Below are 61,356 nucleotides of genomic sequence, written 5' to 3' on the forward strand. Positions count from 1 at the left end.
GTTCAATTCTTAGGGGCGCTATTAAGATATATCTTAATGGTTTCATTGTGCGACTGGAGTGTGGTATGAGCAACCACCGCCATGACTTAGTGCTGCGAATTCGGACAACCGTTTCTGGAAATTGTCCACCAAATGCACAACAACCAGTTATATATTCGGAATTGCGATTCTTTCCAACCGGGAAGATGCCGTGGGCCAATTAAAAAAGTCGGTGGCCGAACTGTTTGAGTCAATTCCAACCAAGGACACCTCCCCTTTGTGAAATATTAAACAAAAGCAGCATGATTCCCTTGGAAGAAGAAAGAATCAGGGAATGGGGCGAGCGATAATTGAGAGACACCAAAAGCGAGCTGTTTAATCAATGACTGTGATGGGATCGCATTTTTATATAATAATACTGCCTTAACCTCCAGTCCACTGGACATCATTCACTGTGAACGACTTAATTATACAACTCTTCTTTCAATACTTTAACCACTTTGTTCATAATTATAAGAGCTTTAGAAAGGAAAGCGAAGAAGAGAAGAGGTTTCAGGCTTCCTCTCCTTTGTTTGAAAAACTCCCAACCCAACTCATGTATGTATGTATGTGCCTTCACGCGGAAAGTGGCCGCCCGCCCTCTGCGTTGGCATCCATGTTTAAATATGAAAAGCTCATCTCCTTCTCTTTCCTACATCTGGATCTGGATTTCCATGCAGTCGGGTTGCTGCTTACTGGATCTAAATCCAATATAAATAAGGCTAACCTGTTGAATCCCCATTTATTTTGGCCCCATCATGAGAAATACAATACGAGATCGGGTTGGGCCGGACTACAAAGACCCGCAAATCTATCTCTGTGATACAAAACCAGGTAGAAACGGTCAATCGATGGAAGGGTCGGAGAAATTGAAGCAAAGTGAGGCCGAGTCTTCAGTGGAAGTCGGGCCTGATTTAGTTGACCCGAACCGCGTGCCTTAAGTCCCTCTCAAGACCGCTTAAATCAATTGGGTCCTGGGAGTTGTAGTTGACCCAACTCCAGTCTTTTGCATTGCTTCAATTTATTTCAAAATTTAAGTCCATGCCGAAGCTTGTGGAAAACGGAAGCATCCACCCATTATTCTGAATATATATATATATTTCATATATTTATCATTCCAGATTTGGTCACGGATTTACCTGAGAATTTGGAAACTTTACGGGACATGTCTTATCTTTATGCAGACCCAAATGTGTTCATGTCAAGCTATTCATTTGGTGCGGTGGGCAGGAGCCAAGAGATGAACTTGGTTCGAATATCTCTGACTAGTGAAGTCCGGCCCGTGGTTGCTGTCTTGTGCCTGATATTTGGATCCAGGTCCATGATCTGATGGCACTGGATCTCCTCATAAAGGTCCTCGATTCGCGTGCCTTTCTTTATTTATTATTCAAAACATTAGTTTATTCTTTTTCCTTTTCCACAAACTTTTCCCAGAAAAGGGAAACTCTTTTTTTTTTTTTTGTAATTATTTTTTCTTTTTTGGCGAACGCTGGGGTCGACTCACTCCAACGGCTAGCCAGGTGTTTTCGGCCGTATTATTCTATTCAACGCTCCCCACGAAATGTCCCAAATTAGCCCAACGCTTACTTGGTTTCACTCCCGGAGACCCGAACCTGGCTCTCTCGTTTGCAAAGTTTATGCTGCTTTCACGTGTGTTTTTCACTGTAATTTAATTCGGACGGAATTGGATGAGATTCCAGAGGATCCGACCCGGATTAGCATGACCTCTCAACGGGAGGGCTAAATTAGTAAAATGAGGAGAACGCTTCCTCATGGACTCGTTAAAACGGGCATCTGGCGATATTTTTGCGCTAATTTTATCTTAAAGCTCAATGCGTGCATTCCATTTCAAAATAACGACCTCGAAAAGCGGTTTCACATTTAACTTTCTCATGAAAACTATGTGTTATGTTCACATTTTCTGATCGGAAAATTGAGATGCATGAATTTATCGCCGAATTTTAAGAGAGCAGGAATGATCGCATGGACACGTGGATCTGCATGTCTAAAGCTCACCACAACTTTTGAAGGCCAAAACCGTTGTCCACTTCAAATTCAATTTCATTTTTGTCCCCAAACACAAAAAATGAAAAACGTTGAAAAATAAAATAAATTAAAATTAAATTAACCTCGTAGCTGCGGCAATAAATGTCGCCACTACAACGGTTATATCTTCCCCGACCCGAGACCTAACTTTATTTTCCGTTCAAGAAACCAAAAAGAAGAAAAAATTGGGAGTTAATAACAAGACTCCCCTTCTCTTTCTCCCCCTCCCTCTCCCTCTCCCTCCTACGATCCTTCCGAGCTCTCAGAGGAAAATCTTTTTCCTCGCTTTCCTTTTGGGGTCTTCCTTCCTCTCCTTTAAAACTTTCTCTTCCTCCGCTGGCTGTTATTTCTCCTTCTGCGTCTCCGCCCTATCGCCAGAGCTCCAGGGGGAAGGAAATCTGTTTCCAAGTGGGAAAAGGGAATCCCCCCGCTTCCGTTTTCCCCTCCCCCGGACGAGTCTCTATTTATTTTTGTGGCTTTCCTGCTCCGGGAAGCCGGTGCTTCCGTTTTTTGAGGGTTGGAGTTTTCCGCTAGGAGGGAAGGAGGCTGGTTTTCGCTGTTGGGGAGTCGCTGTTAGGGTTAGAATGAAGAAAGGGAGGGTGGATCAGGCGTCGGTGACGCGGAAACGGAGGTTCCTCTGCTTATTGTTCTTTGGCGGGGCCGCCTACCTCCTTTTCTTCAGCTTTCTTGAGGTGCCGGCCCTGCTGCGGAGCGGGGCCGGGGTCGGAGCCGGTGGCGATGAGATCGCGGATACGGACGGGATATGGAGCGTCGACGGGCGGCGGATGCTCCGGCGGGGAATAGAGGACGAGCCGCGTAGGAGCCAGGAGGATTGGGAGAAAAGGGAGGCGCCGTCCAGGCCGAGGGAGGTAGCTTTTAGGGTCACTCAGGGCTCCGTTAACACACCGACGTCGGCGTCGGAGAGGGACGCAGCTCAGCTGTCGCCACATGGGCGACGGATGCGGGAGTTTTCTATCGTCTCGAGTCTAGCCCTTGTCGTGGACGCGAAGAATTCTTCTTCTTCCGATCCATTGTCGTCTTCTGGTGATAGAGGGTTCACCGAGCTTCAGAAATCGGCAGCGCATGCCTGGTTATTGGGGAAGAAGCTGTGGGAGGAACTTGAGTCTGGTGTGACCGCTGCAGAAGCAGAGGAAAAGATTGACTCTCGGGCCGCGGCCATAGAGTCGTGTCCTCACTCAATCACGCTGACGGGGTCAGAATTCTCAGAGAAAGGGAAGATCCTCTTCCTCCCTTGCGGATTGACACTGGGTTCGCATATCACACTGGTGGGAACGCCCCGTCCTGCTCACCCAGAGTATGATCCGAAGATTTCCGCTCTCAGGGACGGAACGGAATCGGTGCTCGTTTCGCAGTTCATGCTGGAGCTTCAGGGGCTGAAGACAGTCGACGGTGAAGACCCGCCGAGAATCCTGCACTTCAACCCAAGGCTGAAGGGCGATTGGAGCGATAAGCCGGTGATTGAGCTCAATACTTGTTACAGAATGCAGTGGGGGACTGCTCTTCGCTGCGAGGGATGGAAATCTCGGTCCGACGAAGAAACGGGTAAGTTTTTTTGGTCGTTTCCACGGGATGTCTTTTACTGTCAATACTTTTTACTTGATTGTTTTTTATCTTTGGTTTTTGTGGATTGGAAGATTATGTACGGGTGGTACTCTAGAAATCGTACTTTGCTTTTCCGTTGATTGGGAAATCAAACGAGAGGCTTGCTACTCTTGCATTGAGAGTAGCCGTGTCGAACATCTTTCGACGAACTAACGGCGGAACTCGGAATCTTCTTGATGGCTTTAGTGATTTAAATATCTTTTCCTTGGAAACATTCACTTGAGAAACTTGTTTGGTTTGATTTCCTGCTTAATTCGAAAATTTTCAGGCTTGTTTTCGGTATTGTTCTCATTTAAGATCTATCGCCATACCATTCTTGTTGCTTATGAATTTTCGTATGAAATTGGCGAAACAACTAAAATCCATTCACTATTTAAATGTGTTTTGACAATTTTTTGTTTCTTGTAATTCCTTTGCTCAGTGTTAATGACAGTATTTGGAGTCATGTAGTCTGATAGTTGCGCTTTCTTGTGCATGGATAGTTGATAGTCTTGTGAAGTGTGAGAAGTGGATTCGAGATGATGATGATCATTCCGAGGAATCAAAGACTACTTGGTGGTTAAACAGGTTAATTGGACGAACCAAGAAGGTTACTTTTGATTGGCCATACCCATTTGTGGAGGATAAGCTGTTCGTTCTCACTCTTAGCGCTGGTTTAGAGGGCTACCATATCAATGTTGACGGAAGGCACGTGGTGTCTTTTCCTTATCGCACCGTAAGTACCATTATTTATTCAATTAAAAGCTGGAGAATCCGTTTTTCTGCTAGGGCGTAAACGATGTCAAGGCTGATGATGTAACTGAACTTTTTTTTTTCCTTTTCGCTCTTTGCATGCGATAAATTTTTGAACGCAGGGGTTTGTTCTTGAAGATGCAACTGGATTGTCGCTGAACGGAGACGTTGATATTCAATCTGTTTTTGCTGCGTCATTGCCTACTTCTCATCCTAGTTTTGCACCACAGAGGAATCTTGAGATGTCCGAGAAGTGGATAGCACCTCCAATACCTGATGGCCCGGTGGAACTGTTTATTGGAATTCTGTCTGCTGGCAACCATTTTGCTGAACGCATGGCAGTTAGGAAGTCTTGGATGCAATCTAAATTAATCAAATCCTCAAGGGTGGTAGCACGTTTCTTTGTTGCATTGGTGAGTTCAAGTTTTCACCTAGCCTCTTCTTTTGTCTCAATTTTATGGTTCTGTTAATGCATTCGTTTCAGATTATACTTATTGACCTTAGACTTAATTCGATGCAGCATGGCAGAAAGGAGGTGAATGTCGAGCTTAAAAAGGAAGCTGAATTTTTTGGTGATATCATAATTGTGCCGTTCATGGATAGCTACGATCTTGTTGTTTTGAAGACTGTTGCCATCTGCGAGTATGGGGTAAGTGGATTAAGTTGTCGGGGGTTGCGTATTCATTCTGTAGAAGCAAGCATTTGGCAGGACTGCATAAAACATTGCTCATGCCGGTAAGCACTATTTTCTTGTGCAGGTGCGTGCTGTCTCTGCTAAGTACATCATGAAATGTGATGATGATACATTTGTTAGAGTAGATGCTGTGATTAAGGAAGTAAAAAAGGTTGCAGAACACAGTAGCGTGTATGTTGGGAACATGAATTACTACCATAAGCCATTGCGCTTTGGTAAATGGGCTGTAACATATGAGGTATGGTTCATACTGCTTACTCATGGTCTTTCTTGTCTGTTTGTGTGACATTTTAGTTATCTCCTCTTCATTCTGATGCTAGTAGATGAATAGTTAGTTCGTTTATTGTGTATTTGATTTGTTGTTATATGATATGCTGCTACTTTTCTCATTTACAAAATTGATGCTCGCGCCTGCTTTTGCTCATATATGTATAAGTTGAACCTTCAAATGTCCAAGCAAGAGATTCTGCCTTTCCTACTTCCCAAACTGGTGGGGTTTACTTTGACTTAGATAGATTATTGAAAAAAGTAAAATGCTTCAATTATTAATGCTGTTTGGGCCTTTTCTCTGTTTAATTCAACTTTGTGCTCCTTTTATCTAAGGGTTCTCATATCATCCATGAAATTGTTAATTTCATTACAACCTTTAAAATTGTAATTTCATTACAACCTTTACTTTCTCTGTTTAATTCAACTTTGTGCTCCTTTTATCTAAGGGTTCTCATATCATCCATGAAATTGTTAATTTCATTACAACCTTTACTTTTCTTAATGTTTGTGATTGAATGAAGCATTTGGCTGCGTGCTTTTTTTTGAGTTTTCTGTACTTTGTTTCTCGTTAAGCCTTCAATTTGTCTGGCCTTTTATCTCATGGATTTATTGTAAAAAATGGTTGCTGGAAATTATCGATTTATTGTTAGTTTTCTAGTGATTGAATTCCAGCCGGGTACGCCTCTGTTCTTGATTCTGTGATTTGTTTTGACTTTGACTTTTTTGCGTTTGGTTTCTCTAGTCTTATTCTCTTCATGGTTAGTGAGAATTTTTTCTTCTTTTCTCGGACATTGATCTTATGATGAGTTGTAGTTTTTCAAAGACCAGAGACCACCAATTTACATCTCTCCCTCTCTCTCATAATTTTTTATTTTACGTTTCAGGAATGGCCTGAGGAAGACTATCCACCATATGCCAATGGCCCCGGATACGTAGTGTCATCTGACATTGCAGAGTTTGTGGTGTCGGAGTTTGAGAAGCACTCGTTGAGGGTAAGCAAGCGCGATGAACATTAGTAAAACCCTCATCTTCCACCTTTCTGAATTGTGTCTGACTAACGTTGAGCTTATGCAATGCAGTTGTTTAAGATGGAAGATGTGAGCATGGGCATGTGGGTTGAGCGGTTCAATGCCTCGGCGCCAGTTGAGTACCTCCACGACTTGAAGTTTTGTCAGTTTGGTTGCATCGACGACTACTTCACGGCACACTACCAATCACCTAGACAGATGATCTGCATGTGGGATAAATTGCAGAAGGGAAGAGCACAATGCTGCAACATGAGATGATACTGGGTCAGAGTTTTAGTGCCTCGGCATGAGTTTTGTATATTTCCTTGGGGTGGTGCCAAAGCCGGGGCTTCCCTTCCCTGTAGCTCTGCCGCCCCTTTACAGGTCGCCGCCCGCTCCATTCATTTAATTTTTTTTTCTCCCCCTCTCCTTGAGAAATCTTAGAAGCCCGGCACACAGATCCAGCTACCAGAACGAGCGATCAAATGCTTATTGTCCATGTATACTTGTCTTGTGAGAATTCCAGTTGGTTGGAATACGAGAATTCTAGTTTTTACTCATTTTGAAGTATTGAATTAGTCTCACCTTTCCGTGGATGTAAATTTTGCGGTATATATGTATTCAGTTTTACCCCTCCCAATTCAAGAGCTTATCTACCCCAACGTTTTGAGAATGCAAGGACGTCTTTTCTCCTCCTGTTTGAGCTTTATCCCGTATCACGTCATTATTCAGCATTTTCCAAACAATTGCTGGTCGTCACCATTTCAAAATGTCCAAACTGCTTTGTTTCTCATGACTGTAGGTATTTTCCACTTGCTTTTCATATGTTCCTTGCAAGTTTATCTGTTTATTTGTAGTTTTTTAAAACTTATTATTTTCTGCATTTTTTCTGATAAAACGAGAATAAAGTTGAGGACTATGCGTGAATAGTTGCTTTCTTCCTGTTTTCGAGTATAATAAGTAGTTGCTTTCGAGCTTCCTTTGCTATTAAAAAATTTACGTGTACCATCTAGCCGCTGGCCGAAAGTCGCCTGAGTGAGCCATTATCTGAGCGAGACAAAGCCGTTTTGGTCGACTCCGCCTGCTATATATACTTGAATGCTTTTTTGTCAAGGAAAGGATGACCGTAGTTCACGAGCAAAGCTTCTCATGTACTTCCCCATTCTTTTCCTCTCTGTGGCCATTTACTTTCGCAGCAACTTCAGTGAAGAAAAGGTGTACTAAAAACGATGAATGGCAGCTGTTTGCTTTTGTAAAGTGAATGTAAGCTCACATGAGAGAGAGAGAGAGAGGGAGAGAGAGCTGGAAAAGAAGATTCTCATGACCGTGATTCCATTGAACAACCTTGTGCGTGTGCACCTTTATCCATTTTTTTTTTGCCATGAGATAATTTATGCCCCATTGGGATGGCGGCCATGTCTATCTCACTTTTTGACATCATTCTCATCTTTTGTCCATACTGCTTTTTTGGTTTTAGTGGGGACGTAGGGTGGATCTTTGTATCCCTCAGTGATCACAGGGACACGGCTATAGTAATTGAAGTAAAAAAAAACGAAGATTTAACGAGATTCTACTCAGTAAATGGGTTGATTTATATTCCGGTCGTTCTGTCATTATGGTTGGCCCTTCCCTTTCACTGTATCAATATTGGTTACCTTGGGAATCATCAATAGAGCTTTTTCAAGACTGTTCTAACATTATAGGACTTGCTAAAAGTAAAATTCGGAAAAAAGAAGCCAATGTATGGGAGCCGTGCCATGTTGTGCACAGAACTCTGTGTTCTGATTTCATATTCTGACACGGTCTAATGTGGGGTTTCATGATCTAGTGTTGATAATAATTACATAAAAATGGTGTTAGACTAATAACAGCGCTCCTGCATCCACGGCTCATCCAGCTGGATCGAGCTCTTGAAATTCAAAGCATGTGTCGAAGACAAGAACAGAAGCTCGGTTTTGCTCAACTTGTATAAAATTGAGTAGTGATTCAACACGTTTCGAATATGAAAAATGGCATAGTTAATGACAATAACTTGTTGAAAGATGGTTCGATTTGGTTGCTGTCCAGCATTTGTACATTATTTGCAGAGAAATGTTGGCTGGCACGTGCACACTTTTTGCTTTGTCTTCAGAAAAGAAGGCCCCAAACTCCGTTCCACATGACTCGCTTTTTCTTGAACCTGCCAATTGCCATTACTAACATCATTGAAGCTCTCTAACCGGGTTGAGTTAAACGGTCCTGTGTCACAATCGCACGATAAAAACGAACCAGACTCCCGTTCACTAAAAGAGAAAAACTTCCACCTCAATTATGACACGCTTTTGTAGAAACTCATCTTCTTCAAAAATAATGGCGTCCAAGTGTCGGTGTAACAGTATCCGTCCTACCCATGATCCTTCACCGCATATGTTTCGGTTTAACGCAGAGTCTAAGGGGAAAAAAAAAATTTTCATGTTCTAATGGAAAAGGCAGGCCTTCATTTCATTCAGACGGCGGCCACCCACATATCTGTCACAAGTCACTATTAATGGTGCACTGAACTGCGTGCTGCGCTCTCGTTCGTATGGAAAGTTGTGGGTACCCGGCTGACAGTCTTTTCTTTTAACAGTTTAAAAAGGGAGACAATCAGATTATTTCTCCTGCAACATAGAAACGAAGAACTTTGGCATGTTGGAAAAAGTAACGATTCACAAGGTCTGATCGTTGTGAGTTGTGCTTATCATGATTACAAAGAAGTTAACCTGCCTCCTTACCTTCGTCCTTGTAAAATCCTTTGACCACCTCCAACTAAGTATATACATCGTCGAAATAAAGTCAGCACATTTGAACCTTCTTCGGGTTAGCAGTAAGAATTGAGGGCCTACTTCCTAAAAAAGTTTATGTGTATTTGTTCGTCGAAACCCAATCACTTATGTCAGTAAGTTTGCGTGTTTGCTGAAACAAGGGTGTGTCAGCTGAATGATAATGTATTTACTTAAATTCACCAATATGCTTTGTTGTACTCGTGAAGATCTTCCCACACTGGGCTATTCTTCATTTGGGTGTCACTGAAAGACCAATATGGAAGCATGAGAACAGAGATGAATCGTTTTACACAAAGATCACAAGGAATCAGCGCGGCATTTTCTCTAAGGATATGGACGCAAATGACATGCGAGTAGCAATAAGATTCAAATCCGTATAAACTATAAAGTAATGTTGCCCAACAAAAAAAGGAAAAAAGAAAAGAAAAGAAAAAGCCCACAGGCACACATGAGTCGCCCATTGAATTGAATCGTCCTGCCACCGAATCGAGCGATTCTGAAAAATGTGATATAGCGTTTCTGGCCAAGTTTGAATCTCTAAGTTTGAATTATGCTTGTCAGATTCAGGTTCAGCTTTAAGAAGATTCAGGTGCAAGTCGAATCCAATTAGGACAAATTCAGAAAATGCTAGAAACAAACCAAATCTGACTGGTTACATCTTCAGACATTTCTTTTTATTCGCTCACATGAACGATTTTAGAGTCATTGTCATCGTTCTTCTGTAAAATAATTAAGCAGCAAGCTAAAACGGGATATTTTAGGGTCATTGTCATTTCTTGGTGCATGTATCAAGTTTAAAGTTTAGTTAGTTTATACTGTTTGACTGCAAGTCAGACCCCAAGGGAGTATTTGATACCCTCGGGTCTCAGATCAGAGGCAGATTTGAGATTTTAAATTTATATAAAAATGAAGATTTGAGATCCTCAATGTGTGTTCAAATCTGATCGAATCTTAAACCCGCCCCCAAAACCTCAAAAATCTTAAATCCATGATTTTTACACTACGACATGGATTTGAGATCCACGTTAGGGATGAATGCCGAAATCCACAGTGGGGATTTCAGCTTTCGTGGACGGAGACATGATTTCCATTTTGATACGATCCAAACATTGGTGCGATACCCATAACTCAATCTTCTTAGCGGGATCGGCGTGGTCAGGAACTTAGGCTTCGCCAGGTCCAAAGCGCCCTACGTGCTTCAGACCCACATGAAAACGGGTCCAAAGATCTTCTTATGAATCATTTGCAAGTCATAAACTTTCGCAGAGGACAATATCCAGATCCTATAATACAATATGCAGGTCAAAATCTGGCTTTGTTCGACATTGTAAAGACCATGCTTCGTATCACAAAGCTAGTCTTAGTTAATCCCGAAGGATTTAGCACAACAACTCGTCTCGTTGAGTAATTGGTTGTTGGTTCGATTCTCATCAGCCTCAAACCAATGAATTATTCTAACCATACGTAAACCCATGCCAGCTCAATATAGCTCCATGTTTTTGCCTGCTTTATTTCAAGTTTGTTTGTGCATGTACCGGCTTCGGCTTTCGTTTTCCTTTTCATAAAATTAAAATTATAGGCATTCCACACGCACCGGAAAGAAACTCAACTGCTTAAAGCAATAGCGGAGTCAGCGTGGAGCTGGCTTGGGCGCTGCCACGCCACACGCCAACCCAAAACAGTCGAAGGTACTAGTACATAGTGCCCCATAGCAAAAAATTTGTGGCTCAGCCACTGCATAGAACGGTGATGTTCGAGGGGTTGCAAAGCCTGAAAATCGTGGGGCATTTCTTTAAGAAAAAGAATTGTTAGCCAAGCGTTGTTTCCACCAGCCAACTGGCATTGCCTGGCAAGGGAAGGCAGCGGAAGCCACCAGCCCTGTTTTTCTCTTGGCAGATGATCTAAACATCCTTAGTCTTTTGTTTTCAATTAAATACTATACAAGACTTTTCTTTTTTCTCATCGTGATTTTTTTTTTTTTTTTTTTATCGTTTTCAAGAGAAGATAACCCCTCCCCTTTTTCTAAGCCTCGCTTCAGAGAGCAGACTTTAGAGCCTTTCTATGGTGTAAGAGAGTAGTCGTGATAGAAATCAGGGGGTTTCTAAATTACACCTCCTTTGAAGTGGTCACCTTAGCTACATCTTGAGACACAAGACTTTACATTCAAATTAAACTGCAAACAAACACTTGTCTAAAACTTCTGTAATTTTGAGGTACGATTGCAAGCTGGAATTGAACTCATTGACGAAGGTGGGCTTTCTGCAATAGATGAAGATGGGGGGCCACATGCAGTTGGCCAGAAACCTGCTTCTTCATCTTAAACTTCTTTCCTCCGCTTTGAATTTTGCTTTCTTGCCTTTCCCTCGCTTTCTCTGTTTTTCGTATCTTCTCTGACTTAATACTTCTCAAAACATTTGCTTCCCTGCGTCGTATTTCTTCTTCACCAAAGCTGCTCTAAAGTCTAAAGCTCATCCTACTTCGTAATACTTTCTCCGGTCCGATCCGTCAGTCGTTGTGATACATCGGATTTTTGCTTATTTTATGCACCGAATTCGATTGAATATAGTTTACAATACATTTGCTTTCACTCGGAACCTTTTTCTATTGAACCGCAGACCTGACTATGGCTCTGTCAGCTGGTCTGTCAGTGCTTGCTGTTCTCTTCATTAAAATATACTTTAGAAAGGAATTAGATGCCATACTTTTTTGGTTCTTGCCGTCTAAACATAGCCCTCACGTTTGACTCATGTCTTGTCGCGGTCACGATCGAAAGGAACATATTGCCTGGTTTTCCGATCGGTGTTAGCCCGACTTCGCTTCCTACTCAATGAAAAGTCCACCCACCACCACACTGACTTTTGATATTTATAAATTCATCTTAGGAAAGAAAATTAGTCTCTGAATCTTGTACAAGTTAAATTGTTGATTAGTTAAATGTTTTCATGTGCTGAGTTTGTGTATTACATGATTTAATTTGTTGACCAGCTCTCATATTCACGAACTTTGAGCCTTTGAATTTTAATATTGTTAAATTTTAAGTCTTAGTCAGATGGCGAAAGGCATATTCAAGTAGCAGGCGTGATTGGATCGAACACTCACTATCTAAACATGCAAGCTGGCAGTTCGAAGAGCTATCCGAAGCAATCACATCTCCAATCGATCCTCAACAAGAACTTAGAAAACCAGTTGATACAAACAAAGGCAGAAAGCAAATGCCAAGAGGGGAATGTGAAGGAGAAAACTCTGAACTTGTGTTTTGGTGTTATCCTCTTCTTGATCGTCGTCTGAGTTTGATACTCTCGCATGCTTTTTTTCATGCCGACATTTCCCAGTACTTTTCAGAAAAGCAGAAAGAACCAAACAAACACTCGATCGGATCGATCCACAGATCTCTTTTTCTCGCTCGGACTTTTCCGAGGTGTGACTATGTCTATGGCCCATCTCCGTCCTCCATTACCTTGGTCGGTTCAAATCTAGCCACCCAGGGGTCCAGACCCACTCTCACCAACCAGGGTGCCGGGGATGTGGGACCGACTAGAAATCGCTTGGAGGACATGTGTGTTGACCTAAAAGGTGGCAACGGCGGGTTGGCTTTGACCACCAAATGCCAATGCAAGCCCTTTTGAGTGGTGTGTGTGTGTTTAGTCCTCTGTTTTGGACCGTTTGCTCTTTTGCATCGCTCGAACAAAAGGTGGCACACGTATAATTCATATGATGCCAAGGGAATTCTCAATGAGGAAAATTTAAAAAATGAAAAACTGAAGGGCAAAGGCACGCGCCAAGAAGAGCTTTGGCCCCCACGCTCTCAATCATTGTTTGGACCAAGCAGGAAGGAAGGTGATCAGAAGGAGAGGAAATCGACGACTTCTTCAATCCTCTCTCTCTGTCAGCTGCTCTCTCACTCTCTATTTAAGCACCACCTCCGTCTCCAGACTCTGCAGAACAAAGCAAAGCTTGCAAGCTTAATTTGGTGCATCTCAAGTACCTTACCATTTTCCATACTTAAGAGAGCGTTTCACCAGAGACAGTAGACGAAAGAATGGGAGTGCCCATTTTTGTGAAATCCCTCATCTTCTTGAGCTTTCTGCAGGTGTGTCTCGGAAGCAGGAGGCTTACTGCTTTGGTGCAGCAAACTCCACCTGCTCTCACTTACCACAGCGGTGCCCTTCTCCAGGGCAACCTCCAAATCAACATCGTCTGGTATGGCCAATTCACGGCAGCTCAGAAATCTATCGTTGGTGATTTTCTCAGTTCTCTCAACCAGAGGGGCCAAGAGAAGAGCCCGTCCGTGTCCTCTTGGTGGAATCTCATAGAAGGGTACATGGCCAAGGCGCACAGAGCAGGCACTGCTACGGTGGTGCTGGGAAAGCAGGTGCTGGATGAAAAGTGCTCGCTGGGGAAGTCGCTCAAGAGGACCCAAATCAGCGGCCTGGCCGCCAAAGCTGCCGCTGCCAATGGCATTACTCTGGTTCTCACGGCCAAGGATGTTGCGGTGGAGGGCTTCTGCATGAGCAGCTGCGGCCTCCACGGCTCCGCTCCCATGGGAGGCATGAAGCAGAGATTTGCCTACATCTGGGTGGGCAACTCCGAGACCCAATGCCCAGGCCAGTGCGCTTGGCCATTCCACCAGCCTCTCTATGGGCCTCAGACCCCGGCGTTGGTGGCACCAAACGGCGATGTGGGTGTGGATGGTATGATCATCAACATTGCTAGCATGTTGGCTGGGACGGTGACCAACCCTTATGGAAATGGCTTCTTCCAAGGCCCTGCTACTGCTCCTCTGGAAGCTGCATCAGCCTGCCCGGGGATATACGGAAAGAATGCATACCCAGGGTACGCAGGGGACCTGCTGGTGGATTCAAGCACCGGCGCAAGCTATAACGCGAATGGGGTCAATGGGCGTCGGTATCTGTTGCCTGCTCTGTGGAACCCGACTACCTCTGGTTGCTCTACACTTGTTTCCTTGGCTCGATAGGTAATATTAATAAAGTTAAAAAGCAAGAAAGTTGATAGTATTACCTATATAAAGTTTTCACTTACATGTATCAGGAGCAGCTGCTAGACTTCTTCTTCATCCCTCGTTCTGTATTTTTATGCTGCAGCAGCTTGAGGTTTTCTTTGTAAGCAGTGAGTGAATATATTAATTGGCATTTAGTTCCAGTTATTTGAGTTGACTCATAAAGAGAGGAGATACCAAGGATATCGAAATTGATGACTCATGTTGTTGCCTTAGCTTTTCTTTTCTTGTAATGCTGTCCAAGACCCTCAGTCAAGTCCCAAAAACTGTGTCCTCATAATGCTGTGGGAGACCCTCAATCAATCAACACCCAATTCCATCGTCCTGCTTATTATGAAAGGTTGCGTGCAAAGTTTAGGGGGGGAATTTATGATAAGGCATCGGACTAATTAAAGGTGGAGTTTGTAATCTAACTCTAATATTAAAACAGCATGATTCCAACTTAAGAAACGAAGAGGTAATCAAGTTTTTTTTTTTTTTCGCCATAAACCCAACGGCTTAAAAGTTAAAAAGCAGCTCATCAACAGTTTAATTACGGGATTTGTGACTTTATAACTTTGAAAACATTGTTTTGGAATTTCTTTAGAGAGAAATCTAATTCCATCACAAGCCAAAGATCCCAACTTGGGCATAACCCTGATCAAGCAAACAGGAAAAGTTAGATCTAAAACGTTTGCAGACCCAAAGGAGTTGTCATATTGGAAAAGGCGCCCGTGGCTGTTATACACTCAATCCTGGTTTCAATTTTCATAAGCGACCATTCTTTCAATTGATGGCGATGGCTTTAGGAGCATTAAAAGCAACAGAAAAGATAAGTTTTCTCACCATTCCGCCAGATTGCATGAAACAGCAATATTCTGTGAACGGGATTCCCATCAAACGCGCTCTTAAAGAGTCTTAGACCTTAAATAAATCTACTGGGTCATATTTGGTAGGCATGATTTAACATGAAAATTTCAGCTGTGATTGTTATAAATTGGCCGCCCTTGTAACAAGTGTTGGGATCATGTCAAAAACATAATCACCATTCCCCATCGCATCAACTTCTTGTATTTCACATTAAAATCTAGAAATATCCTACCACGTTCAAATCCGGGTTTTTCCAAGAAACACCCGATATCTGTGATCGTGGAGCGTTGGAAGAATTCTCCTGAACAAGTTCTAAGATAGCAATTTCTTGCCACACATTCCCGATCGTTGAAAGTTAAAATATTTTACGATACGGAAAGCTGATTAATGTAAGCGTCTCACATGACGTTGTTTATTTTCGATGAGTATAAATCCAGAGTAGCCCGTCAAACTTTGGATCTAGTTCACCCACACGGAACAATTTGCTAGGTGGTCTAGGCCTGGCTGAGCTAGTATTATCATTCACTTATCCAATTCAATTTCTGATTTTGATCATTCAATTTCCGATTTTTACCACTCAGTTGTCGACGTGAAACTTCAAAATCGCCTTATAATTTTACGTTGGAGCACGCTGCCCAAATGGGCAAACCGCAGAAACTCTCCATTCATGTTCGTGTTCGCTACATCCATCAATTGCCAATTTTTAGCATCAACTTTTACATGGAACTCTTTCAGCCCCTCAAAACTTTCACAAAATATTAGTGACCCGTCGCTTGCAATTGCAAGAAAATCACAATAGTGGCACTCTATATCACAAATTTTCTCGCTGTGTCCTGGAAATGTCAAGAGCCCTTTAGCTCTTCTTTCTGCGTTGTTCTTTACCAGTTTGATCAAAGTCGATAACAGTCTTGACCTCATTCTCGTAAAATGTTTAAAAAATTAGGAAAAGTTATTGGTATATAAGCTTCAGACAAAAAAAAAAAAAAGAAAAATGATAACGTCCATAGTATATTTTTTCAAATATCAACTCAAAGTATATAGTGACAAAGTTAAAACATAAGGAAAGTGTTACCTTGAAAGCAGATCTGGTACCTTGAATGAATGAATGACGTTAAGATTGAGGGCTTCAGCATTCTGCCTACACGTTTTATGTCTTCTTTGTAACTTTCGGTGGCAGCCAACTGCTTTGGTAGTTATATTTCCATTTCATCGGCATATATTGTACATTTGGGTCAAGATCTGATGACCGGAATGGAGAAGTTCGTGAACACCCTTTAAATGACTGAGAACATTATCCTTTAGGGCCCGTTTGATGGGCGGGGTAAATTGAAAAGGGAGGGAAAAAATGGTACGGGCGGGTGAAATGTCACCCGCACTACTAAAAATGCATCAAAACGGAGTGAAATATTTCAGTCCGTTTAACACAAAAGAGAGCGGGTGAAATTCCACCCGCTCGCCAGTCCGAGCTGGCAGCTCGGACTTTCGAGCGGGTGGAATTTCACCCGCTCGACACCCTCCCCTCCCGCTCTCGCTCTCGTGCTATGGCCAGAACCCGCTCGACACCCTCCCCTCCTGCTCTCGCTCGACAATGGTGAAACCCTCGACGCCCTCGTCTCCGTCTGAAACCCTCGACAATTTCAGTTGCTCTCCCTCTTTTCTCCGACTTCAAGCAGCAACGGTGAAACCCTCGACGCCCCTCGTCTCCGTCTGAAACCCTTGATAAAGAAACCCATCAAACTTCTGTTACTAGCTGGAGGAGATGAGCACTTTGTTTATGGAGAGGAGATCGACGACATGAGTAGAGTACCCGATCGAGTGGTTTTCCCCATTGTATAAAACACACCAGTGTAAAGTGTTAGCTCTAGCCATCGATCGTCCAGACGTTCAAATACTAGACCTGGAGCTATGGAACTCTGTTTTTCATTCTAATGTATCCCATATTCATCCTGAACTCTGGTTAATTGGAGACTTTGCTGTCAAAAGGTTCCTCAAGTTCATACGATCTTGACTCCAAAGTTTTAAATTGTTGAAAAGGCGAACATAAGTATGGCAGGTTGTATAAACAAGTATGCTAATTAAGGTCTCCAACTACATCGATGGTCTGTTATTTTTTGAAGAGAGACACCAAGAAAAGGGGAAATCTGTATTGCTTTTTTTTTTTGGCAAGCTTTACTCAATTGGCAAGCGCTGTTGACTGAGTTCTTTATTTTTCATGATAAAGTTAAAGCTTGAGATATTGATTTTTTCATAAAAATGTACGTAACAAGCTCGACGGAAGGTACAGAGAAGGCCAGATTTAAAGATGCGATTTTATCGAACTGACAGGCGACATTGAACATCTTAGAGGAGACAGGAAGGTAGGAAATAATTAATGATGAGGACGAACGGGCGTGTTCGGACTGATCTCTCCATCTTAGCTTGCGTATTAAGAGGAGAAACAGAATTTCATAGTCATCTTCTTTCTGATTAGGTATGGACATGTTAGACATCTAGATTTAACAGTTAACACGATGATCCCGGAAGCAACTCTTAGAAGGATTCATGAACCACAGTAGCCAAGTATCACGGCGTCCGGTCAAGTGCTCAGGGTCGGAGGTAGGATTTTTGTTATGGAAAGACCGAATAGTTGAGGGACTTACTTTCACAAGGGCCAATATATATATATAACCTGCTTAGCATGCGAATGTTGCTTTTGTGATTCCAAAACATTCCATATTCCAATGTGATTACCCGTCACGAGCTCAAACACAAAGTGGTATAGAAGCATGTGATCAGTACTTCAATGCTCCTTGATCAAAGCAAATCTCTCTTGATCCCGCAATTCTCATTCACGGGAACGGTGACATGTGATGGCGAAATCACAGATGCGGTTCACGGATCAACATCTGATTTCTCAAATTTGTGACGAGAACATGCATAGAATGGAGCGAGTACATGTATAGTAGGTCCAAGGACGACGACGGCGTGATAACACATCAAGTGTCTCCTTGACGCTACCGGATTTCTTGAAACCTACAGACACCGGATTTTACCACTGTATAAAGTGAAGTTTTAAAATTCTCGGTATGCATGTAGCCAAAACTTCATATTCAGGAAAAAAGTATATCGCCTAAGATCTCATATCCAAGGACACAAATGCAGCGTAATTAAGGGTCATTGGTACTCTAGATGAACGACATTTGGAATATCTCAATTGGACAATGAGATGAAGCACACATATATCTCTAATATAATGTTGAAGGCTCCCAAACATCTTTATGTCCTGTAGCTATTGCAGAGGACTAGCTAACTTATAATGCCACAATTTTTGAACTACAAGCAACAATGTCTTTTTGCAATTTTGCATCTTCAATAATGGAGGCTGGCCCTGCCCGGCCCGGCCCCTCAAGAGAGTCACTTTCATGAGGCCCAATAATTTAAGAGGAGGCTGAGCCATGGAGGCCTGTCGCCCTATACTCAAGAGAAACAAAAGGTCAAGGAAGAGGAAAAACCCAGTAAAACCATGCGGATGCATTGCATATGAATGTGTATGGGATTTACTGTTTTCGAGTGAGGGAAAAACCGAAATCAGCACTGTGATAGACTTGAATGAGAAAGAGAGACCCGAGATTCTCTATCAATCAATGGAGAAGAATGTTGCGAATATGGGACCTACCAAAAACCTAATCACATGATTGAGGGGGGGAAGAAAATCAGAAAAATATTTGTTAGGGTTGGAAGATATTGGCCAGCCGTGCCCATTCCGGGGGAAAGAAGATTTTCGGTGCATTTGATCCTGTTCCAGAACTTCCGTGTTCATGAACTCGGAGTTTCAGATTAACAGCTGGAAGATATATGGTAGTCGAGAACTTGGTTGCATTTGGCCGAGGTCGTGAACTTGGTCCGTTTCACTTATCTGTTCGACTCCTGATCCTGTTTGGAGTCATCATCTCGCGTTTGTCTGGACTTGATAAAGTTCAACGATAGGGCAGAAGCCGGCTGAATAGGAATGCTTCGACGTTTGTCTGATGTCTAAGCTTTTCACAAGGCTCGCATGGTTCCACATTAATGCTTGGAAAGATGCAAAATTGCAGCCACATGATTCATTAATCCTTCGTTTAATAGCTCTGAACGCCATTAATCCTTGTGGGGCACAAATGAATTGAGCTAATCTCTGCGAGTATTTTCGTTGTTTTTTTTTTTTTACTATTCTCGTCGCCATGCGTCCTTATAGGGTTGTTTGACAGTAGAAATAGTAAGGTGTTGTCTCTTGCATCTGTTTCAAAGATCTGGACATTCATATAATATAACTTTGTAATACATCTTTTCATGAGTTTATCTTAATTTTTTAAGCAAGTTACATGAAGGGACATGCGACTATTATTGTTACCAAATAACCCCTAAGAACTGCATGTTTAAGCTCCTAATTATTCCCACCTAGAAACATGACACTCTTATGTGTGAATGAACAAATGTGATAAAAATCAATGACTGAAAGGAATTGGCCAGGCTACCAATTTAATGTAACTTTCCACGATTTAGCTGGCAAAAAATATTATTCTACCAATTTTAAAACTAAATATATGTGTTAAACATAAAACTTTAAAATATTTTTAAAATGATAAATACCAAAAAATACTGTGCAACAGATGAGATTGTTATATTGACAGTGGATGGTGGGCTGGTGGGACTGTTGTAGAGAACTGTTATGAAAAACCGAAGTCTAGGAAGGCACTTTCGTCCTTATAATGGCAGAAGTCTTCCATTGAACTTAAAGCAGGAGCATTTTAGTCATTTCCAATCGAGAATATACGGTTCTTTGTTAGGGACCATAGGTCCATAACATATAATCCACTCTGCATCTGCTAATAGTTTCCCTGCAAAAGGTTAACCAGTCTTAGTAGTGCCTACTGCCCCATTGCCCTTCTGACGATCATTTTAAATGCCAGTCTGTAGTCCTTAATTTTTCTTACAACTATTAAAAAAGAGACTCTAGCCGGTAAAACCAGGGATCCATGTCAAGCAAATCAGGAACACAAGGCTTGTATTCGAGTTTGTAACCAAAAGTTGACCCGTTTAACGATTTACTTTTCTCTCCTGAAAAGGTAGATAGAAGACAAACGTAATAACAAATAACCGACGGCACATTGACATTGGCTGGCAGTCCTCTCCGGCCGGTAAAAGTTTTCCGGCTAACTCTTTCTTTTCCCCAGCAAAGAGCAGTACACCTGTCTGCTGCCATTGTTGTTTGCCTTTTGTCTCTCCACGCTTTCTTTGTGAACAAATCTTAGAATCTCGGTATGGCCCTACCTGCGAGCAACATATTTGGCAGCGCATGCCCAAAACCGACCTGCCTTTTAATTGCCATCTCTGCGGTGCTAACAATATTCAAACGCGTCTCTGAAAAAAAGTCGGGAAACTTTTTCGTCTCCTTTTGCTCCTTTTTTCAACAAGTATCCTTCATTGAGGATGTTGACAAGAGCAGTTGTGAGAATCACGTCTCACTCCCTCCGTGATTGAAGGAAAGGTTATTTATCCCCAACTCCTAGTCCAAGACAACCGTGCATGCCTGTAGTTTCTTCTACCTCTTCCAATTAGGCTCCAAATTCTGCTAGTTAACTTTCAAACAATCGTATGATCACCTAAACGTAGAATATCTCTTAACGCAGATTGGAAGTTAAGGATGGCAAATACCCTAAGGTTTTTAATTTATATATAATAATCAACATTGAATTGTATTCCTTAAATAAACTTGGTTGTCTAGAGAGACTTGGTTGTCAGAGAAATTTCCGTTTACCAAACAAATACTAGATCGAGAAGACCAGAACAAACATGAATTAAATAATTCGGATGTTGAAAAAAAAAGTTCATTGCGAAATATGTACATATATATATAATGTGTGTGTGCTTCTATTTCCACATCTACGTGCTATCCACCAATGTAGTTTTTGAAATCCGGCCGTCTGGCAGGCGGACAACAGCTGTGTCAGGACCCCCTCAGGCTCCGACTCTTGTTTTCCACTGTATATATAGGACAGTATATTATGAGAAAGGCGCCGTTGCCGTGTCCTATTACATTTATTTTTTTGCTACTTCTTAGAAATAGATGAGGGACAGTGGCAGTATTACGTTTCATTTTTGCTATCACTTGGAAGTAGATGAAGGACAGTGCAGCAAAACTTTGTTGCATGCGATGATCGCTTTTCTTTCCATTGGCACCTCTGAGTTAATTCGTTGTAGCACTTACCAATTTAATATAGAACCCGGCCGGATATCCGGTCCTATATTAAACTTTTTGAGCAATTTATAAGTATGATTCATTAAGTTATAAGACATTCCTAGAAGAGCCAGAATGTCGCGAATAGGTGATTATGGAGTTTCTATCAGTACCAATTAACATGTTCTTACCTTTTAAATAGTTCTCTTATAATCCATGAAAATCAAACATGGTTTAAGAAACCCTTCCACATGTACTTGACTTTAAAATTTGTGCGCGTGTCGTGTCCTTTTTTGGCCGGTTTCTGTGACATAAAAACTGGGTACAGTTGTAGGCCAATCCGTGGCTCCTTTTCAACGGACTTAGGCGGCTGGGCTGGTTTTCAATCATGAGCTGGTGGCCGCTTCAAAGTTAATTTTCAACATCGAGGTCCAAATCCGGCCCGTCCACTACCCGCCTCTCTCAATCAGCCCATCCGTTTCCACATCCTTTCTTCTCGATATGAAAACAATCGAATTCTAGTTTTGTGATCCACAACTTTTTTCACTCCAGGGAGCATGTGGATTATATTTTTATAAGGGAGATATGTATGTAACATATAGTATGTGATATACGGAGTATTCAATTGTAACGTTACAAAAAGTTTAGTTTTATATTGAACATTGTGAAAAATTTCTTTCCGGAAAGGTTTCTCAATTGACTGGTTGGCTTGGCTTGGTTTCTAATCCTTTAGAAACTAGAGTGGAACTATCATTACAAATGAGCTTGAAGGAAAACTCAAATATAAGCTCTTCTAAAATAAATTTGGGGGCCAAAGCCTTTTACTTGTACTTTCCCGACTCATTCTGTAAACCTAGAAAGTGGGACAGCCCAGCACGTACATTGGCTGGACCTCAGCTTCCTCTAATCACACGAAACAATTTGCAAACCCATAGCAAGCCATCAAAGCACGCAAAACTCAAACCGAAGATTGCCTTGCAGGTCTCGTTCTATCATTTGTTTAATCAATGGATGCATGAACCCTCCTTTCAAGGACTCAATTCATTCTATACCCTTGCCCATATGGCAGTTCCGTCCAAAATCAACCTCCACCATTCTAAAATCTTCAGAAAATTTCAAGAGAGAAAAAGAAAAAAAAAAAACTTCTTTAATTTCTTTATCCTTTTTCTAGAACGTACTAAAACTTCTTACATTAAAAAGAATGAAATCAAATTCTTATAAAAAAAGAGGGGGGGGAATGCAAGCTGATACGGTTCGGTGTTTTGTTTTGTTCGTATCGGATCATTAATCGTTTCGTAGCCGGCGTTTGCCGCGTAGCCTGTGGAATCAAGTCAAAGGAAGAAGCTTTACGTGGTCTCCACGTCACAAGTCCAGGCTGGCGAAAGGGACCCCTACCTCCTTTCGTGCCCTCCAACACTCTTCGGGTCAATATCCTTCTTGTGGGGCCCATCTCCCGCCCCCGGCTCTACGTCGACCTGCGACTCGCTCCCGCCACCACCCTCACTATAAATAAGGCCCCCTCCCCTCCTTCGCCTTCACCCAGACCTCATACTTGCTTCTCTTCTTCTTTGTTATTTCCTGTAGAAAACTCGAAAGAAAAGAACCAGTTGAAGAAAGAAAGGAAGGAAAAATATATCAATTCGGTTTTCTTCTTCTTCTTCTTCTTCCTCGTCCTCCAAGTTGAAGGGGCGAAATGAAGCCCTCCATTCTCCTCCCGCTCCTGCTCCTCCTGTTCCTCGCCGCCTCCTCCTCCGCTCACCCACGGTTGCTCGCCCTGGTCAAGCAGCAACCCACCATTCTCACCTACCACCACGGCCCCCTCCTTAAGGGCAATTTCGACGTCACCCTCATCTGGTATGGCCACTTCACCCCTGCGCAGAGGCAGGTCCTCGCCGACTTCGTCGCCTCCTTCGGCCACCGCATTCCCAAGCCCTCCGTCGACTCCTGGTGGTCCACCACCTCCCTGTACAAGTACCCCGCCAGGCACGCCCCCAAGTGGACCAACCTCCGCCTCGTGAACCAGATCGTCGACTCCAACTGCTCCCTCGGCCGCAGCCTCACCCGCGACCACATCGCCCAGCTCGCCTCCCTCGGCGGCAAGAGCTACTCCATCAACGTCGTCCTGACGGCCGCCGACGTCCTGGTCGACAACTTCTGCCTCAACGTCTGCGGGTCCCATGGGACGTCCTCCGTCCGTGGCAGCCGCTCGCGCTTCGCTTACATCTGGGTAGGCAACCCCGCCACGCAGTGCCCCGGCGAGTGCGCCTGGCCCTTCGCCAAGGCCGTCAGCGGGCCGCCGACCCCGCCGTTGATCCCCCCCAACGGCGACGCCGGTATCGACGGCATGGCCATCACCCTCGCCACCCTGCTGGCCGGGACGGTCACCAATCCTTTCGACAGCGGCTACTTCCAGGGGCCGGCCACATTCCCCCTCGAGGCCGTCTCCGCTTGCACCGGCATCTTCGGCAAGGGAGGCTTCCCGGGCTACCCCGGCGAGGTCCTGGTGGACAACAAGACCGGCGCCAGCTACAACGTCAACGGGGCTAACGGGAGGAAGTTCATGGTGCCGGCCATGTGGCACCCGCGAATGAAGCAGTGCGTGCCTCCGGTTTGATTTCTATATATATATATCACATATTCTTTGCTACTTCCATTAATCACTACGTCCGTCCTCCTGTTGGTGTTACTGATTATTTATATGACTATCTATGATATATGAATGTAAAAGAAGAAGAAGTGCAAGATGAAGATGAACTCAGAAAATGGTGGTTCAAAATATAATTGTTGAAAAGTGTGATGCTGTTCCTGGTGCTTCACTTTTTTTTTTTTTTTCTCCTTGTCCTTTATACTTTATCTTTTGTCCTTTTGTGGCTTTGTATAGATGAGAAAGAAGTATATTCTTTCATTCTTTGCTGTTGGTGTTATACAGCTTATTACTTAATTATGATATAGCTATCATAATGCTTAATGCCAGTAAGTGGACGTTTATGGACTATGGTCATCTCCATTTCCAAGTTCATTTCTCTCCAAGCGATCAAACGATCCAAATGAGACCCTTTGAATCCGACGCACGTTCCAAGGATCGGCATCTGAGTATCATCTGTCAATCGTTTCACTGGGGATGATCTGTTGGAGCCTCCTTCGAGTAAGAGAGATTATAGATGAGAAGAGAGAACAGCGAATGTTTTTGTGTTTTTGAGTGAAAGGTTTTTGTGTCAACATATTTTGACCGATCAACAGTACATGTGTGTAGTAAGTCGACCGTGTGTCTGGTTTCACCTTACAAATTTAAGGGGTTTCTTGACCGCCATTGTATGTGTTGAGCTCGGGGATCGAGAGGCAGTTGTCCCAAGGTGGTACAGATTAATTCTGCGTCTTGGCCTTGGAAGTTGGAACTGCGAAACATATCCATGAGTTGTCTCATCGAGATCGAGAAGGATTCAGTTGGTTGATTTAGATCGAAGCTGCCTTCATTTTCATGCCATAGGATTATACTTCCTCGGTGACGAATCGATCCATCCTCCAAATATTGGACGGGACGTTCCTTCGATCTTCCAAGATACTTCGAATTCTGCTGTTCCAGCTCTGATCATTCACCAAGACTTCTAAATCAGCACATAAATAAATTCAGGCCGATAATGACGGCAATGGTTTTCACGTGAACCACCCCCTCAGGCACATGTTCTATCTAATCATATTTTAAAGCATGATTGACGTAGCAGTTTTTTGTATCGAAGCTGCAATGCCGTGAGAGAGATTTACATCATTGAACATGCTAAGGGTGATCCATTACTTTCACACGAAGAACTTGCGGTGCCGAATTAACTTTGTGATTTGGTCTCGAAGGTGCCATTTAGTTTATGCCAACAAGAACTTTATCTACACGCCTGGTAGATTATTAATGTAGCACTAAGATCTTCCAGTTAAAGAAACTTAATATTGCATTTAAATTTGCTGGCACACTTTAGTAAGGGCCATCTAACCCCAATCTTTCCGATTAAAAAAATTAACGATGTAGGTGTTCATTAAAAAGACCTTAATGTGTGGCTCCACCGGAAGCACATGAGAACAGGGTTGGGTCATGTGCTCCAATCAATGAAATGGTTAGGGCTGGTGAACTTATTGGGTCCTCCATCTAATGTAACTAAAAAGAAAGTTCTTTTTGCCCATTATCCGATAGTCAATTAATGGATCTTGAGGATTTTATTTATATTAAATTACAAAATTAATTAATTCCGTCTATCGCGGCAGCAGGAATGTCGTTAGTTCAATATTTTCAAATTGATTTTTTTCTCCTCTATGAAATGGAGTACTAATAATTGATGTTGAAATGATTGCCCCATATCAACAGAATGTTTTCGCATTTTTTTAAAGAATTTAATAATCAAATACCGGACCAAGTGCTTTAAGGATGAAGCTTCCATCTGTTTTTTTTTTTTTTCCCTATTCTTGATCTAGCTTTGAGACTTATCCTACTTAATATTATTAAAAGATGAAACTTGCACCCACATGATAACTTAGAGTCAGTCCTTACATTTTTAATTGTCTTCAACGGAGGGGATGGATTTGGAATCCTTTGATACTTTCTTTCTTTTCGTTTCTTTTCTTTTTTTATTTTTTTATTTCACGAGAGGAGATTGAGTTGAACGGTTGATTTGGGGGTGGGGTCTTGATTGATGAGAAAGCAAAGTCTATCTCTTTGCGATGATTGCTATAGAGTTTTCCTTTTTATACAAAAGAGGCCACATCGATGAAAAATATTATGGAAATATCTTTTGGTTTAATTTTTCAATATTAATCTTGCCCCCATTTGATCGACTCCTGAATTCAAATTTTTTGTGATGGATTATGACAGGACTACAATGAGCAAAGGAAATTTGTCGGTACTTCGGATAAACTTTCTATGGGGTGTTTGGGTGATATCCTCCAATGTTCAAGGCGCATTCAGGTAACCCTTGAAACTGGATTAATTTGTGAAAATTCAATTTTGACAAATCGACATTTTTCAACCAAAAAAAAAAAGATGAATGGAATCCCACTCTTTCTTCTTACATTTTAAATTGATAAAATATAGTTTTTGGTCTTAGTCACCCAAATATATAAAGTAGAATCCAAAAGGTGGTTACAAACTGAGATTTCATAAAAGTTGGTTGTGAGAAAGACATTTTTTGTGGCTGCCATGCAAATGCAACCTTAACTTCAAGCTCCAAAAGTTTTCGATCTTCTAAAGCCTAACATAACATATGTCATACAATGACCTCATTTATAGAGTCCTTCATATCCCCAACAGAATACATATATATATATATTCTCAAAGCTAGCTTCGGCCTGCAGATTGTCACTTGAAGCTTCATTCTTACTCGGTCTACGCTTGAAACGAAATTTAATTGAGACTTGAATGAATCTGGGTTGCTGATATCCAATCCAAATTGTAGCATCCACAGTATGGTTCTTAAAAACAGACCGAATTGATGGATTTGAATCAAATCGGCGGCAAGTTGATTCGATTGGCAAACACAAGAGTGGCACAAATTACACATATTTTTTGTATTTTTAAATGTCGGCCAACACTTATTTGGTTCATTTTTATGTTTCTGAAAGAACAAACGTAATTTTTTTTTTTTTTTTTTGGTTAATGCAATTTAGGCCAGCCTTAGATGGGGGGAGAGTAAAAGAAGTAGAGTTAGTTGATTAAACAAGTCTCGTGTATACGGGAACACAAAAATGTTTCAAAAATGGGAATACGAAGGGCTTACACAAGTTCGACCCAATCGGGGAGTATCGGATTCGATTTTTACGTTCACTATTATTGGGAATATCTTGTGGTGAAAAACCTCACGACTTTTCGTAAAAACTACTTTTGTCTACAAAAAAATCTATCTGTACATCTTGAAAATATAATTTAAATAAAAAAACAAAAATGACAAGTACAAAAGTGCCCTCATCGTTGTTAGGATTGTATCAGATTTTATGACTTTTGATATTATCTCTCTAACCATGCATGTTTGATAGTTTTGGATCTCACCTCAAAGAGCCCTCCTCTCTTGCCTAGTCTCCCGTAGGTTACATGGGGATCTTAATATGAATTTAATGTCGAATGGGCAAAAGTCCAATAAGTAAGGTTTTAAGATCCGTATCAAATCCACAGATCTCAGATCTATGAACAAGATCCCCTGTTTTTTTACCCAGCTGGGTTGAGACGGTGCCCTCTTTCTTTTATACAGGTAAGCTGCGTTTACCGCACTTTTATGTCAAGAAGGGCACCCTTAGATTTCAACGCCTGACCTTATTCAACCTCAACTTCTTAAACACTTGAACCCTCTAGTCTAGCCAACTAAACAGAGCTCTGGTTTTGTTCGTGCTGCTTCTCCAAATCTAAAGTAAGCGGAAGCCCTAACAGGTCAAGAAGAAGCTGTTGAAGATTTTTCTGTTGATCTCACCCACAAAGATCACCACATACGTAGCAACTTGGCGCTTACCATCTCCGAATTCAACTCATAGGTGCAAGTTGGTCACAATTACATCATTTTATTATGTGCTTAATTTGATGAAACTGGCATATATGGGCATCCCTGATAGGATGAAACCACCATTGAATCATATCTTCTCAAGCAGCTAGGGGAAAAGGTTTCGTATAAAAATTAAAATTGGCAATGCCAGTGAACATCCGTAGTGAAACGGAAGAAATGGGATTCGAGAGGAGCTACATTACATATGAAGGTAAGCAGCTAGGGGTAAAGGAAATCCAACTTGCGTAGCTAATTTTCCCCTAGCAATTATGGTTTGGCTTCTAGGTTTCAAGACGTGTTCAAAGCGACGTATATCGTGAAGTATAGATTGAAAAACGATCGATGGTTATCCATCACATTGATGATGATTGAGACATTGTCCACGCTAAGCTGTCCATATTTCTTTGTGCTGTACTGTCATGATCTGCTAAGAGAAAGTCTATGGTTGACAATAAGAACTTCAGGGATAGTGGAGCCAACTTAAATTGGAAGCAATCGAGACGTCTTCCCAATCCTTACATGCTCTTAATTTTATTAAGATAGTCTTCACATGAATAGATATTTGAGCGTCCGTCTCTATCATGATGGCAACAGCAATAGTACCGATCAAGTGAAGGTGATTGGGGATGGTTCTTGATAAACTTATGTGCGTCGAATCATTATGATGTGGCTCATCATTGGGTGGATTTTGTTAATGATAGAATAGAAGAGCTAATGATATGACTTTTAATTGGGACGCAGGCTGGCCCTTGACTAATTCATGAGCAGATATCAGAGCCCAAACTATACATCGAAGCATGAGATACAATCACCTCTTGCTTGAGTTTAACTTTTGCTTCTAAATAACTATGTTTAGTGGCGGAAAGCCTGAAACCAACAAGCTAGATGACACTGTGGACGCGGTCACAAGTAAGTATACACGCACGCTCGCGTAAACGGAATTTGCCAAGATTATGGGTTTTACGTATTATAGGAAGCAAATAGACCGTTACCGTAATTCCGTGGGGTCGAGGACCCAGCGGACGGACGTAATCAATAACCCCCGCCCCGGCGCTCCCCTATAAAAGCAAAATTTCCCGCCTTTTTCCTCATTTCAATCGTCTCTCCCTTTCTCTACTCATTCGTCCGCTAGATTTTTTTTCTTTTTTTTGTGTACTTCCTTTTCTTCATTGTCGTCCTTCGGCCGCGTGCTTTTTCTATCGCTCTTCAAGGTCGATTTGTCGGAACGCAAACGATTCTCCTCCGTGATCCACCGGGAACGCAAACGATTCTCCTCCGCGATCCACCGGAAATGCAAAGTACAAGTTCTCCAACTCTGAAGCCTCTGGATCAACTCAGATCACTCAATGCAACTCCAAGAAGCTTCAAGATTCCATTCCAGACGTCTTCCGATGGCATGTCGGGGAAAAGTTTGGTCAATCTAAAGATTACTGCAGGTAGTTTCTCGAAATCCTGTTTTCTTGTTTAGCAGGAAAGATGAGATTGGAGACACATTGATGACTGTTTCTCTGCAATTCTTAATTTTCAGATAAAATGGATAAGGGCCAAGCTTCTGCCCGATCAGAACTCGACATGGCCGTATGTTTTGCCTGTGTTTGTTGACTATCATTCAATATCTTGTCTTCGTTTCCTTGGATGTTCACATGTTTGGCTGAGTTCTATGTTTTCCTATCAAAATGACCTAAAATTGATCTATAAATCTATTAGTTATTATATGTTTACACAGTTATAGTCTTATAGAGGTCCGATTTTTATTTTTCCAACCCGATCTTGCTGCTGTCTTCGTCGTTTCGCTATAAATTCCTGGATATTTCATTGTTTCTTTTAGTGTAAATCAAACTGTTGCATTTACAAATGCGAATGTCGCTTTCACTTGAAAAGGAATGCCATTGGGAATTCATGATTCACCACTCATGTTGCAGAGTCTGAGACTGAAGAAATTGACAGAGCGAATTCTTGTCCTTGAAGCAAAGTTACAAAGCGTAAACAATGAAAATGCAAGGCTGAAAGTAAAACATGGCGACGATTCAAAGTTATGGACTAGCTTGGAATCAAAATTATGTTTAAGTAAGTCATTGTTTGATCAACTGACAGAGACTCTGCAGCGACTTGCTCAGCAGGTCGAAGAAGGTAGCAGCCTTCATTTTTCTTACTATAGAGTGTTTCTATCTGAACGTAATCCAGTATTTTCTTGAAGCCTGGTTTAGCCATAACTATAAGAGGAGGTGACATAAAAAAAAATATGATATTCTTTCTTTTTGAGTAGCTGAAAGAGACAAGAAGTCCTTCGAGAATAAATTGGCAGCCAGTTCGGTTGCATTTGAAGATTTAAACATAAAGCTGAATTCATTAACCTTGAAGCTAGAATGTGCAGAAAGAAATATTGCGAATGGTAAGATGGTGCCTCCACTGTGCAATTGTACGTTTAGAAGAAACAAAGGAAAAAAAAAAAGAAGAAAAGCTCTTGCAGTCTCAACCGTACTTTCTGAAAATGTTAGGGAAAAATGAGTTGACCAGATTAAAAGCTGAGAAGGACGACATCGAGAAAAGCCAAGCTGTTGAGCGTGTCAGGATTGATATGCTTATTGCCGGAAAAGGTAGATGCTTCCCTGGGAACTAGATCATTTGCTCATGTTATTTGAGAGCCACAAATGTGATGCATTCCTTCTTCTGTAAGATGCTGCTGTCCAGCAACTTGACCTTGCTCTTAATGAGCAGAAGATGGAATTGGAGACACTTGATTGCCAGCTACAGGATGCAAAGACAGTTCTGCGCTTAAAAGAGGACCTATGTGCCAGTTTAGCAGAAAAACTTTCGCAAGCAGAGAAAGATAAGGCTGAGATCCAGTGTAGATGTGAAAATTTTGAGAAAAAATGGGACAACCTAATTGTTGAAATGAAAAGTTTGGAAGATGAGATTTATCGTTTGACAAACATGTTGGTTCAACTTGACACATCTAGCTTGACAACCTCAAAGAATATCCTTCAGCTTACTTCTTCTTGGGAGAATTACGATAAGTTGATACAACAAGAAAAGCTTCTCCTAGCCAAAACTGCAAAGCTTAAATTTGATCTTCTACATGCCCGTTTCCTTGAGGTTACATCTGAAAATGGAGTTTTCCAGTCAGAAGTTGAAGGTAGATTGTTTGCCATGGGGCATCTTTTTTAGTGGCTCCTTTATTTTGGTTATGGTTTATGGCAAGCTTCTACTTCTGGCTTTAATATCACCGGTTATTGCATAAAGGGCTTTGCCTGTTCTTTTTTCAGTTTTAAAGAATCAGGTAATAGAGCTTCGCAGGGACCTAGATGCTCTAACTTTGCAATGCAAGGAGGAACGTGAAATTGCAGAGGATAAAGTTCAGAAATCTCAACTTGAATTGGAGCGCTTCAGATTAAAGGAGACTGAATTGATGGACACAATTGCTGAGCTAGAAGAGAAAGTATCGCAGTCATCAAAAGCCATGAGTAAATTTGAAGATCAAAAGGTATGATTGGATATTACTTGGTTGAAAGTTCTGCATTGTGGCCCATCTCTGACATATGGAAAATTTCAGCAAGAGCTAAAGATGCAAATCTTGAGTTTGGAATCGCTCAACCGAGACATACAAGAAAAAGCAGAGGTTCTGTTGCAGGGGAAAAAAGATGAAATTGAAGCTCTTCATGAAGATATTGAGAAGAATTGCAAGCGTGTGGAATCATTGGAGATCCAAATCAGCCTCCTCCATGTTCAACTGGATGAAAAGGAAAAGGCTGAATTGAATCTTAAAGAAAAGGAGAAGGAATTGGTTGAGAAAATTGTGCAGGTATTCTATATTATTTTGGCTCAAAAGATTATCAACATGGTTGGTTTTACCCACTCATGGTGTCACTTTTTCTTGCAGGTGCAGTCGTCACATAGTGCTGTTGAGTGCTCTCTTGCTGAAGCAAAAAAGCAGTATGAGATGATGCTGGAAGCTAAACAGTTGGAGTTAATGAGGCACTTAAAGGAGATTTCTCAAAGAAACGATCAGGTACCTTTCTCCTGACAACAAACTAATGCGAGCTACTTTTCTTTGCAAGAAAGGTGATCTTCCTACTGTTTTCCAAGGAAATTAATGACATCCGGAGGAAATATGAGCTGGAGAAACGGGAAGTCATCAAGTTGGAGAAAGAAAAGGTCCCTCCTTCCCTAGTTATACTGGTGCTTGGTGTAGTCATGGGTGCCTACGGCTTTGTTAGACTCTCCTGAGTTATATTGAAGGATAATGTCAAATTTCAGGCGAACAATATTTTGACTGAAGCTGAAAAAAGACATGAAGAAGCACTGAAGCAACTCCGGGAAAAGGAGCTCGAGCATCTTCAGCAGGTTCAGGATGAGCATGATGCTTTGGTAGGTTTTAGTTTGAAAAGCTGTATATTCTATGTAGATGAACCGGTCATGCTTCTGGTTTAGTAGCACGTGCTGGTGATTTCACTCGTGGAGAATGGTTACAATTAAATCCATAAATTTTATATTTCTTTCTACAGTTAAAAAGGTATTCAATAGGCGATATTTTGGCAACACGTTGAAAATCGATTTTCTCTATATGTTTGTGATATTTTAAGATATGGATGCTTTTGCATTTCAAGAACTTTAAGGGACTCATTGTGCCATTTAGAAGACAAAATTGGATGCCATTTTTCATCTCTTCAATTTAAATAAAAGATTTTATCTTAATTCTTACTAAAGGATATAGCATAATGCCATATTCTTAATACGGTTGTGGACCGTTTTCACCTAGTTGATGTTATCGTAGGATATAATTAAGATGCATTTGCTTGATTAAGAATGCTTAGGTTATGGAATTAACAATATTTTCCTTAAAGTTAAAACTTCAGTTTCCTAAGGAAAAATGAGCAAACTCTTCCGTCTAGATTTATATAAGATTTCTTTCTCATTAAATGCAACAATAAATTGCAAAAGTTTCTATGCCTCTGCAGGTAAAGAAAATTCAGTTTGAGTACTGTAGCAGGGAGCTTGGCGTCAGAGAAAAGCATGATGAAGAAAAAAAAGGACTAGAAATTCATTGGGAAAACGAATTAAGGGAGGTTTGTTACGTATCTTTTATTATTGTCATCAATTTCTCTTGATAAGCTTATAGTCTTCTTTTCAAACTAGAAAACTATGTCACTGAGGAGAGAACATGAAGCTCAAATGAAAATCATGGTGCATGAACACCAAGATGAACTAAGAAAAGTTCAGGAGGAATTAGAACTTCAGAAATCAAAGGTATGACCCTTTTCCCATATACATGGCTAGCTAGACTGTCCAGCATGTTAGCTCAAGTGCTTTTCTACTTCTTGTCTCTGTGCTGCTGATTCCTTTTAGAGCTGTAAAACTGACACCATTGTCTGACAGGAAGAAAAGCAAAAAGCCCTGTTGCAGTTGCAGTGGAAGGTAATGGATGATAATCGACAAGATGACCCTGAAGGGAATTCAAAGAAGGTTAAGACCTTAACGCTAAATGATGATAATTGAGTGGATACTAAGTCACATGGGTACTTCAGTAAGGTCCACGTACCCGTGTCGCCGTACCCGTACCCAAAATGAGTACTTTGACACTTGGGTACCTATAGATCCAAACTGCTTAATTTTACTTTGATTTTTTTTTTCACCTTACTTTTTATTCTATTCTTTAGATGTGAAAATTCGATTGATGTTCATATTTGACTAGGGGGCTGCTTGGTTGTTCATATGTTTAAAGTTTTTCATAGGTTTCTTAAACACACTGTTGCAAGAGCTGTTGATATATATTTTCTATGTTATTTATTTGTTTATGTTGATGTATATTTTTTATTTTGATACATATTTTCTAAGTATTTTTTATTGTTTATAGATATATATGGCCGTACCCCTACACTCAAGTTTTTTTGAAAATTGTCAGTACCCGTACCTGCACCGGCACCCGTACCTATGTGACATAGAGTGGATAGCAAAATTGCTACTGTGTTTATAAAGAAAGACTTGCTTTCACGGGCTTTTTTTTTTTCAAGTCCCTATGTCATATTAAGTATAGAAGTGCATAATACAATTCGACTGCATAATGTTGAGAAAAATCCTCTTCAAGGAAACAAATGGTAGAATTCCATTCAGAAGAGTGTAAAATGCTGTGGGCGCTTTTGTTGGTTTGCTGTATCTGTAGTTTAACTGTTAGAGGTCAGTACGGAAAACTTTCCACGTGCAGTTTGTTGCTGTTATATGATAGTTCTTGTAGAAATGCAAGCAGGAAACTTGTACTGCTAGGGCTATACACATTGCAAAGGAAACTTAACTGCTCCATGCTTCTCTAAACTCTTCAAGTGTGAATTAGTTTTACCATTCAAATTCATGGTTTTCCTATGCTACAGATGGCAGCATGTATCTGTAATTTAACAAGTTAAAACTTGTTTTCTGGTTATTGGATAACTTTACTGTTTATTATTGTTCATGCTTCATATTGAATTGTGACACCAAAGGCAAAAAGTTCCAAACTTCCAATGCATCAAAGACCGGTATCGTACTTTTTCCTATGACTACATGGTTAGAAGTATATGAACTTAAACTTAGACTGCATGAAAACAAAAAATTGCAGATGTGCCTTATGCATATAATGTTTTTGTTGGTGAGAAGAGAATACTAAAGCATGGGAGTCCTTATCTTGTTTGCCATGCCTTTCTTTAAATTTTTTTCAGTTCAAATTTCAGAAATTGAACCTAGATATTGCTATACTTCGGGGAATCATTTTCTTTCAAACTTTAATTGCTCATCTAGTTCAGACATTTACAGTAATACTAATTGGTAGAACTTGGTCACTAGAGGGCATGATATGCCCAAGCGTAACGAGGCCATGGAACTATTATCAGAACTATTATCATGTTTGATGTCTAAAGTTCGGGCATTCCATGTAAAAGGATGCGTGACAACTCAGATAGGTGTTCAACCAGAAAAAAATGCAAGCTGTTTGCTCAATGAAATCTTGATCACTGAGCTATTCAGGAGAAAAAACGCATGAAAATAGACATGGTGTCAGCCATTTGAATGGGATAGCCACAAAGATAAATATGTAAGACTAACTTTGAAACAAATTATTCAACTAATCTATCAACTGCTGATATCGATTAACCATTGCAGGACATCATTGGGGAAAATTGGAAGGGTGTTATTGTAATTGGCACACATCGGGTGTATTCAAACTGTCTTTAAAGTTTAAACCACTCGTAGAATTCGGTGTCTGTTCTAAAAGGAATCCCAAACGACCCTATTTGTCTTAACTTGGAGCTGTTCCTAATTTTCTGAATAACCATTGCTTGATTTCTTTGAAACAGTTTAGCTATTGATATGGTCCTGTAAATGCTTGTCGTTTAAAATACCTGATCCCATTTTCAGGCATTTTCTGCTTCGTCTATAAAGATGCTTGACACAGACGTTGGTAAAAGGGATCGGTCTATTATATTGGAGAACGAGATAATGGTCAGGGAAGTTTTACAAGACTTCATGCTTTTTCTCATGTCAGCATGCATATCCATTCACATTTTTCTTTCCAGAATTCAGGAATACCAGGGGTTGTTGGATTTCCTGCAAAAGATCTACTAAAAGGAGTAGAAGGCAGGAAACCCAGTGGTTCGAATGGTGTTCCGAAACACGACAAGAAGGCATGTTTATACTCTTTCTCTCTCTCTCATCCTTCCAATGCTGACACTTGCTGTGTTTTATTAGAAAGATCTTTATTGTGGTTGGTGTTCGCACTGACAGGTCATAGGGCATGAGCATGAAGTTAAAACTGCTAATGGAAGAATGATCACAAAGCGCAGGAAGACAAGGAATACTGTGATGATTGGGGTATTAAAACAGTTAATCTCATCTCTATAGTTTGAATAAGAACATTCTTTTTGGACCTAACATTTTGGTACGTTAGCACCCTAATGCTTTTTCGATAATTCCACCTTATTTAGAATCATTTAAGCCACAAGAAGATCAACATGGACAAGTCCATTATCAGTAAACATCAACAAATCAGAAAAGGGAAGGTATAAAATATCTTGACTTGTTCCCTCGATTTGTTTTTACTTTTTATTCATGGTCGTCTAATCCACCCTAACAGGTAATCATTCACTTCACATTGTCTTTTCACAAGCTTTTAGGCATTTGAAATTGTAGCCCACCCTTATGATTATTGTGGTTGTCTTTATAGTTTACAGTCATTTGTCTCTGTTTCCATTCTGTGGTGACGGGACTTCCGCACCCCCTCCCTCTTTATTGTCCTTGTGATGAAGAATGTAGAAGTTACCAAGTCTAGTAAGACCTGAAAGCTATAAAGAGATTTATCAAGTTTTCTTATTTTTGATGGTTCTGCATAACTTGCATATGAGTGTTTACTCAAAGTAATGCTATAATTTTAGTAATGTGAGATCTTTCTAGGAATATCTTCAATCTTGTTTCCTATCATCTTGGGAAACTTGTTCCAATACAAAACGCTTAGTTAATTTAGCAAAAACCTTACATCCTTTTACAAGTTTTGAATCCAAATAAAATAGCATTTTGCTGCTTTACATACTCAATCTTTTTGTTCAAATACACACATTGTTGCAAATCTATTTTGTGCAAATTGCACTATATTTTGTATTTGTAAGTGTGGCCTACGGGACCCCTTCTATCTGCAAGGAAAGAGTCGCAGAATTTAATTTTATTAATTGCCGCGACTTGTTCTGATGCTAACAAGTATATATGTTTTATATACTCAGATGTAAAAAGTACATACTTAAATTACATAAACACATACACAAATACATACACATATAAATAAATACGTACACATTACAGTGGTAACAGTGTGTGCATACATTTTTTTCTTCTTCACGCTCTGCTATTTGGCATTTTTATTTTATGTTCTGTTGCATTTGCAGTCAATCATGTTATTGCTTGGTTTGCTTTATGGTAATACAGGGAAATCAGGGAACCCAGGTACACCCTTCAGGCATTGGTGACTTGTTCAAAGAGAGCTCTTTGGATCCTTATGCATTTGACTAGAGGTATTCATAATCCCACGGGTGAAGCATTTTAGAGAACAGTGGAACTTGGACACATGATGCAAGGACGGTGATTATCTAGCTTTGATTCCTTCTGCTTCTAGGGAATGTCGTAAACTCAATAATCTTTCCTAATATTCTCTAGATGTAAGTCCCAACTCTACAATGGTTTTGATCTACCAGCTGAACAATTATGTGCGGTTTCAACTACCCCGATGATAGTTATAGCAAATTAGCTCTTGCATGGTATCCCGATGACGGTTATATCTTGCTCTACTACACCTTTTGCAACTTTACACTTGGTCCCTCTGTTTCATGATGTTTCTGTTTTCTTACAAAAGTTTGGTGTTCTTCTGTCGTGTAAATAGCTATTCTTTTCTGTATTTTTTATTGTTTTGTATCCCACCTCTTTGTGAATTGAATAAATCAGGAGGCACAACCTCCAGCAGGGTGGTTTTCGAGGATGACACCTTTAAGAAACCTGGTCTTGTAAGAACACTGTTTTGTGAAAACCTGGTTTTTAGGCCATTTTTGAAACCTGGCTTGTATGTTTGGACGAAAAAAAAAAACAATTTTCACTATCTAAAACTTGGTTTTTGTTTGGAAGACAAAAATGAAATTTCGAGTGTTCGTAAAAATTTTCATAATTTTCTTTGTCTCGCAGTTTGGTATCTTGATTTCAACTAGATACATACATTTACCAGAAGTGCTTAAAAACACCACAGGTTAGAATTTGAAAGAATCATGTTTCTGGACATCCAAGATACTTTCTAAATGCATAGAGAAAAGTCAGATTATTGATTTCAAAATATTGCAAAATCTTATCTATGTACTTCTAAAAAATTATCATCCTTATGCCGTGTCCTATTCTCATTACCGTGTCCCATTCTGATTATAATCAGATCCTACATTTTCAACCGATTAGCAAGCTCCATTGTATATTCTCTGGAAATGCCTATGAATAAAGCTTATCTTGCCTTAAGTCAGGAAAAGAACTAGTTCGAACCACAAGGGTCCTTGCTACAATAAACGCACCCTTTGTTTTTGTACAAGGACAAGCTCCTTGTTCATTGTAAATTTTTTCTTTCTATAGCCCTCCCCAAAGGACGTTTTGGCAGGTTTTTCACCCAGAAAGCAAAACAGCGTTTTCTGCAAACCAGCCAAACACAAGTGAAATGGCATTTCAGAGGCAAAACAGCGTTTTTGCCTGTGAAACATTGTTTGGGCATGTCACCCAAACAGCCCCAAAATGTTGGTCCAATTATGTGCAGATAAGGTTTTTTGGATGGTAGGAATGGCTGGCTGAATATCTAGCTCAACTTTCTATTTATCTGATTTGGGTCCCTGTGTTTAGCAACCAGGTTCTCTCCTGTGTTGCATGGTTGATGCTTAGCATCTCCTTTTGTATCTTTGTAAATACATTTTTTCGGCAATAAAGGTCGGAAGTTGACCTCCCTGCAACTCCTTACTGGAAGGATGAACGGAGCCAAACGCTGGGGGAGGAGATGCTCCTCAGAAAGGTGTCATTTCTTCCACCCCATCCAGCAGTGAAAAGCCACGAAATCCACAGAAATCATTTGTGCCACCAAGCAGTGAAAAGCCACGAAATCCACAGACATCTCCAATGCTTTGGCCTCGTCTACTGATCATAGGTCCAAAAATCAACTCCCCAATTGTGGAGGTTCCCTTGCTTGAACATTGGGAACCTTTAATTTCCCGCGATAGATCCGCTGCGTTACTTGATCGATTGTGAGTTTTGACAAACTTATTAGGAGAACTCAAAAAAGTGGGTCTCGCTTTTTCTCCGAGATCCGGTTGTCATCAACAATGGGTTGTGGGGATATCTTTTCTACTGCTGAACTATGCTAATATGCAGAACAAGTCAACGTGGGGGCGGTGAATTTAAATCAATCGACCTGGATCATGAATAGAGAAGATGTAAATGTACACTGGAACGAACTCTGAACAATGAGTATGCCCGAAAGCTTTTTTCAATTATCTTTCGGCGGCATTTATTGAATAGGAACCGTTTTGCATGGAAACAGTGATCCCATGGTAGAAATGGATCAGGGCAAATTTTGCTTTGACATGCGTTCGTTTTTTATTTTAATTTTAGTTTTATAATTTCTGAATAGGACGATGCTGTTTGTTTTTTTCTTCTTTTTTTCAATTTGTAATTTGTGAAGCAAATAACAGAAAAGTCTGAATTTAACTTTTTCTTCGCAACGATTAGCCACGCTCTGCCAATTAATTGCCGAGGACGACCAAGACCACTCTTCTGGAAAATGGAAGCGCTTAACTTGGCAACCCGAAAAGGCCAAGAGTCAAAGTAAAACATGCTTAGATTTGTTTGCCCTAGCTTGCACCAATTCAAGGTATCAAACGATTTTCAAAATCTCCAGGAACCTGCCCGTCGTGGTAGAATATCATTTAACACGAGGCATAAAAGAGTGTCAAAGGCCAAAATGCGATCAATTTTTTTCTAGCCTTTAACCAATAGTAGCGAGGGCGCATGAAGAGAGAGAGAGAGAGAGATGGTCCATTAGAGAACGAAGACGATGACCAACAGAAGGAAAAAGATGGCCAACACGAGCGGCGACACCTCCCACTGCCTCTGCGCCGCTCCATCGCCAATTCCTCAATTCTCGACCATTCTTTGCTTCCCTTCAAGGAAAAGATAGCCAAAACAACACTTTCAGATACGTTGCGTTTCTCGTTCTTTGGTTCTGGGCATACGAACTATTTCCGGACGGGTCTAGTCCGGGTAAGCGATGCGTAGCATGCAGATGAATCGAACTGATAAACGGGTATGTCAATGATTCCAGTCTCAGTCTGATTCCACTCTTACTGAATTTGACTCGGCCAGTTCAATATATTCAGATTCAAATTCCGACTCTGATTAGGATCCTATTTTTCAAAATCAAATACATTTAGAACTAGCATGATTTAAAAAATTAAATGGGTTTGATTTTTATTTGATCCCAGTCAGATATCAGATTCAGACTTTGGGTTCAGATTCAGTTATAGAACTACATACCGCAAACGAATCTCATTATATTCAGGTTTGGTTTCATCCGATTAAATGGATTCGAAGTTGAATCAGCGATCGGATGTATAGGACCAGTTCTTTGCCTACCTAGCTAGTCACAAGTTGTGAGCATGCATATGCACCACATTCATGGCTGTGCTGAAGCTCTAGAAAGAGGAATTGCCCGAGTAGTTAGGCTCGTTACATTTGATTCCTTTCATCTGTCTGTGTAGAACTTCAGTTCATTTGAGTTACCTAAAAGTTTTGTAGAACCTCTCTCTCTCTCTCTCTCACTCATCACACACACACACACATATATATTGAAATCAGTTGGCTACCTTTATAGTCAGATGGTTTTTGTTTTAATCACAAAAAACCGTCGTAAAAGGGTGTATTTCATTGCTATACACTATGACCAAGAAACTGGTTTCACAAATGCACCTTTTGCCATGGATTTTAACAATACAAAATAAATAAAAAAAAAGCTATCCAACGGCAGAGGTAGCTAACTGATTTCAATTCCTACATATGGGAAGAGAATTATAATCTCTTCAGATGTTGTTGGATGCTGTTCATACTCACACACACATGGAAGGGGGTGGGGAGGAAGAATTGTAATCTGTCAGATGTTGTGGATGGTTAAAAAATTTAAAATCTGTAACTGAAAGTACCATAGACTACCAGTATAACATAAATAGTTGCCATAAACTACCAGTATAGCATAAATAGTTGCTAATCCCCCTATAGAGAAGGGGAAGAAAGAATTCTAATCAGTTAGAATTGTCGGATAGTGCATACGCATATGCGCATATACACACATTTATATGGGGATGGGAGGATGCAGAGAGAGAATCCCAATCTATCCTTTGTTTAAAAAATTTTAAATCTATAACGGAAAATACCATAAACTTCCACTGTGACATAAACCGTCGCTAATACCCTTGTAGCTAATGTTTTAGGAAGCGATTTTTAACTTTTAGTCTTCTGGGGCTATAAATACAAATAAATAAATACATACGTGGGGAAATAAATGCAAAGAAAATTAGTTGATCAATAAATTGGCATGAGAGGGGAAATAAATGCAAAGGAAAACAGTTGATCATCGATGGGAGTGCAATTAATTGGTCAAGAGCTGTAGCCTGTAGGACACAAATGCAAGATCCTGACGGCAGAACCGGAAGATCCATCGCCTTCAAAAACAGATGGTGGCAAGTCGGCGTATTAGCTATATGGGGACTAAAACGAGAAGAACAAGAATGGAAGCAACTCTTACATTCTCATGTCAAACGCTATTTGCAATTTTTTTCAGCTCGCCACGCATTTACTTGGCAATCTTGATGAGAGTCCCTCAAAGGATTGGCCAATTGGCCCATGCCTGTCCGGCTGTCCCACTAATTGAGGAAATTTAATTGCCCAAGACACACTTAACGAGCTAGTTGACCATAGTTATGGGTGCTTCAGGTTTTATCTTATATATTCTATCAACTAAGTTTGTGATAAAATAATGTAACTTATATAGCCTTTTTTTTAAGAATATCGAAAATATGGCTTTCTATCATCACCAAATCTTCGCTTTTTTTTAAAGTTCCCTAATGTTTATTGGTGGATGTATTGATTAAGAGAGAGGGGGGGGGGGGGAGAGAGAGAGAAATATCTATCAGCACGGTTTCAAGAACGAAAATGCTAGTCATTACTAATAATACTGGTCGTTTCCAACTTTAGTAAGTTTAGTCACTCAGTTTGTCACAATTAGAGCCAAATTTTGTGAAAGTTTGCAGATTACCATACCTATGGATTTTAAAGTGTGCGTTTTATGTGCAGTACTAACTTCAACCATCTGACTTGTTAGATCGGATGATCCAAAAGAACTTTTTGCGCCACACAAAAATGCCATTGACTGCGTACTTGCAGGTCTCTCGTTGACAAATTTTTGAGTTTCCTCCCTTCCCCTAGAAAGGTACAGTGAAATACTAATCTAATTGGTCTACGTGCTGCGAGATGCCAGAAACAGGTTATCCTGTTCACTTGAACAACTCAAGTTCTCGACATACAAAACAGGAGCATTTTGGAGCTGGATAATTTGGATCCTACCGGCTAGATCATTGACGACTGAATGTTTTCGGCGTTCTAACCATTTTGGTGGCAATTCATGTAATTACTTAGTGGCATTAAGGACCATAACATAGCTGGTTGAGCCGGCTGACATGTAAACAGTACATCGTCAGTTTTATTCATGTAGGTGCTACTTTCTTGAACTACAAACGACGGTGCTACAGCCATGCAGGTTCCAAAGCAAGCTTTAAAAGCCTGAGACCAGTCTCAGGGGTTGGGGAGGCTTAGGCTTCTCTGGTATCAGCCATTGATGCAATTACCTGGTTTGTTGACTATTAGGTTTTAATTTATAGCATCTATACCATCAATTTTGAATAATAAATCCATCATCCGAAGAGTAGAAGAATGTCTTAGATTGAAGCTGGTCTTGGAGGCGGTTAGGAGATCACATCCTTTTAGCTAATGATCTACATAATAGTGATAGTCAATAGAGGTGATTGTTCACATGCCGCCTCATCCACATAGGATGTTGCACTTCACCTCGCAGAGACAGGCTAATTACATGTGACTTCATATTAATTTCAAACCAATAACATATGAAGTTCAGTTAAAGGTACAATCTATACATAGTAGGAAGTTCAACATATGCACTTAAAAAGAGCTAGTCTTTACAACACAGAAGGCCTAGGCCTGGGCCTGGCTTGAACAGAGCACCATAGTCCTTCTGATCTAGAGGATGCAGAAACTTGCAGTTTGGGCACGTTGGAGAAGCCTTGCATAGCATCACAAGCATGTGGCACCTCATGCATGCAGCTGCAACCATCTCCTGCGCTTCTTTCTCTAAATCAGGCAACAACAACCGAGTCGGCCGCGGATCGGTGGACGCTTTTGCTCGGATGTGCAGGTCATCTTGCCTCTTCTCTTTAATCGGCGCCGTGACCTGTGAATCATCTGATCTGCTGTCCGGAGATCGCCGTGGGCCGCTCTCCTTATGCATGTTGCTTTCGTTATCACTGAGTGAGTCATAGGGCAGGTTGAGCTCCAGTTCAAGTCTCATGGTCTTCTTGGGTGAGTGGTCCGGCTCTTCGCGTTCCTCCCTTGGGTCCTTGCATGTCCTCTTTCGGGTTCTAGTGTTATAGAAGTGAATCTGTCCAGACTGTGAGAACGCAAACAGAACAGTGAGTTTTAGAAATCTTCAAGTGGATTCCAAATTGTTCAGACCATTAACTAATGAAGTTTTATATGTATATATGTAGATATTCACGCGTCATACTATATTTCATGCCATAACTGGTCGGACCCACCTATGCCACATGACTGATTATGCTGCAATCTCATCTGTAGCTTTTGGGTCAGGACTGCCGATGTGCATGTATATTCAATAGCCATCTCAACCAACCGAAGCTCTGACCAATATTATTGGGTTTGGGCCATACAGCCGGACCCAGTTCATAATGGATCTGAGTTGGACACTGAAAGAAGGAATACTTGACCTGGCCGGAAGTGGCCAACTTGACCTAACCTGGATACTGAGTCTGGCTACGGATGTGGTTGAACCGTCACAAGACTCACAACCAAGTACGCAGGTCTCATCAAAGTCCCCCTTGATTGCTTCCCGTCGTGTGGATATAGCAAATGGAATAAGTTAATTTTTATCTTTGCTATACGTCTAAGGAAACAAAATTTCATACTGTTGTAGTTTTCAGACAAAATTTGTAATATATTCTGCCATGAAATCCCCCAATAATTTTAAACAGATGGATTTCGCTGACTCCCGGAATTTGAAGCTTGAAACCAAAAGATGAAGAGCTGCCGAAGTATCATAAATGAAAGGAGGGAGTCAAAAGCAGCACAGCGTGAAAAACAGTAAATGTAATCATACGTTTGAAGCCAAAAGGAGGTCCGTAGTAAAAGGGCGATGAGTCTGAACCTCTAATAAATAGATTGAGATTACGAACCCGTATTGCATCAGAAGCAAAATTATTCTTTTCTCTATTAATTTGCAGCATAACGGGAATACTTTCTCACAGAAGAAAACAGCCTAAGATCACATGGTTCTTGCATGCTTTTTCAATATAACAGGGTAGCGACCAGAAACAAAGCATAAAAAAGGTACTAGCAATGCTTCCTACCAATGCTTAAACAGGCATAAAGCCACTGGCTTGAAAGTTGAAACTGCTACTTTTGAAGCTAGCTTAAACTGTATCTACTTTGACTTTTGCCAACATTTAGCAGCCTCAAAAATATCCTTGAAAAAATCTTCACCAAGAAAACGATACCACGGAAGACTCAATTACGGCTCGATGAATTTCAATAATTTGATAGAAAAACCATGGTTGGTATGACTTATTATTCATCAACTACCACCTACTCCACGCTTTGTCCTATGAAACACTCGATATGAAAGTCCAACTGTTCATGACGGTGATGATGATGAAGATGGCGGTGGTGCAGGGTGCAGGGACGGCCATGATAAATTAAGATAAGATCATGATGGTGGTGGTGGTAATGATGAACGATCGGATACCTGAAGATCAAGACACTGCTGCCACTCCAGAGGAAGGGGCCTCTCCATTTGGAGCTCGACGTGGGTTGAGTCCTTAAGCAAGTCTCCAAACTTCCTCTTCAAGGAAGAGTTCTCCGCAGCGAAGAAGTTGGCCTCCTTGGGGGCTGGCGCTGTACGAAAGGAAACCATGGAGCCTTTTCTTTCTCTTGTTTCCTTCAGAGAGACACGAACCCAACTCATGCACAGATTCTCTTTGCAGGGGAACGTATGTGGGAGTTCTCTCTCTCTCTCTTCTTTTGCTGTCTACAATAGAGAGGAGGGTGTGCGGTGGTGGGCTGAAACGCCAATTTATAAAGCCAGAATTGTAGGGGATGGATGGGTGAGAAACTGAAGCCAGAATCTGTCCACGGGCTCTTCGAAAACAAAGGGGAGAGAAGGGGTGGGAGGGTGCGTGGGGGCCACCCTCCATTTAAAGGGGCATAGTGAGGTTGGTTTTGTTATTATGCACGAGCCTTTATGGCCCCCCTCCCTCCGTTCAGTCGGCTTGGCTCAACAGCAGACTCGGCTCAGCTGAGCTCACCCGTTTCTGCCACTTGTTTGCGTTTTCTGTCGCCGTAATTACTTGTTTCTCTGAGTTCGCCCGACGCCTCTCATCACTTCTTCACATCTTTCTTCTTACAACGACAAGTCACCGCGCCTTGAAGATTACGGGTTATACGAATCAGTTCCACAGAGAAAATAGCAGTTTGGAATTATATATTGCGAACTGGTCATATCAATTAATTTGTAACAGAAGATGGCCGTCCTTATCTGTGTCGCTCGACGGAGCGAGGGGAGAGAGATTTAGTCTCTTCGATGTGCTAGAAGGAAGTATGGGGAAAGAGATATTGTCGGCATCGGTGATTCTAAGAGAAGTGACGACAGTGGAAGGGGCTGAGTAGTGTGTCAAGTCGTCCTGTAACGCCTTGCCTTAACGTGGTGTGCGTGTGATGGAAAAACCACACGCCAACAGAATTCCAAGCATGATCGGCTATACGTCGACTGAGGTCGGTTTGTTTATTTCACTGCAACTGCTTACTACGATGCGTGTCTATGCATTCTTGCATAAACACATCTATCCTATACCCTCTTTCTCTCTCTCTCTCTTTTTCAATTTTTCCTTTAATGGGGTTCATGCCTCTGCCTATGCCTCTCATGCATTTATTCAGGTAGGTGTGCATTACTATGCACGGCTACCTCATATTTTTTTTAGACAGCATTTTAATGCATGACTGCCGTATGCGATCGTCAGTTGCGTGCATTCCTGTGCCACAACACAGACACACACATATATTTATATCTAGAGAGAGACCTACTAACAGATGCAAATATTAGTGTAAGGATGCAAGCAACACTGTAAACAAAGGAACAGATATAATATGCATGAAAAATAGGCAGAAAAATACATCGTAACTTATGATATTTTTGGTTCGGTTGATTTATTAAATCTCATGAAAAAGAGAGGAAAAACATCGGGCCATGTTTGACGAGTCATACATTTCATTATAGACATACTCCGGACATCTTCTTCAATAACTGGCCAACTGTTGACCTTAGCAGTTTTCATTAATTGAATTTTGAAATGAATTCGACTCGATCGAACCTACTACCATGGTAACCTTTTAAGGGAGAAGCCGCAAATAACTGATTTTAAAATCATCTGATAGTTATACCCTGATATATGTCCCACGCAGGCAAGTGTGCCTACCATTATATCATAGGCATCATTAATTAATCAATATATATGTCCACATATATATATATTTTAATTTTTCTCTTGTTACTCTTGTGCACAAGCACGTACACATAGTTGATGTGCAGGATGTATAGTATATTATTTTTTGCGCCATACATGAGATGGTGCTAGTTATATACTTAATTTCCATGCATGCTGTCATCCAATTCATCTATCCTGCTGTCAAACCATTGGCACCAGTGCGTGTGACCGACATTGAATCGATAGTCAAACTGTAAACAATGTGTATTTATGAACTTCTTGGGCAAGCATGCAGCTGATTGTGAAGGGAGAAGAACTCTGTTGAAAAAGTGGGTGGGCACGCGCACGGTTTGAAAGAAGGATGGCTCCAGCAGGCGGAGGAGCTAGCCGATGGAGCTAACGAGACGGTGCAATAAAGAAAGGCACAGAAGGCCGTGGCAGAAGTTATCCAGAGAGGAAAACATAAGCACAGTGCAACTCATTAATGACCCTCCTGAAATACAGTTGAGCCATTCTTGAATGAGCCTTTAAATGCAGCCATTTGTCCTCCATTACTCTCATACCCATATTTGGCTACTCAAAAAAAAGAAGCCTCTCTCTCTCTCTCTCTCTCTCTTTCTGCTGCAAGGCCTGCAGGCAACTACCACTTTGGGTACAAGAAAATATGGTTCTGGCAACCTTATTATTGCTCGTTTATTTCTGTGACAATCCACTAAAGCATCAACTGCTTGCCTTCAATAACTAGGCAGCTGTGAAAAATCTAAGACTAGACCAACAAATGATCTTACATGCATCCTTGTGAGAGTCAATAATTAGAAACTATCTACCACCTTTATTGCTACAACCATATGCTTAAGAAATAGCAGGAAAGATATTCAATGTTTCTCTAACCACACACATACACACGTATGCAAATATGCACACACATGTATATGCATCTCCAAACACAAACACACACATATGTGTGTGTGTGTGCATGAGCGTCTGCGTATAAACATACTCTAGAGTTTTCGCCAACTAGCTGGAGTTTTCTGCTTGCGGCTGTTAATCAAAATAGAGGAAAAGAATCAAATATACGCATGCATATAAACATTTATAATGTATATGTAGCTGCCAAGGTGTTTATGTACCGGATATTTTTGCTCATCGATCTAAAGGCACTTCATTGATTACAAAAGCTAACCCGCTAGGTTCTACATGCATCATGGATGCTAAATTTAGCAGAGGAGCAGAGCCCTTTAAGGGTGTTAAAAGGAGAAGACGACAGGATTGTGGTTATGTCATGGTCATTAACTATGGTGTGCCCAAAACATAAATGCCTTCTATTGAGTCTAGAGATCAATGTTGAAAGGCATTAAAGGAGGAAACCAGGTGGCCATTGGTCTTAGGTCCGGTTACCTGCCCTGTCTAACCTTCCCCCATTAACTCCCCTTGAATTCAAAGCATATCTGCCTTCGTCTCCTTGATTAAATGTGGTATTCAAGGGCATTCATGGCATTGGCTTCCATTTTAGACAGAAGCCATTGCCCACCAGATGGAGGTCCTCACTGCTTCTCCCCTCATTCAATTAAAGGCATTACCATTCTCATAATTGGTGTACGTTAAATGCACAAACCAACTTACCCTTCAAGTCTCTTCCTTTCCTTTAATTTTCTTTTCTTCTACTTCCCCCTCAATGTTATTACAATCTCTTCACTGCAGCCTCCTGTCACAATTTCCCCTCGTTTTCCTGTTTTCTTAAATAAAAAAACTGCTTCAGAGTACTGACATCGTCATTTTTTGTTAGACCCTCGCCTTCAATGCCCTTCCCAATTTAATTTTCTAGGAATATGTCTTTTAGCTATATATGACGCGATTTAATTTCCTAGAACCAGAGCAAGAAGAAGAAAAATAAGAAAAAGAAGACGACGAAGTAAACCATGCATGTAGGATTATAAACGGTTCTGTTCTACGATGGAATATACCAGATCCTTAGCTAAGTATTTAGCTGATTCAAATCTGGCTCATCCTGATATGGTTGGCATCAATCCTTCATCATTCTGATATGGGGTAACAGATCTCCTGATAAATTAATTCAGATTTCTTCTTGGAAAGCGTGACGGCATATAATTGAAATGAAGAAAGATGTGATAAGAAATGCAAAAGTAAATAGTAATTACGTGACAAAAAACTTTGTGCAGTTCTTTCAACTGAAGTATTCTCAAAGCCAGTTTAAAGGTGCTTAATTTTATAGTGTTTTGCTTGATCATCACCCTCGATTAGATTCCACTTCACACTGCTTTGCTTTATCTAGTGACTTATTGTAATGAAACAATCTCTTTCCCGCTAGCTAGCTTTAGGTTCTTGCACACTTTACTTTTCATTTGCTGGCAATTCTATGCTAGGAAAACCAGATGTTCTCAAGGCCTTCAATTCAGAAGTACAAGTACGCGATATCTAGAGTAGGCATCTCGCGACTGGGTTGAGGCCAACGAAGAGAAAAAAATAAAAGTCCATCATGTGTAGGAACTAGGAAGTGAGTACTGAAGGAATTTAGAGCGCAGAATTTGTGCCATCTACATGCTATGACTCACGGTCGCCGTGGCCGATCTTCTCCATCTATATTGGAGACTACGACAAGTACAATATAGAATATAACAATGCCATTACCTTGTTAGCTTCCAATAGCGCGCACTCTGATTTTAATTTGCACACACAACTTCAACAAACTTTAACTATTGAATTTGTAACCCCAATTGCGTCCTTGTCTCTCTTAAATACTATTAGGGGTAGGTGCAGATCAAATTGCCGGATCAGCTACTACATTCAATGCAGTTGGGTGGAACTGCTTCCGGTCTATTCCTTTTTATTATATACAGTAAGCTATGATTTGGATCGGGTTGAGTCCAGGTAAGGAAATAATTGTCATTTAAAGAAAAGGAAGAAGAAAATTACAGTTAGCTCATTAAGAGCGAGAGCAGCCCAGCTGCTCCATTGTGCAACCAATTAGTCGTTCCCTCCTTTACATAAAGCACAACTTTGTATGAAAAGATTAGGTGCCACATGCTTTTTGAACGCTTCAATGTATTGGAAACCATGGTAAAACCTCTCAGTTATATCTCTTCTCTTACCTCGACTGCATCTGTCATCCAGAAGATCAGCTTGTGGAATTAAATCCAAATGATTTAAGCCACAACTGTCAGGACGGGTAACAGAGAAGGCCAACCCCATTATATATGCCAACCGATTGATGTTTCATAGAAAAAACAGTTTCCCTAATATGTTCCCCATTTTATATGAAACTCGCCTTCATATGATCTGATGTACTGTCTTGCTTGCTTGTGAATCTTCACTTAGACTTTGGGGAAGGAAAGGAGCATAGTGGTTTTCCTTCCGCACTTGAGCATGAGATGATTGATGACTCTATATCGCTGGGGCATGCAGTGGTGTAAAAAGAAATTATTTTATAAAAAAAATAAAACTACAACAATAACTTAAAAAACGTTTGAATATCTTTAAAAGAATCAACAGTTTGTCACATTACACTTCTTGATCAGCCCACAAAATCGAACGTACTTGCCAGTGATTTACTTGGAAATTCAGGCACTTCTCGGCAAGCGAAAGCTCTTAGACAAGAGCTCAGCTAAAGGCAAGGATAAAAATATAGTGCTTAGGTATGGAAATCTAACAGCATCAATTTTAAACCACCAGGCAGTGGCATGGGCCGAGCTACATTGTAGCAATTCAACTTACAAAAATTATTTTATTTACATATGTAAATTTCATTAATTTTTTAGTTTTTCATATCTGAATATCTGAAATTTAAACTTGCCCATCAACCAAAAATTTGTTTTTGCTCCACCACTACCACTAAGCTGATCGGCTACGCCCTTCGAAACAGCCAGTTAGAACGGTTGTACGTAAAATTTTGAAAAGAGTAAACTGAAGGTACGTTGGAGCCACATGGTTCGGCTTGCTCGGAGCCCCAAAAATAAAATGTCGGTCGAATAATGTCCGGTCCTTGGCTTCCCCAGAAAAAAGACGTAACGACCATGAGTTGTTCAAAAATTGTTAAAAAGGGTGGGTGCCACGTGATATTTCTTGTACTTCAGGGGGGTGAACTGAACGACGTGCGAATATCGTATGCCCTTGCTTCAATCAAAGCCACATAAGTTAAAAATTCTTGTAACTTTTTTTTTTTAAAATAAACTAGATAAAAGAATATATTGGTATGCAACGTTGTCATATGGATAGACTTTAAAAATCCGTCGTCAAAAATAGTCGCTAAATTGGCATTAGTCATAGTTTATGACTACATGTTACTTTTAGCGACAATTTTTAAAATTTTAACCGTCGTTGCTTTTCCATCACGTGTGTACCTCAAATAGAATATAAGAAGTTTAAAAAAAGAATATTAGCTACGGTTTTATTGAGTGAGCATCTTAATGAAAGGTTTTGCTATTCCCAAACCAGATCCGTTCTTCAAAATTTATGCTTTAATTTCTTGGTATCGTCTTGGCTTTTTTTAAGTATCTCACCGTAAGAGGTCATTGTGTGCCGTAAAATTGACTTAGCGATATGTAATCGTTCCAGGCGACTCCTTGGCGAGCATTTGACAAGAAGAACATTGAGCTCCTAAAACACATAGTCTACAACAACTAAAATACATGTTGTAAGCAGAGGGTAGAGGCAGATGTGGGCAATTGCCCACACAAACCCACGAAAAATTCTTATTTTCATATTGATATCTCAAGGCAATTTTTCTCAATGCCCTTGAAAATTTTAAATCTTATTACTAGTACTCCTTAGCAAGAAATTTCTAGCTCCACTCCTAGTGCCTGTATCTTATTTAGGAGAACATAGTCTGATTATGTAAAATATTTGACTCATGAACTTAAGAACAATTTTCGTAATGCACGTACTGCGTTTTATGGAAACAAGAATATGGATGTTATCAAAACACTCAATTAATAACATAAGAACCACTAAATCTATAGACAAGAACTTATAAATGAAGCAAAATTAGCAAGCTAACATTTGTAATAATATCTAAAAAAAAAAGTTAATGACGCTAGTGAATGAAAATGTATGAAGAACAAAAACCAAGTTAAAAAACATAAAAGCTAATTTCGGGAAATGGAATGATCCCATTTTCTTAGTGCGTGTGCAAATAACAATGTCTTCGGTTGAGATGGTATCGCGTGAGAACATTATCTGAAGTTCTAAACACTAAAATCCTAAATCAAAAGAAAAAACTAAGAACGTTATCTGAAGTTCTAAACAGTAAAATCCTAAAGCAAAAGTAAAAACTAAGTCCAAACAGTTTAAAGGACATCTGAAGCGCATTGAATGATGGTCGATGGTATCAGAAGGTAGTCGCATCTTTACCCTCCATACACTTCGTCCGACGTCTTCTTTCTCTCATCTTTCTTCACCACCAACTTTTCATTTCCAGAAAAAGGGCCATCCATAGATTCCTTCTCGTGTTTGAAGGGAAAAACTGTCCCTTTCTTCACACGCGCGCCCTGACGGACAGATCTAAAGTACAAAACAGCTTCCGGGTCCACTTCAGGTCGCTCGGGATAAGAAAAATTTATACCTCACCACCGACCGCTGATCACGGACCGTTGTTTGAGACAGCAAACACGTAGAAAATTTTCCCGCCTCGTCCATTCCGGCTTCAGATAGGCGCACAACCTGTATTCAAGATTAATTATCTCGACCCACAAACAAACAGGTAAAAGCCAAAACCGTTTGTAATTCAATTGCATGTGACAACATCTATTCAAGATTAATTATCAGTACCAACAGGGGAGACGATCGATCTTAATTATCGCAATAATTATGAGGGAGAAAGAAAGGTCGGGAATGGTCGTTTGGGATGACGAAAACGGCATTAAAGTCTTGGCGGACACTTAATTCATCGACGTCAATCGTTAGAAGAAAAAGAAAAGGAAAGGGTGGAGTTATTTCTTCATTTACTGCTGGACGAGGCCGCTTAACTACGCTATTATGAATCGATTGTCCACTTGATGACAGTACTTCGAATCCGCCGATCATCCAATATTTTAAACCTCCCGATCCTGCAAATGCATACGGAATGGAATCAAGACCGCCGATTTCGAGCCTATCAGCCTGATAATCGATCCACTTGCTACCATATATATTAATTGTGAACGAGATGCCTGCATTCAATTCTTCTTGCAATTTAAAACTGAGGTGCCAACTTCATTTCCTCTACCATTAATTTCTCTCTCTCTCTCTCTCTCTCTCTCTCTCTCTCTCTCTCTATCTATATATATATATATATATATATATTGGTAATCTTAATCATATCATAGATTACCAAACCACCAGTCCCCCATGGAGACTAGAAAAAAGCCTCATAACATTCGTATCAGAAAATGAAATGAGGAATTTGGATCTCCATGGCCCAATATTTATTTCACAAAATATATGTATTTTTTTATATAGCACAACATGTACATCTTTATTGCACAAATTGTGGATCTCCTTAGGATAGCAAAGGAAACTTAATGTCCAACTAGTTGCATGCATGCACCACACAAGTTGTCACATGTTTCACCCAATAAATTTGTATATCCCGTACAATTGTCATATGCATCTCATAACAATTTGCAAGTTTCATATAATTGCCACATGTGTCACCCAACTGATTTGCATGTTTCGTAGAATTTCACAATTTTTGCACAATGATTTGCCTGCTTCTTATACAAATATCAGTTTTTTATACCACACACAACATGTTTGCATGTAACAAACAGTTTTCACTTGTACCACACAATTTTCACATATAACCTGAAATAGATTTACTTGTTTTGTATAATATATAAATTTTTAACATGTGTAGCCTACTTTATATGCATTTTTTATATATCTTGTTACGCCAAACATGATATCCTACACTGAAAATAATTTGTTTCTCGTCCATATATCAACAATAAAGTACATTATTTACACATTGTTTCACTACTCTGAAGAGAATCATATGCGTTGAAGAAATGTATCATACAGGCTCCACTTATGCAAGAATGTTGCTCTCTCTCTCTCCCTCTCTCTGTCTCACTCACACACACACACACACACATACACACATATATATACACATATATATAGATATATACCCATCAACTTGCCAAGGGGAGGTGCCGTCACCTCCTCGTCGCAAAAAAATTTTGGCCACACCACCCTCCGATGCCGCTGGGCCTCAATGCCGGCAACACTCGGCAAAGCGTCGTCAGCGGCCCAAAACTGCCAGCAACGCCTTGCCGGCCGTCGCCGGCACTATGGAGGAGAGGCGCCTTCCCTCCCTCCGCAAATTGTCGAGATTTTTTACTTTTCTAAGATACAGGGAGTATTCGATGGTGTCCGATCCAAACTATGGGACGCTTCCAGTGAAGGGTATTCCCTTTACCAAAATGTTGGCGCAAGAAGAGACGTTACATATATATATATATATATATATATATATATTGCAACAAAAAAACAGGCTCATTCTTTTTAAATAAAAGAATGTTTCTCTTCTCGTTCTCTACCGTCTTCATTTCCCTTTCCAAATAAATATTTTTAAATTAATCTTTTGTTACGAGAAACACAACTTTTCATCGAAGAAAATGAGTGAAAAGTACTGAGCATTAAACGCTCTCATGATTATGGTTATCTGCTATCATTAACTTCAATTGCAACATACAATAATTAATTTTACCTTTCACTTTCATGACTACTTTTTTTCAGCCCACATTCCTTCCATTTAAGGTCTTTTAACTTCTTTTACCCATTTGACCAAACATAGTATTTTTACGGATTTGAATTTACATATCGTTATGGATTCATTCATTTTAGTTTAATTACTTATTTGTTTATTTTATGCAAGGAAAAAAGTACCCTTAAAACAACTCATCATGTTACTTCTCCTGCTTTAATTTATTCAATATTGTGTTTCCTACTAGCCTTCTATTTTTCCAAATCACATAGAATTAACTGATACATAATATCTAATTATTGGATTTTAAAAAATCCTGAAAACAAAATGTGTAAATCAGATTTATAATTTTCTAAAATTAAAAATATTGTTAACTTTCATTTTATACTCATATCCTTCGACACTTTAAAGACATATTGACGAGATATAAGTTGAGGATAACACCATTATCTCTCCCAGTTCTGGAAAAACTTATTTTTATAAAAAAAAAAAGGTTTTTATCAACTCAAAAACTTGGTTTGCTTATTTGGGAACACATGTAAAACCTGGGTTTTTATAATTAACTTAAGGGGGTCAGATTTTTACTTTCTTTTACAAAATCAAGTTTTGTGAAATTGGATTTTCTTCAACGAGGGCATCCAAATACTCCAAAAACTAGTTTTTGGGTGTCATCCAAAGCGATGACAGCTCTAAAATAACATCTCACAAGAGAATCAGGACTTCCAAAGCATTTCTTGGACAAGTGACCTTTCCTTTTCAACGGTACCAACACCATAATTAGGTTCATTCTTGTTCTGTCATTGTTATCGTTCAACGACAATAGAAAAAGGATGATGAGTACTTCTCATGCCCCCACTCTGCCCTATCCAACTCAATTTTTTAAAAAAATTACTATCCAACTCAATTTTTTAAAAAAATTATATTTCGGCTTATGTCAAAATTTTAAAACTATAATTCGACTTCTCTCATGAAAAATTTCTTGTTTCACTCTTGATAAGGGTCAGTTGCCTGAGACGCGATTTGAATTGACCGATTCAAGCCGATTTTTCCAGCACATTGATGCAGCCATATACATTATGATCTTACAATGGTTTTGGTTCCCGATCGTGAAATTTCCGTCAAGTTTCAATGAAAAAACAGATGGGTAGCTTCTTATATATGATTCATAAAACAAGGTTGCATTCTTTTTGGGGAATTCATTTATTTTCTTTCTAATGGCATCAACATCTGCTGCCCATGACAGTAATTGCATAAACCTAACAGCATGAATGCTTGATGGATATCCGCGTCTTGCTGCTTTAATTCTGATACTTTCAATCGGTTGGGATTAAAAATCTTTCGGTAGGGCCAGAAATATCCTACATCCTTCAAATTTCTCTCTAGTTTCACCTCCATCAAGAACAAGCATGACACGAGTAAAGGGCTTCAACAACTGCTTTAAATACAATGGCGCATCTTCTGAGACTTCAGTGTCTATGGATATGGCAATTAACTTGTTGCGTGCGCTTCTCGCTGATTTTCGTAACAGTGCTGTCTTGATGCAAATGAAATAAATGCCAAAAAGAAAGAAAAAAAAAAATGAAGCAATCATCTGTTCCCTTGCCAACGAGAAAGTAATGAAAACTTTGTGAGTGCCTTTTAAACGGGTTACCTCGCGAGATCGAGTAGTGCATGCAATAAATATGCACCAAAGGAAAAAATAAATAAATAACGGGGAATGAGGTATTTTAAGATTTTTGTTTATAAAAGACTTATAATTTTTTCATATAATTTCTTTGTCCTCATAAAAGGGCTCCCTTTTTAATTAGTCGGGTTATTATACACCCTTGCGTACAATTTTTTGTTTTGATACACATAACCAGCATGCAGATAACCAGCATGAGTGTGTAATGACTAAAATATTCTCTTTAAAGTGAAAAAGGAAGATTTTTGAAAATGATAAAATGAAAATTATGAAAATATTAAAAGACAAAAACGTACGAAGCTTTAAAAACATTTCTAAAATGCCACGGCCTCCTTTCTTTTCTGTTGGTGCATATTTGTTGGTGTGCACACAACTCAATCTCGTTTTGTAAGCGCATATTTGATATTTGTTGTTGTGCATGCAACTCAATCTCTCTTTTTGTAAGCGCCTGAATATTAAAACAAAAAGGGTACAGTTAAGTTGGAAGACTTTATATGAAAGAACCACCTAAGTTGGCTGCCTGTTTTGTAAAACTTTTGATCATCAACAGTAAGAGAAAATAATTTCAACTTTTTCATGTAATCTAGCGATATACTTGGACGCACGTGGCATATAATTCGTTAATTTCTTGTTCAGCTGACCTGTACCGACTCGTGAAATTTCGAACTTGGAAGTATTTTGCAAAATGCATGTCTTCAGTATTTCAAAAAAGCTAATTTTTCATCAATCTATTTGATGATAAAAACTTCATTCTTTTAGATTGAGGAGGATAGATTGGGATAACATATCCTTGGGCGGTTAATTTATTTTAGCCGTTTATAATAACCAACATGAATTTGAATGTCAATGTATTTAGCTGATCTACATTTTATTCTTTAATCATCTTCAACTTGGAGGGGGATGCACCAACTAATTATAAGTAAATGTCCATATAAAACATCAACCAGCTGATGACAAATGGAACTGGACAAAGTAAAAGAAATTCTGTCCCCAAAGCATACATTCGCAAAAACTGGTCATCCTTTGGAGAGAAACAGCCAACAACATAGATCGATCTACAGTGAATTATCTCAAGCCAGACTCCGGAAACAGATGCAGTGTTATGCGTCTTCAGAAGAGGCCCGACCATTTTTTCCGTGGATCATATGGAGACGATAATCCAATTAGGCGTCAAACAATTGATTCTGCTTTTAGGTCTATGGCATAAAAGCTTTAATTTCTAAGTGTGGCCTGTGATTATCCAACAGCCAACAAAAAGAAAGAACTAGTGTTGTAAAACTCGAATCATGAATGGAGTCGGTAGAGCAGCCGCCCCTGCGGTCATTAATTGATATAAAGAGATTAATAAAAATTTAAAAAGTAAAATAACCAAGGATAGAATCACGGAAAAGTGACCGGTTATCCGTGAAACATGCGATATAAGATCCTTTGTAGTGCAAAAACAGTTTTATATATATTCGTAGTGCAAAATATCTCCAAGATTAGGTGTGTTCCACCTATTATTTAAATATTTGTTACTACCACCAAGTTTTGCACCGACGGCCATTCCGCCCAGCAGGGTTTATATGAGAATTGCAAAGAGAAATTAAGTAGAGCTGCCGGTCCTTATATAGTTGCCTCTTGTATTAAAAAAATGCGTATTCTCATACAGCAAACAGACATTCATGAAGCAGACGAAAGTAGGTGAACAGTGAAGAACCCATAAGACCAGGGGTCCATCGGCCGCGGGTCCACACGATATCTGCCCTAAATGTAAGGGAATTTGTCTCCATAAATGGCTTCTAGCCGCTACATCTCTCCTAACATGCAGCCATGCTGCGTTCGATATATATTAAATTGTGGCCTGTGGTTGAGTTAGAAAGTTCTAAGAGGGCGCAGACTAAGATACACTCGGGTCCAGTTAGGTCAACCTGGGTATTGACCCCAAGATCCAAGTAGTTATTGTATTTAAAACCGCAGGTCCGTGTGAGCAACTGCCCACATCTAGCTCTGCCACTAATTATGCACAATAATTTATATGTCAAATATTGTTCAAATGCCAAGTCAAGTACTTGATAAGGAAGATATCCCGAAGTGATCGAAAGTTTGGGTTCAAGACTGTTTCTGAAGCCTGGTGGGGAGTAGTATATCGATCAACTAAAATATCGTAAATCCACTGTTTGCAGTCAGTCAAGAGAAGTAACATTCACAAAAATCAATTAATTGACAGGAAATGTAATGAAAAACAACTGTCAGATGTGCGTTCGGGGTTCAACCCTCATTGTCCTTACTTTTGAGGCATGCAGATCCAAACTTATATATATATATATATATATATATATATATATATATATATATATATATATATATAGAGAGAGAGAGAGAGAGAGAGAGAGAGAGAGAGACCAGTACTCTGACTACCACATGTAGCCAGAAGGTGGCAAGGAAAAAAAATATGTACTTACCAGTACTCTGTAGATCAAAGGCCTTGTTGATTTCATGGGGGACTCACACGATGAGTGATGAACGCATCCAGGTTCAGTTCCTGCCCGCGCAATACACGATGTAAAATTTAACCGCTCTTATATCAACATTCTTTATATATCATTTGGATTTTGCTCGAGCCAATCCACATTCATTTGTGGAAGAACAAATGGAGAGAGACAGGAACTGAAATCAGCTCCAGATGACTTTTCCACATTTTATGATGCTAAAAAGTGTCCAAAATTATGCATTTTCAAAAGTTAAAAATCACAGCCAATCAGTTGCCGTCGTGGAATACATCATTTGGAACAGTTTTTACCATTGCAAAATGTTTGAAACAAAAAATACTGCAATGAATTTTGTCTAGCTGATTTCAGCTCTTCTAGGCTGATACTAAATATAAATATAGGTTGGCGACTTGGCGCAGGCCCATGACTCATTGCCCAGACCTATTGTTTTTATCAGCATTAAGTTGGACACTGATCTGCAAATCATTATCACATAATCCAAGTTTTGGGGTTGAAACAAGTGTCTGGAATTCACGATCACAAGTGAGTTAAGAAGAATTTGGATTTTTTCTTGGACTCTGGAAGAAGGTTTGAGTGAAAATTATGAAAAAAACTTTTCATGATTTGGTCGTCATGAGAACAATTTTTCAGGCAAGCAAACAGGCCCTTGAGATGAAAGAGGACAAACGTCCGGTAACCATCTGTAACTCCTCGATGTAATGTGGTGCAAGTCGGATTAACCTTTGCTAGCTAGTCGAGGGACGAAAGGACCAAAAGAAAAACAACAGCGTAAGATCTTTCCTTTCTCGAATTTTCTCAGGTTAAATCTTTTCCCGATAATCCGTGATGCGCCGTGGCTACTAGCTCCCATTTCAACTTGAAATCGGAAATCGTTTATTTATTAAAGTACAGCAGGTAGTTGAAAAAAACGTAAATTCTTATTTTTTTTCTTTTCATTACGATAGGCTGGCCGAAGGTTTGGGAAACCTTGGACACCACGCGGGCCAAATAAGCTTGAAAAAGTCCATCATGCTTTTTATTCGCTCTTCTCAGGATAAAAAAAAATCTAGATATAGATTCATACAGTTCTAGCAGGCGCAAAGTAGCTCTTTTTTTTAACTAGTGAGAAAAGATACCAACTTAAGCAATTTGAAAATATCCAGAAACAATGGGAATAACATGATCAACACCACCAGATCCATATCGTTAACGTGGATTGATTTGGGTTGGATACTGGACTACTTTTTGGAGACAAAGTGGCCGAGACCCATAATGTTGGGTCAGGACTTTTTCCGGGTTCTAATATTTGAGAAAGGGGCTACTGAATCTTCAGCAGATCTAGTTACAAGTATTTGAAGCCAATCGGACACATTTGCTGATGAACTGAATAAATTTTCAACCTTATCTTTAACATCTTCAACATATTAATTGGGGTAACCTTAATAATGTTGGGGTCTTCAATTTCTTTGAAAATAAATTTTGCGAATGAATAAAAAAGAGGAAAACAAAGAAGAACTTAGTTATTTAGCAATAGGGATGGATAATTTGTATGTGTCTCATTAATCTACCAAAAAAATTAGGACAGTTTATAAAACGCTAGAACAATTGTCCTATAAACCTGCTCCATTTGTTGGGGCAGATTCATAGAACATTTATAATTTATTTTTAATGCCAAATGACTAAATTTCTATATATGTATATATATATTAGCCACTTTTGAGCCTCTCTCCACTTTTGCAGCTTTTACAAGCAGCCACAACCCATTCAGCACCAAAAACTTTTAGGGGGCTTGCCGCTCGGTTATATCGGCTGACACCTTGTTTCAAAGACCTCTTTTAACTGTGAGTACACATTTTTTAGTACTCGGGTTTATAAGCATTAAACTTGCATTATCATGATAATGTCTTTGCCAATCCGAGGGCGATTTGCATGAGGAAAGATGGTGCCTGTTATTAAATAATTGCAAAATACTTCTTAAATTAAACAAGCATTCTCTCAACGTAGACGACCAATATTGATATGCCAACTAAATCAAATTTATTAAAGAAAAAGAAAAAATTACAAATCAACGTCCAACTTATCGCTTTCCACAAACTACCCCTTAACTTTTCATTAACACTCTCAACCCTAGTTGCAAGATTGTAAGACGTGTATGCCTCATGCCAAAAAATGCGTTTCGAGGCATTTTTTTTTTAAAACGCTTCGAAACACAAGGGTGAAGCTCAAGTGTTCGTAAATTATACGCTTCACTAGGTTGAGGCGTACGCTTCAACCCAAGGTAAAGCATACGCCTCAAGGACAAAGACATTTTTTATGGTTTAAAATCGAAAATTAACAAAAAAAAGCTAAAAAATGGCACTGTTACGGTGAACCCATTGGTATTGTACCATTTCCCTCTTTTTCATCCATTGCGAAGCTTAGAACTGTTGTTGCTGGTGGTGGAGCCACCACTGAAATAAACTCTGCCACCACTGCTGGAAGGTCCCTTTCTAGATCTTCTCAATCGGTCTTGCCACTCAATCTCTCATTGTCACTCTTTGTGTGTGAGAGGGCCGCCGGCCCTCTCCCTCTCGCTCAATCTCTACAAAGTGAGGGAGAGTCGGCCATAGAGGAAAATGGGCAGAAAGCAGCTGGCCGACCATCACAACACTTATTAATTTTTAAGAATGGCCCAAAAGGTGAATTAATAAAGTGTTGATACGAACTATGAAGATTAGGAAATTAATTGGAAACTGATTACTTTTTTATAGAGTTTCACAGGTGCGAAAAGCCCAGCCTTGTATTCTCTTTTGCACTTGTTCCGTTCCTTGCCATCAATTTGTTTCAATTATCAACATTGTGACGTATATGCATTAACAATTAATCAATGTTTGAAATTTATACTATGCAAAGAATTGACTTTATCAATCTTAAGGAAAGGCAATATATTCTCAAGTTGGTTTATTTTTAGTGTCATGTACATTACTAGCATATAATGCATATAGAATTAACAAGTAATTGTTATTATCACATTTTAATTGACATTATTGCTGTCATCAAGATTGTCCAGAGATACATGGCCAAAGATGCATGCTCAAATGAATGAAAAGTTAAGATATCTCTGTTGACACTGTGGGCAGTGTGTCATGGATTTTTGCGTCTGCACACCTCCTCTTAGCACGTCATCCACTCGCATATGATATGATGTTGCCTAGAGTCTGTTTTTTTAAACATTTTTACTGAACTTTGCCGATCTATGTAGAAAAGAGCCTTCATCCGGAAAGGTTTCCCCGGTACGAGCTTCATATCGATCACCCAGTCGAAACAAGTTCAAACAGCACTGGACATAGATCTGAGCCTTCTCAATCTTTAAAAAGAGAAAATATGAAA

At 40.0% G+C, this 61,356-nt stretch overlaps 5 protein-coding genes across 6 annotated transcripts; 4 read left to right on the forward strand and 1 right to left on the reverse strand.

The window, feature by feature from the left end:
* Positions 1–2,224: 2,224 nt before the first annotated feature.
* Positions 2,225–6,992, forward strand: LOC116258987 (hydroxyproline O-galactosyltransferase GALT5-like). The gene is made up of 7 exons (XM_031636558.2): positions 2,225–3,627; positions 4,170–4,402; positions 4,542–4,832; positions 4,940–5,068; positions 5,178–5,351; positions 6,268–6,375; positions 6,463–6,992. Exons 1-7 carry the CDS (start codon positions 2,649–2,651, stop codon positions 6,667–6,669), a joined length of 2,121 nt encoding a protein of 706 aa, XP_031492418.1. The 5' UTR covers positions 2,225–2,648; the 3' UTR covers positions 6,670–6,992.
* A 6,123-nt stretch (positions 6,993–13,115) lies between these two features.
* On the forward strand, positions 13,116–14,354 carry LOC116258453 (protein PHOSPHATE-INDUCED 1-like). Its single transcript, XM_031635616.2, has one exon. The coding sequence runs from the start codon at positions 13,234–13,236 to the stop codon at positions 14,167–14,169; it is 936 nt and encodes a 311-aa protein (XP_031491476.1). The 5' UTR covers positions 13,116–13,233; the 3' UTR covers positions 14,170–14,354.
* An 8,444-nt stretch (positions 14,355–22,798) lies between these two features.
* Positions 22,799–24,161, forward strand: LOC116258481 (protein EXORDIUM-like 1). The gene has a single exon (XM_031635646.2). The coding sequence runs from the start codon at positions 22,950–22,952 to the stop codon at positions 23,868–23,870; it is 921 nt and encodes a 306-aa protein (XP_031491506.1). The 5' UTR covers positions 22,799–22,949; the 3' UTR covers positions 23,871–24,161.
* Positions 24,162–28,867: 4,706 nt separating this feature from the next.
* On the forward strand, positions 28,868–37,153 carry LOC116259289 (synaptonemal complex protein ZEP1-like). Of its 2 annotated transcripts, XM_031637026.2 has the most exons (19): positions 28,868–29,201; positions 29,294–29,343; positions 29,688–29,895; positions 30,032–30,157; positions 30,264–30,362; positions 30,443–30,901; positions 31,032–31,249; positions 31,319–31,567; positions 31,646–31,774; positions 31,852–31,920; positions 32,023–32,133; positions 32,724–32,831; positions 32,902–33,012; positions 33,142–33,228; positions 35,149–35,232; positions 35,307–35,414; positions 35,515–35,601; positions 35,715–35,789; positions 36,706–37,153. In XM_031637026.2, the coding sequence occupies exons 1-19, from the start codon at positions 29,057–29,059 to the stop codon at positions 36,787–36,789; spliced, it is 2,607 nt and encodes an 868-aa protein (XP_031492886.1). In that variant the 5' UTR covers positions 28,868–29,056; the 3' UTR covers positions 36,790–37,153. The 2 variants fall into 2 exon arrangements, 1 of the variants encoding a protein (XP_031492886.1); XR_007574114.1 differs by lacking the exons at positions 35,715–35,789; positions 36,706–37,153 and having other exon boundaries at positions 35,314–35,414.
* A 5,263-nt stretch (positions 37,154–42,416) lies between these two features.
* LOC116258515 (uncharacterized) lies at positions 42,417–44,766 on the reverse strand. Its single transcript, XM_031635688.2, has 2 exons — positions 44,396–44,766; positions 42,417–43,024 (listed from the first exon to the last, which is right to left on the reverse strand). Exons 1-2 carry the CDS (start codon positions 44,612–44,614, stop codon positions 42,530–42,532), a joined length of 714 nt encoding a protein of 237 aa, XP_031491548.1. The 5' UTR covers positions 44,615–44,766; the 3' UTR covers positions 42,417–42,529.
* Between the last annotated feature and the right edge of the window lie 16,590 nt (positions 44,767–61,356).

This window comes from Nymphaea colorata, chromosome 8 (genome assembly GCF_008831285.2).
Source record: "Nymphaea colorata isolate Beijing-Zhang1983 chromosome 8, ASM883128v2, whole genome shotgun sequence".
Lineage (NCBI taxonomy): Eukaryota > Viridiplantae > Streptophyta > Magnoliopsida > Nymphaeales > Nymphaeaceae > Nymphaea > Nymphaea colorata.

Bases quoted from the DNA above. Each gene is read 5' to 3' on its own strand.
- LOC116258987 (XM_031636558.2), top strand. From the start codon at position 2,649: ATGAAGAAAGGGAGGGTGGATCAGGCGTCGGTGACGCGGAAACGGAGG. The intron at 3,628-4,169 runs GTAAGTTTTTTT...GTGCATGGATAG, and splicing joins TCGGTCCGACGAAGAAACGG to TTGATAGTCTTGTGAAGTGT. The intron at 4,833-4,939 runs GTGAGTTCAAGT...AATTCGATGCAG, and splicing joins CACGTTTCTTTGTTGCATTG to CATGGCAGAAAGGAGGTGAA.
- LOC116258453 (XM_031635616.2), top strand. From the start codon at position 13,234: ATGGGAGTGCCCATTTTTGTGAAATCCCTCATCTTCTTGAGCTTTCTG.
- LOC116258481 (XM_031635646.2), top strand. From the start codon at position 22,950: ATGAAGCCCTCCATTCTCCTCCCGCTCCTGCTCCTCCTGTTCCTCGCC.
- LOC116259289 (XM_031637026.2), top strand. From the start codon at position 29,057: ATGCAAAGTACAAGTTCTCCAACTCTGAAGCCTCTGGATCAACTCAGA. The intron at 31,775-31,851 runs GTACCTTTCTCC...CTGTTTTCCAAG, and splicing joins TTTCTCAAAGAAACGATCAG to GAAATTAATGACATCCGGAG. The intron at 35,602-35,714 runs GTATTAAAACAG...CACCTTATTTAG, and splicing joins GGAATACTGTGATGATTGGG to AATCATTTAAGCCACAAGAA.
- LOC116258515 (XM_031635688.2), bottom strand. From the start codon at position 44,614: ATGAGTTGGGTTCGTGTCTCTCTGAAGGAAACAAGAGAAAGAAAAGGC. The intron at 43,025-44,395 runs GTATCCGATCGT...GCGTTCTCACAG, and splicing joins AGCAGTGTCTTGATCTTCAG to TCTGGACAGATTCACTTCTA.